The sequence below is a fragment of the Camellia sinensis genome, chromosome 11 (assembly GCF_055761805.1).
Source record: "Camellia sinensis isolate YWXY chromosome 11, ASM5576180v1, whole genome shotgun sequence".
Classification (NCBI taxonomy): domain Eukaryota; kingdom Viridiplantae; phylum Streptophyta; class Magnoliopsida; order Ericales; family Theaceae; genus Camellia; species Camellia sinensis.
The window spans coordinates 108615463-108687551 of NC_138971.1; the positions used below are offsets into that span (position 1 = coordinate 108615463).

Here is a 72089-nt window from a genome sequence, read left to right on the forward strand (position 1 = left end):
GAAAGAAATGAGGGCAATTTTGTATTTGTGCCTAAAACAGTTCATGCTTTGGTGATTTTTTTTTACTCTTTCACTGCTAGTAATTTACAAAAACTCCTCACTGATTGTTGGTAAAATACCCCATTTTTCACTGTAATGTAGCTTCCTCTGCCATTATTGCCACAACTAAAATGGTTGCTATTGTTATCAAAGAGTTAAATTTGACTTATAGGTCGGCTTGTTTTTTTCCAATCTTTATAGAATTGATATATTTATTACTTTTTATATGATATTTGGTGGCACATTGACAACCATTAGGTATTAATGGAGTTTATGTAAAATTTACATTAATGAGTGTAAGGAACACATGAGATGGTATAATAAATTTGATATTAAAAAAAATTTAAAAAAAAATGAAGAAGATGAGAGCCAATAAAAAAAGGGCATGGCTTCTGTCCAGTCCTTAATCGGACTGGACCGTGCTATTGGGCCCGTGGGGGCCCACCACGGGTCCCGTTTTGATAATCTGAATCATTCAGTATGTAGAACTCGTCAAGTACTATATGTTTATACAAAATCACGTTAATCGGATATCGATAGCTATGTGATCAAATCAGTTTTGTATAAAAAAAAAATGGACGGTAAATAAATTAACGGTTGACAAAAATCTACTTTAATCACATAGCTATCGATATCCGATCAACGTGATTTTTTATAAACATATAATACTTGACGAATTCTACACATTGAACGGTTCAGATTATCAAAACGGGACTCGTGGTGGGCCTCCAGGGGCCCAACAGCACGGTCCAGTAGCCATTCCCATAAAAAAATATCAAGAAATATCTTGAAATGTGATTCTTTTAGTTTAAATTTAATTTTTGTATAATGAAACCAATACTTGAAATAAATCTTCACCGTACATTGTTCTTTTTTAATATTTTTTAAAATAAATATCGTGAGCACCTACCATTATTGAAAAAAGGGATAATTACAAAATAAAATAAAATAAAATAAATTTAAGACTTTAGCCATGTAATAAAATAAATTTTGAATTTTAATAATTTAACAATAATCTTTTTATTTATTTTTAATCTAAATTATTCACGTATTTTTATTAAGTAAAATCGATGAAAAAAAGTATATTAGTTACTAACCTCAATATAGGTATACATAAAATGATTTAATTTTTTTTTATTAAGTTTAATGACTGAAATACTTAATTTTTCATTTATTTTACTAAACAAAATAAAGAAATTATTTTGATAAAAAAGAAGTCAAAATTTTAAAGTTTAAATTAACAAAATAAAAAAATTATTTTGTTATAAGGTTGAAATTTTAAAATATTTTGTTTGTAATTTTTCAAAAATAAATAAATAAGTACAACATTATAATAAATCTTAATCTCTACAAATGGACTACACTACCTAGTTTGGGAAGACTAAATAAGTGCACTTTTTGACTTTTTATGAAATATGGGTTGGGTTTGGGTTGGGTTGGGTTTGAAGTGATGTGTTAGAGAGGTGATGTGACTTAAATAAAATGATGTGACTTAAATATGATAGTGACTTTTTGACTTTTTGTCTTTTTTCAATCTTCCCAAACTAGCGAAGCTTTTGAGGAAATTATGGGCAATTTGGTAACTCAATTAAAAGTTTTAATTCATTTTAAGTGATATTACTCCTCACATTTTTTATACATAAAAAGATAAAAAAGTTAAAAAAAGTCAAAAAAATAAAGTCTTAACTAACTTCTCAAATCACACTTATATGTTAATCAGCCAACTCGAGTAGCATACAAATCGTCACCGCTTCTTTCCAGCCTCAAATTAAATTGGGCGATATTGTTGTTGGGCTCAATTTCGGACTAATTTTAATGATTCAAACCGTTCAATATGTAAAATTCATCGAGTCTATTGCTTTTGCAAAAAGTTACATTGATCAAATATTAATAGTTATTTGATTGGTTTATATTTGTTTTAACTACAATTACAACTTTTCAAATAAATCGCAAACACAAATACAAGTTAATCAAGTGATTATAGATATCAAATTAATGTAATTTTTTGCAAGAATAATACACTTGACAAAATTTACCAATTCAACAATTTAAATTATCAAAATAAACCTAAAATTGGGCCTACCATAGCGTAATAACACCCTCCACTCCGTTTTTGGATTGGAGAAGAGTTGGCCTTATGCAAATACATTAAGGTAGCGTTTGATTTAATTTTCAAAATTTAATTTTGTTTTCAAATGATGATTTGAATCAAAATTTATAACCAAATAAATTTTTAAAATACAATTTAAAATTACTTTCAAAACTATTTTTTTTTTTATATTATAAATCAATCAATCAATTTTTTTTTTCTCTTATCTCTTCTTTCACATTTTATACATCAATCAATAAAAAAAAATACAAATTATTCTAAAATTATTTTTAAAATTCATAATTAAATAATTTTTTTTTTAAATCATAATTTATAAACAGCTCCGATTTGTAGCTCGAATAGAGCCCCCCTAAATCCCCCGAATTTGGAAAAGGTGAGTTTTGAATGTTTGGCTCAGTTGCAACAACATTGGAGTGGAGAGGAGAGGAACCACACGCGAGAAATAGAAGAAGAAAAGAGAGGAGAGGAAAGGAACCAGTTGAAGAAGAATAGGCTAGAGCGACCACCGCCGAGGTCGACCGGTGCTGACATTACAGACCTGGGTGACCATCGACGACCAGCGAAAAACTCTGCCCACCGTCAGTGCTGTTCGTCGACCAGCGAAAAACTCTGCCCACCTGGTGCGTTTTTTGTGTTTTTTTTCTTCTGATAAATTTATATTTTTTTGTTGGAAGAATGGTTACTCACTTGAATCTGAATTTGAATATGGTCCGTCAATGTGGTGCGAAATACCACTCCGTCAATATTTCACTCACCTGAATCTGAATCTGGTCTGTCAAGTTATAAATTTTTTTGTTTTTTACTCACCTGAATCTGAATGTGGGGGATTAGAAGAATGGTTATCCATGTTTGGGTCTATGTGGGTAGATGATTTCAATTAAAAAATATGTTTGGGGGTCTATGTTTGCTCTTGTTGAAGTGAAATCTAAATTTGCTGAATCTGTGTGTATATTGTAGTTTGTTAATCTCTTAATCTCTTAAATTTGTAGTCTCTAACCTGTGGTTGGTTAATCTCTGTGATGTCTCTAATCTCTGTGTATACAATCATGTTTAGATTTCACAAATCATGTTTTATGGTGTTTTGGTTAATCTCTTAATCTGTGTGTATACAATCATGTTTTGGTTGGTTAATTGTTGAATCTGTCTGAATCTCTGAGTCTTGTTTAACATCCACTTGAACCTTATTTATGTGAATATGTGAATCTCTGACTCTGTGATGTCTGAATTTGAATGTAAGTGGTGTTTAACATCACTGAATCTTAATCTGTGAATCTGTGATGTCTCTAACCTTATTTATGATTTGTTGTGCATTTAATTCTGTTGATTTTATACAAATTACAGTAGAGTGTTTCACACAATGGACATTGATTCAAACAATCCTACATTGAGTGGGGGTGAGGAAGTTAAGAACAATCCTTCATTAAATGAGAGTGGTGAAATTGAAGAACCTAAGAAGGGGATGTGTTTTACTTCAAAGCAAGAAGTGCACGAGTTTTATGCAAAATATGCTAAAAATGTTGGATTTGCAATAGCTTACAGAACATAGAATGTTGGAGCGGATGGAAAGGTGAAATACTTTGGAATTGAATGTACTCGAGCGCAGAAGAGGACAAAAAGATCAGAAGTAAAACCCCTGAAACCATCGTTGTCATCAAAAATTGATTGTAAAGCTAAAGTAAGAGCGACTTTACAACCGGATGGAAGATAAAAGTTAACTACAGTTGTGCTTGAGCATGCGCATGATTTAATTCCTAGCGACTCACGTCATTTTCCAATGAATAAGAGGATTCGTACTCCTGTGAAGAGAAGATTAGAAATAAACGATGAAGCCGGAATAGGGGTATCTAGGAAATTTCATTCTATAGTTGTTGAAGCGGGGGGATATGAGGCATTAACATTTGATGAACGAGATGCAAGGAACCACATTCAAAATGCTAGAAGATTGAGGCTTGGGGTAGGAGACGCCGAATCAGTTGCATTCTATTTTCATAGGATACAACAAGAAAATTCAAACTTCTATTCTACAATTCACTTTGATGTAGATGGTCGCATACGAAACTTGTTTTGGGCGGACACAAGGAGTAGGGCGGCTTATAAAGCATTTGGGGATGTTGTCTCATTTAACACCACCTATCTCACAAACAAGTATGATATGCCGTTTGCTCCGTTTGTAGGAGTTAATCACCATGGACAGTTAATCTTGTTTGGTTGTGGGCTATTATCTAATGAGAACACGAACACATTTGTTTGGCTATTCAAAGAATGGTTAAATTGCATGTCAGCCACTCCTTCAAAAGCTATTATAACTGACCAGTGCAGAGCCATGCAAAATGCCATACAAATTGTCTTCCCACAGGCTCGACATCGTTGGTGTTTATGGTATGTAATGAAGAAAATACCTGAGAAATTGAGAGGATATTCCCAATATGAAGCCATCAAATTTGCTTTACAAAATGCAGTTTATGATTCTTTCAGAAAAGATGAATTTGATGAGGAATGACAAATGATGATTGAAAAGTTTAGCCTTCATGACAACGAGTGGTTGGGGGTATTATATGGTGAGCGACATAGGTGGATTCCTGCCTATGTGAAAGATATATTTTGGGTTGGCATGTCAACTACACAGCGAAGTGAGAGCATGAATGCATTTTTTGATGGCTGTGTAAACTCAAAGACTACTTTAAAGCAATTTGTTGAACAGTACGACAATGCATTGATAAGTAAGGTGGAGAAGGAGACCAAAGCAGACTTTAAATCTCGAAACAAATTGTATGATTGCTTAACTGTGTATGAGTTTGAGGAGCAATTTCATGCTACCTACGCAAATGCGAAATTTAAAGAAGTTCAAGTAGAATTGAAGCGACTACTGTATTGTCGACTCTTGTGAACGAGGAGGGATCCGTTTGTACCTATCATGTGAAGGAAGCTATGCTTGTGGGTGACAAAATGAAGAAAGTTGAATTTGTTGTATACTTTAATTCAACTGAATCTGAAATGCAATGTGTGTGTCGGTGGTTTGAGTTTAGGGGGATCATGTGTAATAACCCGATCCTCGTATACAAATCTGATATATTTTCAGTCCCTATTTTGAGATTTCAAATGCTTACTGTAGACGTCTCCGAACGCCCCCGGGAGGAACGAGTCCCCCCCCGTTCCGTTCGATATTGGGGTTACTACAGCTCAGGACTCTCAAATTGTCACGGTTCGTAATCTGAACCAAAGAGTCCAAATCCGGCAAATTGTCTTGAGAAAACAGATTTTGAAAGAAGTGCCAAACATGGACTGCTTTGCCAGATACAGAGTCGCCACCTAAATATTTTATTTTGAAAAATTTAGGAAACCCTGACTCATTGCCTAAGGCCACGTGTCCGTCATCACCAAAGTTGCCTCGGCTCGGGAACTTGGGTACGATTGGGGAAGGTCACTTCGTGAGCACCCCTGCTCGCCCGATCAAAGTTCGGCCCCTACTAACCATGATATCTATTTTTGAAAACATTATGTGTTCTTATTCCGGTTATTAGCCTAGATTTACTATGTGTTGCGCACAGCATACAAGTATAGACTGGATCGCCTGAATTGGAACAAAACATTTCATGTTTGTTTGTTTGAAAATGGTTTGATGGTGCTACTCGCAAGTAGGCTAAGACGTGAATTTGCCACCCTCGGGTGGGCTTAGAAAACATGATTTTGCCACTATCTAGTGGGCTTAAAACACACATTTGATGAATTATTCCAATCCAAATAACCCAACCTTCACCCACAGGCATTCAGGCAGTTATATCACATAAACATATAGCCTCGTGGTAAGCAAGCTATCATGGCAGTTACTCACACGCATGCAAGGATGCTAAAGCATAAAAACTTACCGAGTACTCCAAGCCAAAACAGAAGCTCATTAGAAATCCATGCATGATCCTAATTATACAGAAATGCCTAATGCAACACATGCAAAAATGCAACTATAGCAGGCTCGGCTATTCTAAACATGGCATATGAAATGCTATAGCTAACATGTATTCAATTTGGAATTGAAAATACAATGCAGTTAGTATGATGCGCCGAGCCCGATGCATGCAATACAGATGAATGAATGCAAACATGCTATCATATTGTATGCTAATTAAAACATGCCCTAATCTAACCATCATAAGCGGGTAAATAAAAGGGAGAAAGACGTGGGGTTGGAAGACATACAACACACACACGCACACTTATTACAGTTGTGCCCTCGCGCAGAGGGTCTGAATAAATAGTACAGTCCAAATAATACAGTCCAAATAATACAGTCCAAATATATACAAATTCCTAATTAATTTACAAATTAACTAAGAAAAATAATAAACTGGCATGCAAGCCAGGGACTGCCTTGACTCTTCTTCAGATGATGGATGATGCATGTCTGGGCTGCCTCGCGCGAAAATCCACTAGGATGCCCCAATTAGCCTCTGTTTTGCAATTTATTCTTGGAAAGCGCACCGAGCCCCGGAAGACTGTTGATTCTTGATTTGCTGCAACAGAGAGCAGAAAAGGGGCATAGCAATGTATTTTCACAAATGTATGCATGCCTCGATCCTCGTGCCACCAATCACGCATATCAATGCATGATGGCCGAGGAGTCGATTTGCAAGACTCAATATGAAATGAATGCACACATAAACACAACAAGACCTAACTCTATCATGGATAATCCGGAGTGTCGGCGACCAGGAATTGAGATACGTTCCGTCACTCGGAGTACGAAACGTACCTCGTTTTCCGTGCTCGGGCTAACTCCTATCCCAAGCACAATGCAATATGCATGACGTGCATGAATGCAACTAATATACAACCTAGCATGCACAATTCTATGAAATCGCATACACGATGCACGAGGTAACATGGCATACACAATGCGCTAACATACAACCTAGCATACGCAATGCTATGAAATGAAATGGCATACACAATGCACGATGGACTTACACCAACATGAGTGGACCTCAGCCACACTCACATAGGAGGCCATGAGATGAAAATGAGACACTCGAGATGCGTGCCCGCATGCACGCAAACCGAGGACCGATCCTAAGGCACAAAATGCCACTCTAACAAGACATGGCAAGGCATGGAATATGGCATACAAGCATGCAAATTTCAACGCTAAAATATGACCCAAAACAGTCCCGAATCATAGAAACATGGCACCCGATGCATGAAATGGGACCCGAAATGCAAAACTAGGCATGCGCAGTGGCCTATAGCTATACAAAACATGCACTATTTGATCATGAAATGTGAAGACAGATTCAAGGCAGCCCCAAAAAAAGCATGTTTACAGTTTTAAGGAAGGCCAAACAATGAACACAAATAGGGCTAAACCAATATGCAAAAATGGCCCTAAATGTGAGATAAAGAAGCAAGTCACAGCTTCTGACCCCAAACAAGAGAGGACCCTTCAACAAAGGTGAAGAGGGGCCAAAAACATGATATTTTCCAGTTGGTGTCCAAACCCAAAACAGTGTACAAGAATGCTCAAAATGCTATGCAAAATAAGGCCAAAAAGAGAGTTATAACACAAAGTATAGAAAGAATGCCTCAAAAAGTGAAAGACCCTGAATGAAACATGAATATGGGGTCAAAATAAGGTCATTTTTAGTTCGGACCAGAGCCCAAAAACAGAAGCATAAGAGGCTAACAAATCATGCAAAAATGGAGCCAAAAGAGAGATATAAAGGCAAGTGGAAAATGGAAGCCACAAACAGTGAAAGACCCTTAATGAAAAATTAAGAGGGGGTCAAAATAAGGTCATTTTTAGTTCAGACTAGAGCCCAAAAATAGAAGCATAAGAGGCTAACAAATCATGCAAAAATGGAGCCAAAAGAGAGATATAAAGGTAAGTGGCAAATGGAAGCCACAAACAGTGATGAGCCCTTCAACAATATTGAATAAGGGCTCAAAATAAGGTTCTTTACAGTTTATGACATACCTCAAAACAATTTATACATAGGCCAAAAATACTACACAAGAAAATTGTATACAAGGGAGCTAATGAAGCAAGTGCAACAAGGAGGCCTCAAACAGTGAGAGGCCCTTAAACAAACATGAAAAATAGCTCAAAATAAGCCTAGTTTCAGTTGGGGTCGGAGCCCAAAACAGCAAGAAAGTATGGCTAATGTATTGAACAAAATAAAGCACAAAAAAGGATAATAGGGACTCACCCTTGAAGACTAGTCTTTGGCACCCTTTTGGACCAAGATGCAGCACTCCTAGGCTCTGAAGAACAACCTCCAGCTGTTGGAATGGAGGATGGAAGGGTGGGGCTATGGGTTGGTGAAGAAATGGGTGTAGGACTTGAGAGTTTGTAGCTTGGAAATATAGAGAAAGAGAGATACAAGGCAAGAGGCTTGGGGGGAATTTTTGTAACCCTAATAACAGAACTGGAGCTGCTGTTATATAGACAAAAGAGGGGGGAAAAGGGGGGAAAAATGGAGGGAAAACAATCCAAGTTTCCCTCCAAAAAAGCACCCCCCCGGATACACAATCTGGGGGGAAAAGAGATGCATATTTGGAATGTGCCTGCAGCAAGGAGCATGGCCGGCCGGTTATTGAGGTTGCAGGTGGCCGGCCGGCTACCTCCCATGGCCGGCCGGCCAAGGGTCAAAAGGTTCAATGAGAATTAGTGGCCGGCCATACCAAAAGGTAGCCTCTCAGGTGTGCACAACACAATTATGTGGTCAAAAGCTGGAGATAGTGGACCAGGAGGGAGAACAACCCACTTTTCAAAGGGGTTCAAAAGGTTCAAAAGCAATTACTGGCCAGCCACCAACCCAGATGTGTACATCACAAATATGGGGTTTAGGGTGCAAGAAAATGGCCCAAGGGTGGTCAACATTGGCTTTGAAGTGAGGAAAAACGGGCGACGGAGGGCGATGAAGGGATAAAGTTAGCTGACAGAACAATTACTGGCCTCCCACCCTTCTACGGCCCTCTTACCAATGAAACAGAGGTCCCTGCAAAAAAATGAACCAAAACCGATGCAAAATGAAGGTTCGGGGGCCGAAACGCGCAGCCCGAGGCCCCGAAAACTGACTGTTAGGTACCGGAAGTGGTGTCCGACCACGAAGTTGGTCTCTCGGACCACAGTGTCCCTCAAAAGGGAGTAAATAAGATACATGCCAAAAACTGGAGCAAACGGAGGTGGTTAAGCGGTCTCGAACCAAGGCACACGGCCAACGGCTCCGAAAAATCGGAAACCGAACTCCAAACGGGCAAAACGGCCTACGACCACGAAACGTAGCCTACAGCCACTGAGAGATGATCTACGAGACCTCTCCCTCCCTTCGGGAAGAGAAAACAGAGAAAACGGAGCCTGGTTCGCAAACCGAGGCAAAGCACAAAAGAGTCCGGAAGTCTGGAGGCAAGGCTCGCAACCGAGACTCTGAAACTTCTGAACGAGCACAATATGCAATATCACCGAGCGCTCAACTGGTGACGTCTGAGTCTCAAGGTCGGTCAAAAATGGGGTGTCTATAGTTGCCCCTCTTTGACAGAACTCGAAAGTCATAAGTGATGGGAGTGAATGTCAAAGCCTAGAGACGACCCATTTTTGACAAGGCCGAAGACTTAAACAAACAGGCGTGATAAACAGAGATGTGCCCGCAGGCAGGGGCAAAATGCAACTGATAATGCAAGAAGCCGAAGGTAATTCAATGATCGTGTAAATGCAGCAAGCTGTAATGAAGCAAGTATTCGCAAATAGATGCAACAGTTTTAAGCGAGAATGTAAAGCAACAACTATATTTCATGCAGTTAAGAATGCAGAGAATTATTCAATTCTCGTCGCGTCTCACACGGAGAAGATACGATACCTGTGCGATTCGTCTGGTCGCACCAGCCTCAAATGAACCGTACATATAATATCGTGCCTGCAAAAGAAACTCAACAAGCACAACATATCTAACAGCATACGTTCAATGTGATATCGAATGCAGACAATCATGGTGTTGATAAAAAAGTGCATCGCAATGCGGGAAGAAACGCGCGTTTCGGCGAGGGTGACTCGATCGCGGCCTCCGGTCCACCTCCCGAAGAGGTTACAACATGTTCAAAAGGATATACCTCACTTTCGATGAGTAAACGGTGAGAGATGCATCGGAAGTTGAAGCTGAAGTTCCGGCGGAGCGATTTTGCGACAGAAAGTGCACTTCTCTTGTACTTTTTCAGGTCTCGGGGACTCCAATCCTCCTCAAAATTTGCAGGGACCTTGGAGGGCATGTGGGGAACACCACCGGCCAGTTTTATTGGGAGAGGGAGACCACTGGCCATTTTTTGAAAAGGAAATGGCCGGCCTGCCAGAAAAAGTGGCCGGCCGGCCACTTTGCCAAATCCGGGGGTAGTTTTGTCTTTTTGGCCTCTTTTCTTTAAATACATCCATCCAAACATTTCGGGCTCATAAGTGCAGCTCCGAAATCTTCTTCTCTAGCTTCCCAAACCATTTTCTTCCACAGATTTGTGCCTTATACGCGTTTTCCAACGTCCCATGCAAGTTGTTTTCGCGAAATCTTTCAGTTTTAAGCACTTTGAACCGATTAAATTTTGGTTTCGGGGTTTCTTTTCTCATTTTCGCCACTTGAGGTGAGTTTGTCTCAATATTTGGAAGATTTTCTCGGGAGTTGACTTTTGTTGACTTTTTCATTTCTCGAGAGTTGACTTTTGTTGACTTTTTCCAATTTTGCCTCATTTTTGCCCCTTTTGCAGATTTCTTGAAATGGCGGGTCAATTTCCTCACGGCGGAGGTTCTCCAGGTGCCGGAGGCGAGCCTGACATCATGTCCTTGCCTCCGAGGGTTCGCCCCTTCATCCCCGAGAGGTATGACCCACCAGTACACGTTCTCCCGCGGGCTGTTTTCCATCATTTCACCGATTTTGACGAGCGAGCACCCGGGGATCTCCTTCTGCGGGAGCCAGAGTATCATCTCTCCTATGAGGCACGAGAGGTATTTACTTCATTCCTACCTTTGCTGTAACGTATTATGAATTTTTCTTGCATTCTGTTTGCGCTCTGAACACACGGTCCAATCACTTGAATTCCTAAACACTCAGCCCATAAATTGATTGTGAACACACGGCACACATCGGTTGAGGGTTGAACACGCAGCCCAACACACTGATTTTCTGAACACACAGCCCAAATTGAAGGTGAACACACAGCACACACTAATTGAGAGTTGAACACGCAGCCCAAACACTGATTTTCTGAACACACAGCCCAAATTGATGGTGAACACGCAGCACACACTAATTGAGAGCTGAACACGCAACCCAAACACTGATTTTCTGAACACACAGCCCAAATTGATTTTCTGAACACACAGCCCAGACTGATTGAGATTTGAACACGCTGCCCAAATTGATTTTCTGAACACACAGCCCAAATTGATTTTCTGAACACACAGCCCAGACTGATTGAGATTTGAACACGCAACCCAAATTGATTTTCCGAACACACAGCCCAAATTGATGGTGAACACGCAGCACACACTAATTGAGATTTGAACACGCAGCCCAAACACTGATTTTCTGAACACACAGCCCAAATTGATTTTCTGAACACACAGCCCAAATTGATGGTGAACACGCAGCACACACTAATTGAAAGTTAAACACGCAGCCCAAACACTGATTTTCTGAACACACAGCCCAAATTGATTTTCTGAACACACAGCCCAGATTGATTGAGATTTGAACACACAGCCCAAATTGATTTTCTGAACACACAGCTCAAATTGATTTTCTGAACACACAGCCCAGACTGATTGAGATTTGAACACACAGCCCAAATTGATTTTCTGAACACACAGCCCAAATTGATAGTGAACACGCAGTACACACTAATTGGGAGTTGAACACGTAGCCCAAACACTGATTTTCTAAACACACAACCCAAATTGATTTTCTGAACACACAGCCCAGACTGATTGAGATTTGAACACGCAGCCCAAATTGATTTTCTGAACACACAGCCCAAATTGATTTTCTGAACACACAGCCTAGACTGATTGAGATTTGAACATGCAGCCCAAATTGATTTTCTGAACACACAGCCCAAATTGATTTTCTGAACACACAGCCCAGACTGATTGAGATTTGAACACGTAGCCTAAATTGATTTTCTAAACACATATCCCAAATTGATGGTGAACACGTAGCACACACTAATTGGGAGTTGAACACGTAGCCCAAACACTGATTTTCTGAACACACAGCCCAAATTGATTTTCTGAACACACAGCCCAGACTGATTGAGATTTGAACACGCAGCCCAAATTGATTTTCTGAACACACAACCTTAATTGATTTTCTGAACACACAGCCCAGACTGATTGAGATTTGAATACGCAGCCCAAACACTGATTTTCTGAACACACAGCCCAAATTGATTTTCTGAACACACAGCCCAAATTGATTTTCTGAACACACAGCCCAGACTGATTGAGATTTGAACACGCAGCCCAAATTGATTTTCTGAACACACAGCCCAAATTGATGGTGAACACGCAGCACACACTAATTGAGAGTTGAACACGCAGCCCAAACACTGATTTTCTGAACACACTGTCCAAATTGATTTTCTGAACACACAGCCCAGACTGATTGAGATTTGAACACGCAGCCCAAATTGATTTTCTGAACACACAGCCCAAATTGATTTTCTAAACACACAGCCCAGACTGATTGAGATTTGAACACGCAGCCCAAATTGATTTTCTGAACACATAACCCAATTTGAAGGTGAACACGCAGCCCACTTACTTTACTTTGCACGCAACCTATTCACTTTATTTGCACGCAGCTTATTCATTTCATGCTGAAACATGTGTTCATTCTGAATGCAGGTGACTTCTCGCATTGTGCGGGGGTATGGCTCTACCGCGGCGAGAGACTGGTATGTTGAGCTCCCGGAGGCTGTTCGGGATTTGGTTGACTTAGTGGGGTTCGGGCCCTTCTGCTCTGGGCTATCTCGTTGTCCTGCTAGGAGGACGCTGATGGCCGCCCTGGTGGAGAGATGGTGGGACACCACCAACTCTTTCCATTTCTTTGCCACTGGGGACATGACTATGACCCTTTTTGACTTCGCTGTATTGATCGGCCTTGATGTGGGAGGCTGGGCGATCCCATATGATGAGGACATGGGCCAGTGGGAGGCCGCTTGGATATATCTGCTAGGGGCTCGCCCGCCTGTTGACAAAGCTTCAGGGAGAGTCCGATACACCTGGTTCTCTTCCCATTTCTGGCGGGTGGAGATGGAGCCCGGGACTCCTGAGGAGGCGGCACAGTATGCTCGCGGCTTTTTGATGTTCCTATTCGGGACCACTTTGTTTGCCGACAGAGGGAACACTGTTGGGCTTTATCTGTTGAGTGCCTTGGTGGACCTGTCACAGGTCAGGCGGTATGACTGGGGTGGTGCCGGCTTGGCCACCCTTTATTACTACATGAGCGCGACCTCATGCGGACGGGGGGACTTACTTGGCGGCTATTGGAGAGCCTGAGAGGTACTTTCTGCCCTTTTGATTTACATTTCTGCTCCTCATTATGTGCACATCGCACACACGGCGCACTTTATACTCTGTATCATGCATTTTGCCCTCAACATTTCATATTATGCTTTGTTTTCTACAGTTGTGGGTCTATGTATATTTCCCGACATTGGCCCCGGAGTTGATGGTAGCGGGACCTCTCGTGACCCCGTACTCACTTGTGTTTGAAGGCCAGCACCGGTCAAGACCTCGGGAGTCTCTCCTTTACCTGCGATAGTATTTCGACACGGTGCGCTCATCGGAGGTACTTCAGAACTCTTAGTTCTTTTTGTTTTCATCTTTGATTTGTCCTGTACATCTTCGATTTCTGTTTGGTTTATGCACCTATTATTTGTAGATTACATGGCAGCCCTGGGCACCCTTAGGTGAGGATCTCCGATTCCAGTTTGCCGGAGGGTGGGGTGCCTTCCGGTACAGGCTCCTGTTCGAAGGGCCGGTTGGTAGGGCCTTTTTTCTGGGGGAGCGTTTCTTGCGTCAGGTCTGAGGGTACACTTCTCAGGACCCTTCCTCAGCACCCCCAGTCGATATGCGGATTGCTGATGTGCTCATTTCCCGGGATGTTATTAATGCTATGCTGGGTACTGATGCTTTACTATATCTTGAGGAGGGGGATTACGCCACTTACCGTCACACATACCTGATGCCTCCATTGACGGGAGTTCGCACTCCGATGATGAGGCCTGCTGGTATGCCATCTTCGAGCCAGGCCCGGGCTCGGGCTGCAGACGCCCCTTCCACCAGCAGGGCTGGTACATCTAGAGGTGGGGGTGGATCGGTTCCCCCGATTCCTATGACTTTTCCTCATCCCGGGTGGCCGGACATGCCGACTGAGCTGATGGGGTGGCAGTATGGGACTACCTCTCCGATTCTGATCCCGATAGAGCCTCCGATGCCCGGTCATCGATATGTCAGAGACCCCGACTCGCCACCGGTATGTTTTACAACTTTGATTCATCACTCAGATATTTGGACGTTCATTCCTTTACTGACACCCTTGCCTTTGCATCTGCAGCCCCCTGTTGAGTATCTGGATCAGGTGCTCGAGATGGTAGCCTCACTTGAGGGGATGGTCCTGCGGAGGGAGGCACAGTTGTCTATCATGGGCTTCCAGGTACCCTTTAGTTTTCTGGCATTTATCATACTTCTGATGACATGTTGATTTCTACTACATTGATAGGCTACTTGTGTAGAGCACATCTGACACACACCCCACCTGTACACTGTAGTTTTTGCTTGTATCTGCATCTGATGTACATATTTGGACTGATGTATTTAAATTGAACTCTTTGTTCTCAGATGCCTCCGGTATATGCTCAGCCACAGGTCGGGCCACCTGGGCCTTCTCGGGGAGCTGGGCCATCCAGGCCTTTTCACAGAGCTGGGCCATCCAGGCCTTTCCGAGGAGCTGGGCCATCCAAGCCTTTTCGAGGGGAGGGGTCGTCTCGTAGACGCAGAGTACATATTGTGGAGGAGGAGCCTGGTGAGGATGAGGAGGAGGAGGTTGCAGACCGTCAGTTGGAGACATCTGCTGATAGAGAGGACGGCTCCGGTCTTGGTTCCGGGAGTGGAGGCGAGGCTGAGGGTGATCCCGAGGATGGCGACTCCGATTCAGATGATGGCGATGGCGATGGTGGCGGAGAGTCTATTCCGCAGAAGAGGACGAAGATGGCCTCTTATTACTACTCTTGAGAGCACAGATGCGGCTGTTTCCTGTTTTATTTATCTTTTTGTTAGTAGTTGTAGCACATTGTATATTATCGGGCAGTTTTATTCTTTATAAAACTTGTGCCTTAGTCTGTAAAATGTTGTAACAAGCGAGGCATGTTGGAATGAAATAGCTTTTGAAAAAAGTGTTGTATTTTAAACTCTTAGCATCATATCGCATCATTTTGCACCATAATGAGATTGAATGGAAATGTGCATTGTGCATTTTGCCCAGTCAGGTAGTGAACCAACACAACAACTTAACTTTCTAAAATATAACAAAACCTTAGCAAGTTTACAACTCGATAAGCAAAACACAATAGCGTTGACAACTCAATAAACAAGACTCAAACAAAAATTGCTTAAAATAAAGAGTAACAACTCAAAAACACGAAACACGACAGCTCGACAAACAACTCGATAAGCAAAACGACAACTCGATAAACAAAGCAACAACTCGATAAATAAAACTTAACACAACAAAGTGCACTTCGGACGATCTGGGCAACGGAACGCATCCGAAACAGAGGGAAATAGAGGCCATCAACACATCCGTTGCATGGAAATGCTTGAAACTTTCCTTCGGAGGGTAAAACAGGGCTAAAGACACACATTGGAGCATGGCCGGCCACTTTTGGGAGTCGGCCGGCCAGATTTATTGCAGAGAGAGGGCCACCGGCTAGTTTTGAAACAAGAAACGGCCGGCCTGCCAGAAAAGATGGCCGGCCGGCCACTTAGCTCAGCAACCGTCAAATTTTTGACACTTGTCCCCCTGAATAGTGTCTTTTCCTCTTTAAAAGCCTTAGCTCCGTGTTTTGATTCAATTCATCTTAGTTTTGCACGAAAAATGAAGGCGTTTCTCATTAAAAATCTCACAGCTTGGATCGCTTCTCTAGATGGCTCGGAAAAGTTGAACTTCCGGGGTTTTGGCTTGAATGCACTATTCACGCTGAGCCGCACCCCGCTACATCTCCCTTTCCTCCATGCCGTGACGAGGTTTTGGAACCCAGTGACGTATGTCTTTAGCTTTGGCGGGCAAGAGGTATGTTCAACTTTTGAAGATTTTCAAGTTTTGATGGAGTCTGAGTGTCATGAAAAGATCTTGCCCCAGTTCCGCTTTGGCCACGCCCAAGCTTTAGGGCGGATGTGTGGATTCACCGTGCATGATGCTCGGTCTTTGATCTGTAATGGGGAACTGGATATCCTTGGTTTGATTCATCGCTTTTCTGACGCCGGTGACCGCAGCAACCATTATTGGCAAGGTTTCCGGCAACACGCCCTTTGCTTGTGCCTGCTGTCTCACTTTTTGCTTTCCCCGGGTTTTGGCGGATTTAGCATTCGTCTGATTGAAGTTGCTCAAGGCTTGAAAGAAGGAAAGAGCTGCATCGCCATGACCTTGGCCGAGACGCTGATGGGCTTGGATTCTATCTATCGCCAGGAGACGACTAGATTTGCTGGAAGTCCACTGCTGCTGCAGGTAATGTTTCCCACCCAATCTTACATATGTATTTGCTCACATCACTCGGCCCCCAGGCTCGATTTTTCTTACAAAAACCCTTTTCTCACTTTTCTCTCACCGTACATCTCTCTATTCTTTATTCTCTTATTTTTCATCCCTCCCCAGGTATGATTAATGGACAAATTGTAGGTTGTAGACTCTTGCCCGGCTTACTCAGCTCGAGGCTATTTCTTTCGACGACGCCTAGTCGATGCCCCTGATGAAAGATGGTGGTTTGACTGGATGTGCAATCTGTCCGCAGATCGCATCGCTTGGCATTGTCCCTGGCTCAATCTCCCGGCAATGAGCTATAGCATGTCCCGGCTGATCGGGTTCCAGTTGATTGGTCTGACCCACTGTGTGTTCTACTTTCCGTTCCGGTTCCTGCGCCAGTTCGGTCATGATCAGATTTGCCCACCAGAGGGGATTGAGTACCCGGCTGCTTTCCCGATCCGAGGTGCACAGTTTGCCCGATATGCCACAGCATGGAGGACTAGAGAGCTCCTGGCTCCTGCTCCCACTTTCAGTTGCACTTTGTCTGACGAGTACTTGGATTGGCTCAACAAGGAGGCACATGTTGGGCCTAGCTTGGCGTCAGAGGCTTCGACCAGCTTTGGGAGGGGGCGCAGGGATACTTGACTTGACTATGCCCCGGATTTATTGCTTTATTAGTACTTTCAAGTTTTCTTTATGAATGTAATAAAAAGCAACTTCGATTGTATGCAAGAGCAGGAGAACTCTGTTTTGAAATCAATGAAATTGAAGGTTGTGGTACTGAAAATTTTCCGCTTTGGTCAAAAAATAGTCTTAGTTGTAAAGAGATTAATTTGAACAAAGTCAACTTTTATTAAAATTTTTCAAAACCATTTTCGATATGGATCAGAACTGGACACGCCTAAGATCTGTCACTGAGATGCACAACCCCAGATCCCTGCAACTGGAAAGTTGCCCCTAGTTTGAAGAGTACCGCGACAATGCATGGCAACGGAAAGTTGCCCCTAGTCTGAATAGCGTTGCACCGTCGTGGCAACGAAAAGTTGCCCCTAGTCTAAATAGCACTGCACCGGAGATCGCGATAAATGCTGATGGATAAAGATGATTGAGATGGTCAAAATGGACAAAGTTGATCGGGGAAAAGTTTATGGCTGAACTTCAGGGTGAAGTTGCCTACGTATCCCAAAGATGGGAATCAAGCCTTACGTAGTTCAGGCTTAGGTTCACTCGGGTATTTTCACTCTCCTTTTACGCTCTAACTTTTGCCAAGGTCGCCCTTTGCGGGTTTTCAACCTTGCGAGCTCAGTTTTTATATTTTCCAATTTTTTGTGCTCTAACTTTTGCCTGGGTCGCCCTTTCGGGTTTTCGGCCTAGCGAGCCTCTCAGGGGTAATATTTTTTCAACTTGTCCATGTTGATCGGTTGGGAGAACTCTAGGCCATCTAGATCCATCAGAACCACAGCTCCACCTGACCAGATAGCTTTGATGATGTAGGGACCAGTCCAATTGGGTTTGAACTTGCCCCTTGGGTCGTGGATGGGAGCTCGGTTGTCCTTGAGCACCAAATCTCTTTCTTTTAGATTCCTGGACTTAACTTTCTTGTTGAAAGCCTGGGCAATTCTACGCTGATAGTCTTGAACGTGGTACAACGCTTTCAGTCTTCTCTCGTTAAAAAGCATGAGTTCCTCAAATCTGCTCTGATGCCAATCTGCTTCGGCTATTTGACACTCAGCCAATACTCGTAATGATGGAACCTCAATCTCGATAGGTAGAACGGCCTCCATCCCATAAACCAATGAATACGGAGTCGCTCCGGTAGAAGTTCTGATTGAAGTCCTGTAGCCCCATAGAGCAAATGACAGCTTATCTGGCCAATCCCGGTAGGTTTCCACCATCTTCTGCAGTATGTGTTTGATATTCTTGTTGGCGGCCTCGACCGCCCCGTTGGTTTGCGGTCGATATGTAGATGACTTATGGAAAGCCACGTTGTATTTCTCCAATAAGTCAATCACTTCCTTCTTGAAGTGGGAACCATTATCTGAAACGATCTCGTTCGGGACCCCATAGCGACAAATGATGTTGTTTTTGATAAACTTCGCAACGTGTGACGCCTTCAACACCGTATACGATTGGGCCTTGACCCACTTCGTGAAATAATCTATCGCAACCAGGATGAACTCATGCCCATTCGACCCCTTTGGAGTGACAGCCCCGATCACATCGATTCCCCAAACTGAAAATGGCCATGGCGAAGTCATGTTGTACAGCCTCGACGGCGGGATGTTCATGTGGTTTGCATGAATCTGACACTTGTGGCATCGCCGAACAAAACTAATACAATCCTCCTCCATGGTGGACCAGTAATAACCCTGTCTGAGGATCTTCCGTGCTAGCATTACTCCGTTCATATGCGCTCCGCATTCTCCTCTATGGATGGCCTCCATCAGGCGCTTTGATTCCTCGGCTTCAACACACAACTTGTGCATTCCCAGATGACCTCTCTTATACAGCTTACCCCCACAGATGATGAACTGGATGGCCATTCTTCTGATTACCCTTTTATTCTTGGCATTTACCCCTGGCGGGTATGCTTCTTTTTCCAAGAAATTCTAAATGTCATAATACCAGGGGTTTTCGTCCTGAACCTCATCTATAGCAGCGATCGACTCATAGGCTGGCGCAAATTTCTGGTCAATGACGACTGGACGCATCCAGATTCTAAATGGGATGTCTATCATGGAAGATAGAGTTGCTAAAGAATCTGCGAACCTGTTGTTCTCTCTTGGAAGATGAGCAAAGTTTAGCTTTTCAAACCGAGGGATTAACAAGTCCAAGGTCTGGTGGTACATCATCATCTTTTCTTCTTTGACTTTCCAGTCTCCGTTTGCCTGAGACACAACAAGGTTCGAATCCCCGATGACGTCCAAACGTCTTGCCCCTAGTTCCAGGGCCGCTTCTAGGCCGGCAATGCACGCCTCATACTCTGCTTCATTGTTCGAGACTTTGAACCGGAGTTTGAAGGCTAGAGGGATACGGGAGTTGTCGGGTGCTATCAGTAACACCCCTATCCCATACCCGTACTGATTTGATGCTCCGTCAAAGTACATCGTCCAATATTCGTCGTCGATGTGCAAAATGGCTTCATCTGGGAATAAGTACTCAACTGCTTCACCTTCTTCGACTGGATGATCGGCCAAGAACTCTGCCACTGCTCTTCCTTTGACTGACTTGCGTGTCACATATTTCAGATCGAATTCGGAGAGCAACAGCAGCCAACGAGCTAGCCTACCCGTAAGTGCCGGTTTCTCGAAAAGGTATTTGATGGGATCCAGTCGTGAAACCAACATTACGAAGTGAGCTAACAAGTAGTGCCGCAGCTTCCTGGTAGCCCATACCAAAGCTAAGCAAGCCTTCTCGAGCGGAGTGTAGCGGGTCTCGTAGTCCAATATCTTCTTGCTCAGATAGTAGATGGCCCTCTCCACCTTATCCTCTGATTCTTGTGCGAGCATGCAGCCCATCGTAGTCTCAGTCACCGAAAGGTACAATATCAACGGTTTCCCCGGCTCTGGTGGCGACAACACGGGCGGGTTCTGTAAATATTTCTTGATCTGTTCAAAAGCAACTTGGCATCGGCCGTCCCATTGTAATTTCTTGCCTTTCTTCAGGAGACCAAAAAGTGGTTCACAAGTCAAGGTTAATTTTGAAATAAACCGTCTTATGAATTGCACTTTACCCAGAAAGTCTCGCACCTCCTTTTCAGTCCTTGGTGGTGGCATTTCTATGATGGCCTTGATTTTTGAAGGGTCGACCTCGATGCCCCTTTGTGTAATCAGAAATCCCAGCATTTTTCTCGCTGTAACACCGAACGTACACTTCTGAGGATTTAGCCGCAATCGAAATTCTCTGATCCTTTGAAAGAACTTTTGCAAGGCGGTGTAGTGGCCCTCTCTTTCTTTGGACTTGACAATCATGTCGTCCACGTACACCTCAACCTCTTTGTGGATCATTTCGTGCAATATTGTGGTCGCGGCCTGTTGATAAGTAGCGCCGGCATTCTTCAATCCAAACGGCATTACTCTGTAGCAGTATGTTCCCCACGGGGTGGTGAATGCAGTCTTTTCTCTGTCTTCTGGTGCCATTACTATCTAATTGTATCCTGAGAAGCCATCCATGAATGAGAGCAAAGCATGCCCTGCTGTGAAATCCACTAACTCATCAATATGCAGTAAGGAAAAGTCGTCCTTCGGACTAGCTCTGTTCAAATCCCTGAAATCCACGCATACCCGGATCCTACCATCTTTCTTCGGCACTGGAACGATATTGGCCAACCAAGTCGGGTATTCGGATACCAGCAGGAAGCCTGCATCGATCTGCTTGGTGATCTCTTCCTTAATCTTGAAAGCCCAGTCCGGGCGGATCCTTCTGAGTTTCTGCTTAACAGGTCGGGCTTCGGGGTCAAGGGGGATCCGGTGCTGTACAATCTCAGGATCGATCCCAGGCATGTCTTCGTAGGACCACGTGAAAACATCTTTGAAATCTTTTAGTAAAGCGACTAAGCGCTCGCGTTCCTCCGAAGACAACGTGGACCCGATCTGGACCAGCCGCGGGTCCTCCTCAGTACCAATATTCATGGTAATGATTTCATCCGTTAAGGGTTTGACAAATCTCTCCTGCTCCTGCTCAATTAAACGTTGTAAAACCGGAGGAATTTCGTCCTCGTCGTTTTCATCAAAATTTTGAAAGTCTGAGTTTATGCAATAAATTAAGGGCACAGAAAAGTACTCAGAAACCACAGTTACTTGATTCTCATTAAGCACATCCAAATCGTCCGAGTTCTCGGTTACAACAGACTCAAATGAGAAAGAAAAAGACGACCTGGACATAACTGTGGCATCTGGGTTATCATCCCCAGGATTATCAGACTCAGACTCAGTCGAGCTGGAACCTGATTCCGACTCACAAGACTCGGTGGAATCAGATTCCGGCTCACTACCTGACTTGGTGCCGCTGGACAAAAATCCCTCCTCGTACTGCCAAGTGAGAGATGGTGCGATAGATGCATCCAAAATAGTCGCTGGAAGGCCCGCAGCCGTTTCATCCCTAATCATGGAAACCGAGGAGTTATCCCCCAAGCACTTTTGGTCGATCGAAGGATCTGAAAGTAGACATGCCAGTGCTACCCCCATCTCAAGTTTGGTGCTCTCGGAATCCACTGCCTTACACTGCCCAACCTTAGCTGATGGGTCTGTCTGCTCTTCGGCAACGTCACCCCCAGGTAGTTGCAGGTCGAAGAAGATCTCGAAACCAGGCACGCGCTTCCTCTCTGCATTCAGCCATGGTTTTGGGAAGCCGCAAAACGAAAAGTCCTCCCCCTCTCGGACGAAGCGTCCGTTTAGGGTACCTTGAATGGGCCGATGCATTAACTCAAAAGGCTTCCCTGCCTTCTTTGCTCTGGCTCTTCCGGCCATCTCTTTACCCTTCCTCACCCAGTCCTCTTTGGTGGGCAGATAACCCAATCCAAAGGTGTGAGGGTTGTGTGGCACTTCGGCCAATGCTGCGACGCCCTTCCGGCCGCTCTTTCCCAATCCCATTCCGGGGATGTGTTGTAACTTGTTCATGAGGTAGACGGATTGAGCACTGACGTACACCCCCTCATTCACAGCCATAATATTCTGCACCACTCGAGCCTCAGCCAAAGTGAACCCTGATAAGAACACATCCTCAGTGCCATGCTCGATTTCCAAGACTGGTGTGGACACTTCCGACGACGGATGGATTAATGAATTCCCAAAGACAATAGCCACCCCTTCCCGTGAGGGTACTTCAACATCTGATGTAGAGTGGAAGAAACTGCCCTGACCTGGTGCAACCACGGTCGCCCCAAAAGTAAGTTGAAGGTTGCGAGAACGTCCAAGACATGGAATTCAATGTTGTGTTGTCTGGGACCAACCTGGGTCTGAATTTTGACAGTCCCCATCACTTCCCTGCTAGTATTATCGTATGCTCTGATCACTTGAGTAGTCGGCACGAAGTCCGCGGGCGTCAACTCGATTGCATAAGCTGTTCTGGTTGGGCAGACATTGATGGCGGACCCGGTATCAACAAGTACCACCGGTATCCACTTTTCTCTACATTCCACGGAAATGTAGAGGGGTTTGTTGTGATTTGTGCCCTCAGGCGGTAGTTCTTTGTCTGAAAAGGTTAATGCCGGGGAACCTCCTCCCGGAAAAACCAGCCCAACCAGCTGTTCTGGTGTAGTATCTATAGAGAGTTTGGACCTGTCCATAGCAGATAAGACAGCTTGCCTATGTACTCGCGACGCCATAAGCAGTCCCCAGATGGAGATGTCTGCTTGTATCTTCTTTAGCTGTTTCAGCACAGCTTCCTCTTCGATCTGCTTCTCCTTCTGTTTCTCATCTTCTTTATCCTTCCCAGATGCCTCGGGTTGGTCTAGGTGCGAGGGCTTGAAGTACCGCCCGCTTCTTGTCATGTGATCAACCTCATCGAGGTACCAGGTGTCATCCGGTTGATTGTTTCCCCAGTCTTCGTCTGTGTGGGCAAGACATAAGTCATCGTCTTCCCACAACATTCCGCTGGCATTCAAAAGGCACCTGTCTGGTTCGGGCATGTTTGTACTCACAGCACTTTCAGTCTGCATGCCCACAGCATCCTCTGTTCTTGTGCGTGCAGCACTTTCGATCCCCTCATGGATTTTGGCTTTCCCGGTTCTCTCAGAACCCTGTTGTTCTACCTGCATCAGTGTAGTTTGTTGTTCAACTTTCCCTGCATTCACAATGCTTCCGTCCTGAGCGAAATTCTTCGTACCGGTGCTCTCCGGCAATGTAACCTGACTTTCGGCCCTTCCGGCCATAGCTGATACTCTCGCCCCTGCCGGGCCCTGTTCTGGTTGGGATTCTCCCACCACATCTGGTTGATCATCGAGCCATCCAGTGGCCTCTGCCGATTCCTCATAGTCAAACCAGTTGACTGCCACGTCCCCTGATTCTTGATCATCGAAAAACTGCAGGTTGGCAAAGTCCTCCTCTACAGCTGTCAGATCATCTCCCCCTTGCCCAAATCCATCCCCCCGGAGCACACACAGTTCTTCCTCTTTTAGCAATTCTATACCCAGCCCAATCTGGCCTGATGACAGGATGTACTCACTTGGATCATAGACTTTCCCAGCAAAACTCTGTTCAATCCAGACTCAACAATCCCATTCTTTCCTGAAGTCTGCCCTGCCCCATCTTCGATGGTCACCACCGTCGGCTCTGGTTGGGTTGTGGAGATATCCAACATGCACAAGAAGTCAGTGCAGTCGGGAAGGAGCACCTCCGGCTTAGGTAGGTGGGTAGGAGTAATATAGATGCTAGGATCGTAAGACACGACCCCAGTCTGGATAAGATTGACTCTTTTGGGAGGTGGAGTTTGGTTGTGTGTAGGGAGGGGGTTGGTTGCGACGTTGGGTTTTTCTGGCGGCAAAATCACATTTTTGTCAACGAGGTCTTGAATCTCGTGACGCAGCCTGAAACATTGGTCAGTATCATGACCGTGCTGCTGGTGATATGCACAGTACTTGGCTGGGTTGTGAGAGGGAGGGAGTGGATTCAGCAATGGCCTCGGCTCTAGGGGTTTTAGATGCCCTTTTCTGATCAAGACCCCCAGAGCCTTAGACAAAGGCATGTATAGTGGGGTGAAGGTTCTTTGGCCTCTGGGCTGGTATTTAGAGGTTTGAGTATTGCTTCCGGATGCACTGGAGAAGGGTGTGGCTGCCATGGGCCTTGGAAGGGGAGGGGGAATGGTGGTGACCATGCTGACCTCCGAAGCTCTTGCGGTTGCAGCGCCACTTGGGCCTGCATTGTTGTTACGGTTGAATGTTCTCCGGGGTTGCTCCCTGTCCTGGTCAATCAGACCTTGTTTCATCGCGTCTTCGATTTGTACCCCCATCTCATGTAGATCCGAAAAAGTAGGAAAGGGGAGTACAATCATTTTCTGCATCAATTTTGGTTGGAGATTGCGCACAATCATCCTAATTTGGTCCTTATCAGTAGGCCTCAAAGTCATCATCGACGCCTTTGCCCTCCATCGAGTTGCAAAATCTGAGAAAATTTCCTTGGGCTCCTGCCTTGTCGTTTCGAGATCACGAGTTGTAATCTCGATCTGGGTGTTGTACGAGTACTGTGCGACAAAGGCCTTGGCCATTTCATCTTAACTCCTCTTTACCTCGTCTTCTAACTTCGCGTACCAGATAGCGGCCACACCCAACAGGGTTCGGCTAAACAGCGAAAGCTTTTGTGGTTGGGTTAGGCCTATTGGCCGCAAGATGTCTGAGAATAGCCGAAGATGGACCATGGGGTCCCCGGACCCGTCGAAGCGGTCAATTTGCGGCATCTTGAACCTATCGGGCAATGTTACGGCTACATCGGTATATCCGTCCTCGATATCCGGAATAGCCTTTACTCCTTGTGATTTCTTGAAGAGCTTCTCAAGCTTGCTCAGTTTCAGAGCTGTATGGTCTATTTCGAACTCGAAGGGGGAGTCCGGGTGGTTGGGTGTATGGGTCTTGGACAGTTGAGGCGGAAGCGGGGGCGGAGCTGACCCCGTTGGAAGGTTCGTGTCCTCTTGCATGTTCTGGATATTTGGCACAGTGTTCTGGGTGTTTGGCAGAGCGTTCTGGACAGTAGGTGCTTGCTCGGGTAATGGAGCCCCTGGCGGAGGAGGAACTTGATGTGAAGCAGATGCCGCATTCTGCTATTGCAGTCTAGTGATTAGCTCGGCCTGCTAGGCCATGATCGCGGCCTGCTGTTTGGAGAATTCCGCTTGACGGGCGGCATCCTCCTGCATTTGTCTCATGCTCTCCTGCATTTGGCGCATCAGGGCTTCCATCCCTGATGTATCTTGCTGATCCATCCGACTAACTGGTATGTCTATTTCTATAGCAACAATCGAGACCTCAGTCCTATTGTCCTCTGATGGAGTAACCCACTGTTCTGGCAACCTCTGTTCTGATACACTGCGTTTTCTCGGCCTTCTTCTGACAACTGGGGGTAGAGAATGAAACACTGGCTGTCCGTTAATTAGATCCTCGGATCAATTAAGTCGATGACCTCATGTCCAAAATGCTTGGGGAATATCTATTGGGTTGGAAGCAATTGCGCTAGAACTGCCCTAGTAAAAAGATAAATAAAGCAAATAAGGAATGAAATAAACAGATAAACGGACAACATAACAGCTTAAAGTAAATGCATGACACACAGCCGGGCATAACAACACACGGTCGACAAGCTGAATACACACTGTCCTCCAACACTGATTATTATCCCTGAATCACTGCCCCCAAAATTGAATCTCTGATACCCGCAGATAACTGATTCTCAAATACTGCCTGATGCCCGCAGGCCTGATGCCCCACACTCATAAACTGATATATGTAACCCCTGTAGAGACACACTCTGACAGCATATAACAGATAATTGAGAGCCAAAACACCCCTATGTTGGGGTAGGGTTTACCCTGTCCTATTTTGTCAGGAGCTAGGGCTTCATTACGCACGCAGCGGTTTCAAACAACCTATAAACGGGTAAGTAACCTGTCCTAGTTTGGAATGGTCACTATGGATCCGAATATGCACTAGGTCGAATGGTCAAAAAGGGTGCCCCGGTAAAACCGGTGTTTGTGTTCCCATACTGGCAGAGCCCATAACCGGTCAGCCTTATGGTCATGTGTAGACACCCCATTTTTGACCGTCCTCAAGACTTGGACGTCCCCGTTTGAACACTCGGTGATCATCCATGTTTGTGTTCGTTTGGAGTTCCCGGAGGTCTCGGCTACGCGCCTTGCCTCAGGATCTCCGAACTTGACTGTTCAGTGTCTGGTTTTGCACCAAACACTTGCATTTTGCCTTGGAGGGGCAGGGAATGCCTTGTGAGGCATCCCCACACACCACCGGCCATGGCTAGAGGCCACCGGCTGGTTTTTGCTGCCATCGGCAATGTATATTGCCGGTCGGCACTGTTGATGGTCGGTCGGCATTGTGTTTGGTCGGCCGGCCACTGTTTCTGATCAACCGGCCACTTTCCCTGGCCGAGACCTTTTCTTGAGGGGGCTTGACCCTTTTGAACCCTTTTTTTAGCTTCTTGAGGAAGCTTGAACCTTTTTAGCTTCTCCAAGAAGCTTGACCCTTTCGACCCTTTGTCTAGCTTCTTCAAGAAGCTTGACCCTTTTTAGCTTCTCCAAGAAGCTTGATCCTTTTTAGCTTCTCCAGGAAGCTTGCCCCTTTTTTAGCTTCTCCAAGAAGCTTGGTCCTTTTTTTTAGCTTCTCCAAGAAGCTTGAACCTTTTGACCCTTTGTCTATCTTCTCCAAGAAGCTTGACCTTTTTTTAGCTTCTTGAAGAAGCTTGAACCTCTTGACCCCTTTGCCTAGCTTCTCCAAGAAGCTTGGCCCTTTTGCTCCAAGCTTCTAAAAGAAGCTTGGCCTTTTTGGTCAAAGCTTCTAAGAGAAGCTTTGCCCCATTGGTTTCTCTATATAAAGAGAGCCTCTCCTCCCCTTTAGAGGGTTAGAAAATCTGATATATAAGATATATATATATCACTCTCTCTATATATCTCCCTCTCTCTCTACATTTGGGTGGGTTAAAGGGTCCAAAAGGGTCTAGTTCTTGGCCATTTGAACTACACCTCCTAGAACAACACTTCCATCATCACTTGGAGGTTCTTGGGTCTTGTTTTCAGAGGTTGAGGGTTGCATTTTTGGATCTAGAGGCTGCTGTCCCCTTTTGGCTACAAAGGTAACTCATTTTCCCTCTTTATTCCCCGTTTTTGCACAAGTTTTTAGCCTGTCTTGCTTGCTGTTTTGAGCTTTGTGTATAACATAAAAAAGTTCTGTTTTTTTTGTGTTTAAGATACTTCATTAAGGACACTTTTGTGTTTGGGGTCGTTTATCCCCTCTTAGGCCTTGTTTGGCCCTATTTTGTGCTATTTTTGGTGAACTTCGGGACCACCTTGTTTGGGCCTTCTCACCACTGAAATCTTGAGGGATTTCAGTGGTGAGGATGGTGGTTTAAGGTCCTAAGAAGGAGAGGGCCATCCCCTCTCCTTGTTGTCTTCAAAAAATGCCATTTTAGCCTCATGTGTGAGCACCATTTTTAAGTTCATGTTGGCCATGTCTTAAGTGGTATTTGTGCTTATTTTGCCATGATATAGCACTTTTTTTAATTGGTTTAGATACACCATGCTTGCTTTGCATACTTGTCTTGTAATGCCATGAAATTGCCTTAACATATATCTAGCATTTAGACCACTATGCTTACTTGTTTTGGCTTAGCTTTGTGAAGCTTTTATGCATGTTTTAGTGTGCTTGAGATCTGTTTTGGGTCATTCGGGTCATCCATGCTTCACTTTGTATAGCTACCATGTAATCCCCCTTGGCTTGCCTTGAGTTTTAGACCATTGTTGCATGCTTGGCTTGTCTTGTTTACTTGGTTTTACACCTTCTATAACATGATTTCAGAGCTTTCTATGCATGCCATGTATCCATGTTTATTCTCTTTTAAGTGTGCTTAAAAGTTGCTCTTTGGTGCCTAAGTGTTGAACCTTGTGTGCATGCATGCTTGTATGTGTTTTGGCCCTCATTTCCATGGCATTTGGCCACTGATTTGGGCCTATTAGAGAGCTGTCCAAATTAGTTTAAGACCATCCCTTTGGCATGTTGTTGCATGCTATACATGTTTGTATGTTTAGGCACTTAGTCTATTAACATGTTGCATGTTTAAGTGTCATCGCATTTGGCATGCTTCTTGTGTTATGTTGCTTTGCATATTTACATGTGTTATGCCTTTCATGTTGTGGCATGTGTGTCATTAACATTGATGTTATATGCCTTGCATGCTTACTTGTTTAGTTCATGGCCCATTGCACATGGTTTTGTTGTTTGCATGATCATGTTGCACACTTAGCTCACATGCCTAGGTTGCATTACATTGGCATGCATGCTTTGCCTCTTGAATTGAGTATGATAGAGGTTGAGTTCATTGTTTGTTTATGTGCATTTCATTCCACATTGAAATTGCACACTTTGGCTTCTTGGGCCATCATGCATTGAAATGCGTGATTGGTGGTCCGAGGGTCGAGCACCATACTCCCTTGAGTCTTAAACATGATATGGAGTGTGGTGGTGCACACATTTGCTTGAAATGCATTGCCATGCCATGTTTTGTCCTCTGCTGCTGTCAAACAGGTTTCTGCAGGAACTTTCTACCGACCGGCAGTGTTTAGTGCCGACCGGCAAAACAGGTTTGGTCGAGAGCACAATGTTTAGCCGATGACCATTCTAAATGGCTGGTGATGATCTCACTCAGCCGTTAGTGTCCCACAACACTCAGAGAAGAAACCTTGGAAGTTGTGCAATTTTCAGAAAAACAGAACAGTCAAAGCAGAGGCAAACTTGTGCATGGCAGTGACTTTCCGAGCGGAGTCGAGCGCGCATTGCATCGGGCCCTCTTCCCGAGGCCGTTTACTGCTTTCATTAGATTAGTTAATTTGTTAATTAATTAATTGGTCTGTAATAATTAATTAGCTTGTAGGTTAATTAATTTGTATTATTCTTTTGGTCCCTCCGAGCGAGGGTGAATTTGTAATAAGCGTGGGTGCGTGTGTGCATGTCTTCCAACCCCCATTTCTTTCTCCCTTTTACTTACCTGCTTTTGATGGTTAGTATTAGGACATGTTTACTTTAGCATACCTTATGCTATGCATGCGTGCATCATTCATCAGTATTGTATGCACCAGGCTCGACGCATCATACTAACTGCATAAGTATTTCTAATCTAACTTGAATACATGCTATTTGTCCATTTTCACATGTCATTTATAGACTAGCCAAGCCTACTCTAGTGACATTCCACATGTGTTACATTAGCCATCTTAACATGAACTAGGATCATGCATGTGATTACTAACTGGTTTCTGTTTTGGCTTGGAGTACTAGGTGAGCTTTTATGCTTTAGCATGCCGCATGCGTGTGAGTGTTGCCATAATTGCATGATTACCATGAGGCTAGCTGCTTATGTGATATATAACTGCTTGAATGCCTGTGGATGGAGGTTGAATTACCTAAATTGGGATAACGCATTAAAACTATGAATTTTAAGCCCACTGGATAGTGGCAAAACCATCTTTTCTAAAGCCCACTCGAGGGTGGCAAAACTTGCATTTTAGCCTACTTGCGAGTAGCAAACCATTTTTCAAAACAAACATGCTATGTTTTATTCCAATTTAGACGATTTGGCCTATACTTGTTTGCTGTGCGCATAACATAGTAATTCTAGGCTAGTAACCGGAATAAGAACACATAATGTTTTCAAAAACGGATATCACGGTTAGTAGAGGCCGATCTTCGGATTGGGCGAGAGGGGGTGCTCATAGCTGACCTTCCCTAGTCGTACCCAAGCTCCCGAGCCAAGGCAACTTTGGTGATGACGGACACGTGGCCTTCGGCACCGAGTCAGGGTTTCCTAAATTTCCCCATTTAAAAATATTTAGGTGGCGACTCTGTATCTGGCAAAGCAGTCCATGTTTGGCACTTCTTTTCAAAAATCTGTTTTTCTCAAAACGATTTGCCGGATTTGGACTCTCTGGTTCAGATTAAGAACCGTGACACGAATCGAGTCCGAACTGTAGTAGCGAGGGCCCCCCACGCAGGCGCGTCTACATCATGCCTTGACAAGACAAGCCTTCGGCAAACCGTTCAGGAATAGCAGATGGCAAACACGGTGTCCTAGGCGTACCAATGCACATGCAATGCAAAGAAACACATAAGCGTAGTCAAAAACAGATATCATGAGTTCGAGTCAAGTTCTCTAAATCCCCAGCAGAGTTGCCAGAAACTGTAGACGTCCCCGAATGCTCCCGGGAGAAACGAGTCCCCCCCTATTCCGTTCGATATTGGGGTCACTACAGCTAAGGACTCTCAAATTGTCACGGTTCGTAATCTGAATCAAAGAGTCCAAATCCGGCAAATCGTCTTGAGAAAACAGATTTTGAAAGAAGTGCCAAACATGGACTGCTTTGCCAGATACAGAGTCGCCACCTAAATATTTTATTTTGGAAAATTTAGGAAACCCTGACTCGTTGCCTAAGGCCACGTGTCCGTCATCACCAAAGTTGCCTCGGCTCGGGAACTTGGGTACGATTGGGGAAGGTCACTTCGTGAGCACCCCCGCTCGCCCGATCAAAGATCGGCCTCTACTAACCATGATATCTATTTTTGAAAACATTATGTGTTCTTATTCCGGTTATTAGCCTAGATTTACTATGTGATGCGCACAGCATACAAGTATAGACTGGATCGCCTGAATTGGAACAAAACATTTCATGTTTGTTTGTTTGAAAATGGTTTGATGGTGCTACTCGCAAGTAGGCTAAGACGTGAATTTGCCACCCTCGAGTGGGCTTAGAAAACATGATTTTGCCACTATCTAGTGGGCTTAAAACACACATTTGATGAATTGTTCCAATCCAAATAACCCAACCCTCACCTACAGGCATTCAGGCAGTTATATCACATAAGCATATAGCCTCATGGTAAGCATGCTATCATGACAGTCACTCACCGCATGCAAGGATGCTAAAGCATAAAAACTTACCGAGTACTCCAAGCCAAAACAGAAGCTCATTAGAAATCCATGCATGATCCTAATCATACAGAAATGCCTAATGCAACACATGCAAAAATGCAACTATAGTAGGCTCGGCTATTCTAAACATGGCATATGAAATGCTACAGCTAACATGTATTCAATTTGGAATTGAAAATACAATGCAGTTAGTATGATGCGCCGAGCCCGGTGCATGTAATACAGATGAATGAATGCAAACATGCTATCATACTGTATGCTAATTAAAACATGCCCTAATCTAACCATCACAAGCGGGTAAATAAAAGGGAGAAAGACGTGGGGTTGGAAGACATACAACACACACACGCACACTTATTACAGTTGTGCCCTCGCGCAGAGGGTCCGAATAAATAGTACAGTCCAAATAATACAGTCCAAATATATAGAAATTCCTAATTAATTTACAAATTAACTAAGAAAAATAATAAACTGGCATGCAAGCCAGGGACTGCCTTGACTCTTCTTCAGATGATGGATGATGCATGTCTGGGCTGCCTCGCGCGGAAATCCACTGGGATGCCCTAATTAGCCTCTGTTTTGCAATTTATTCTTGGAAAGCGCGTCGAGCCCCGGAAGACTGTTGATTCTTGATTTGCTGCAACAGAGAGCAAGAAAGGGGCATAACAATGTATTTTCACAAATGTATGCATGCCTCAATCCTCATGCCACCAATCACGCATATCAATGCATGATGGCCGAGGAGTCGATTTGCAAGACTCAATATGGAATGAATGCACACATAAACACAACAAGACCTAACTCCATCATGGATAATCCGGAGTGTCGGTGACCAGGAATTGAGATACGTTCCGTCACTCGGAGTACGAAACGTACCTCGTTTTCTGTGCTCGGGCTAACTCCTATCCCAAGCACAATGCAATATGCATGACGTTCATGAATGCAACTAATATACAACCTAGCATGCACAATGCTATGAAATGGCATACATGATACACGAGGTAACATGGCATACACAATGCGCTAACATACAACCTAGCATACGCAATGCTATGAAATGAAATGGCATACACAATGCACGATGGACTTACACCAACATGAGTGGACCTCAGCCACACTCACATAGGAGGCCATGAGATGAAAATGAGATACTCGAGATGCGTGCACGCATGCACGCAAACCGAGGACCGATCCTAAGGCACAAAATGCCACTCTAACACGACATGGCAAGGCATGGAATATGGCATACAAGCATGCAAATTTCAGCGCTAAAATATGACCCAAAATAGTCCCGAATCATAGAAACATGGCACCCGATGCATGAAATGGGACCCGAAATGCAAAACTAGGCATGCGCAATGGCCTATATCTATACAAAACATGCACTATTTGATCATGAAATGTGAAGAAAGATTCAAGGCAGCCCCAAAACAAGCATGTTTACAGTTTTAAGGAAGGCCAAACAATGAACACAAATAGGGCTAAACCAATATGCAAAAATGGCCCTAAATGTGAGATAAAGAAGCAAGTCACAGCTGCTGACCCCAAACAAGAGAGGGCCCTTCAAAAAAGGTGAAGAGGGGCCCAAAAAATGATATTTTCCAGTTGGTGGCTAGACCCAAAACAGTGTACAAGAATGCTCAAAATGCTATGCAAAATAATGCCAAAAAGAGAGTTATAACACAAAGTATAGAAATGATGCCTCAAAAAGTGAAAGACCCTGAATGAAACATGAAGAGGGGGTCAAAATAAGGTCATTTTTAGTTTGGACCAGAGCCCAAAAACAGAAGCATAAGAGGCTAACAAATCATGCAAAAATGGAGCCAAAAGAGAGATATAAAGGCAAGTGGCAAATGGAAGCCACAAAAAATGAAAGACCCTTAATTAAACATGAAGAGGGGGTCAAAATAAGGTCATTTGTAGTTCAGACCAGAGCCCAAAAATAGAAGCATAAGAGGCTAACAAATCATGCAAAAATGGAGCCAAAAGAGAGATATAAAGGTAAGTGGAAAATGGAAGCCACAAACAGTGATGAGCCCTTTAGAAATGTTGAAGAAGGGCTCAAAATAAGCTTCTTTACAGTTTATGACATGCCTCAAAACAATTTATACATAGGCCAAAAATACTACACAAGAAAATTGCATACAAGGGAGCTAATGAAGCAAGTGCAACAAGGAGGCCTCAAACAGTGAGAGGCCCTTAAACAAACATGAAAAATAGCTCAAAATAAGCCTAGTTTCAGTTAGGGTCGGAGCCCAAAACAGTAAGAAAGTATGGCTAATGTATTAAACAAAATAAAGAACAAAAAAGGATAATAGGGGCTCACCCTTGAAGACTAGTCTTTGGCACCCTTTTGGACCAAGATACAGCACTCCTAGGCTTTGAAGAACAACCTCCAGCTACTGGAATGGAGGATGGAAGGGTGGGGCTATGGGTTGGTGAAGAAATGGGTGTACGACTTGAGAGTTTGGAGCTTTGAAATATAGAGAAAGAGAAATACAAGGCAAGAGGCTTGGGGGGAATTTTTGTAACCCTAATAACAGAGCTGGAGCTGCTGTTATATAGACAAAAGAGGGGGGAAAAATGGAGGGACAACAATCCAAGTTTCCCTCCAAAAAAACACCCCTCGGATACACAATCTGAGGGGAAAAGAGATGCATATTTGAAATGTGCCTGCAGCAAGGAGCATGGCCGGCCGCCCAAGGGTCAAAAGGTTCAATGAGAATTAGTGGCCGGCCATACCAAAAAGGTAGCCTCTCAGGTGTGCACAACACAATTATGTGGTCAAAAGCTGGAGATAGTGGACCAGGAGGGAGAACAAACCACTTTTCAAAGTGGTTCAAAAGGTTCAACAGCAATTACTGGCCGACCATCAAATATTGGTGGCCTCCCAGATGTGTACATCACAAATATGGGGTTTAGGGTGCAAGAAAATGGCCCAAGGGTGGTCAACATTGGCTTTGAAGTGAGGAAAAATGGGCAACAGAGGGCGATGAAGGGATAAAGTTGGCTGACAGAACAATTACTGGCCTTCCACCCTTCTACGGCCCTCTTACCAATGAAACAGAGGTCCCTGCAAAAAAATGAACCAAAACTGATGCAAAATGAAGGTTCGGGGGCTGAAACGCGCAGCCCGAGGCCTCGAAAACTGACTGTTAGGCACCGGAAGTGGTGTCCAACAACGAAGTTGGTCTCTCGAACCACAGTGTCCCTCAAAAGGGAGTAAATAAGATACATGCCAAAAACTAGAGCAAACGGAGGTGGTTAAGCGGTCCCGAACCGAGGCACACGGCCAACGGCTCCGAAAAATAAAAAACCGGACTCTAAACGGGCAAAACGGCCTACGACCACGAAACGTAGCCTACGGCCACTGAGATATGATCTGCGAGACCTCTCCCTCCCTTCAGGAAGAGAAAACAGAGAAAACGGAACCTGGTTCGCAAACCGAGGCAAAGCACAAAAGAGTCCGGAAGTCCGGAGGCAAGGCTCGCAGCCGAGACTCTGAAACTTCTGAACGAGCACAATATGCAATATCACCGAGCGCTCAACTGGTGACGTCTGAGTCTCAAGGTCGGTCAAAAATGGGGTGTCTACACTTACTGTGAAATTCTATAAGAAATTGAGATTACTTAAGTGAATCCTATGAATTTGGGTACATATCTGTTTAATAAGGAGAGTATCTGTCACAATTGGAATGTTTGACTCGAAAATTGGGGGCCTTAGAGACTTGATAATCCGAAATTGATTTTATATTTGGAATCAGTATAATTTTTATGTAATAATAAGCATTTCTGTGAAATTTCAATTTAGGATGATTAAACGATTGATTTTTGTCCTACTCACTTCTTATATATATGTGTGTTCTCTAACCATTTGACTTAAACAAATTTCCTAGCTTAAAAATATCTCTTGGGAAAGGTTAGGGAGATTAGAAAGAAAGGAACTAGAAGGGAGTTTCTACAAGATCAAAATTGGATAATCTAGAGGGATTTTGGGAGGTTAAGATCACAAGTAAGTTTATTCATCCCCTATGACTCCTTTCTTGAATTTGAGTAAGGCTTTTTCGCAATTGTGTAACCTAGGGCATGAAATTGAAGCTAATGTATGATCATTGATTAACTTGGTTTATATTTTGTCACTTAGATGATATAGAATTAAGTTGGTTATGCAAAGATAAAAGAATTATTTTCTAAGTTTACATATATGATGTAGTATGCAAGAGAATTAAGTTATGTTATGGGTTGTGTTCATGTAAAGAAGTAACTCAATTGGATTGTCCTCACAAGTCTTGGGATGTTCTACACTTACGGATGATGTTATTATAAGATTAAACCATAATATTGCATGAATTTTATACTCAATTTGAGCTTCAAGTTAATTTGGCTAAGTGAAGAGGAGGTTGAATTTTGGACTGCATTTTCAGGGGAATTGCCGCACGTGCGGTTGTCATGGCCGCACATTCGGGAGCCACGGCCGCATGTGCGGGAATGGGCAAAATTTAGGACTTGGCTACTGTCTAAAAGGCACGTGCGGGCATCACTGCTGCAAGTGCGGGGACCCTTTGCCGCACGTGCAAGGCTCACAGCTGCACGTGCGACCCATGCTGAGAAAAAATGTTTGCTCCGTTTTGCGTACTGGACCCTTGGATATTTTTAGAATTTGGATTTTATGCCTAGTAATGTGTGTAAAATTCATTTGAAGTGAAATGAATCCGGAAATGATTCAACAAAGAGAATGAACTAATTTGTAAGTTATGAATGTGTGCAGGACACACTCCGGGAGGAACTAGCATGTCGTCACAACACTGTGAGTAGTAGTACGCTTTACTACAGCTAATGTTTGCCACTAGCATTTTGTTAACTCTGTTAATTATGTAACTATGTGCATGATTCAAAGAATAGGAAAAACTAATGAAAACCACTTTCATATGACTATGGAATTCTGGGCCTATGGCCATTTTGTTTAAGTTGTTATGGTATGAAACAAAGTGTTACACGAAACTAAGTGCTATGATGTGAGTCACCTCTAGAATCCGTGTGAGACACCTCTTGGGTTCATACATGCATGTTCAAGGGCTCAATGCCAATATGTTCAAGGGCTCAATGCCAACATGTTTAAGGGCTTAATGCCAATATGTTCAAGGGCTTAAAGCCATTATGTTTCAAGATTGGGCCCAAGGCCGTTCTAAAATTAATACAGAATCAGATTAAACATGTAATCTCTGCATTTACGTACGCATTGATGTATATTATGACTTAAGTTGAACATCAAATTACACAAGTATTACTATTCGCTGAGCTTGGCTTACCCTGTGTTATGTCTGTTTCTGTAGGTAACCAACCAAGTGGTCAGCCCTAAGCCAGGACGCTCGTCATCTTTTGTCAACCTTTGTGTGTCTAGGCCCTAGATGAAGCCACTCATATTTTTGTGAAGTTTTGGCGAACTTTTGGCATTGTACTCTAATTATTGGCCTAAGGTTGAAATGTGTATAACACTTTCTTCCACAATGTTTTTTTTTGTTATACGCCCAATTACAGGGCTAGGTCTGTATATGTATATGTATGTAACCGATGCCCAGGGACATGTTTCTGTACTTTAAATATTTATCATGTTGTTGTGATCCTGGCACGATAGTGATAGTTCAATGGAGATTGTTTACTTTTATTTCATGATATTTAATGCTTCCGTTTAGGCCCAGTATGTTATGATTGTCAAGTTGAATGTCCGTTTCTAATCAGGTCATGCCTAAACTTTAGGGGCGAGTACGGGGTGTGACATCATGTGTGCCCATTCCCTTAGTGTGCTCATTGAGAGGTGCATATATGAGGTTCCAGATAAGTACATTATGCCAAGATGGAGAAAAGATTTGGAAAGAGGGTACACATGCATTCCAATGACATACACGAAATCCAGGGCTGCCCTTAATGCAAAGGTACATGATAACTACCACAAGACACTGGATGAAATTATAGAAATTACTTCCAACGATGATGGTAAACACAAAGCCATTCAACTTGGGTTGAGAGAAATCAAGGAAAGAATAAGAAAAGATGAATCTGGTTGTGCGAGTAATGTGCCACCTTCTAGTAGTATTGTCCCACCTTGTAGTAGTAATGTGTCACCTTCTAGTACTACTCTCAAGGTGCTTAGTCCTTTGGTTGCTCGCCGAAGAGGCCGTCCATGTACGAAATGGAAGGTGATCAAGGTGGATGAAATAATGAATCGGTTAAAGGGAAAGAATAAAAAGGCACCAAAAGTCCAGGTACATTTTTTATTTTTTGTTTGTATGTAAATTTCAGAATTTATTTTTTTCAAACTTTTTCACCAATGTATGTTACTATAGGGTCGTAAGATGGGTCAATGTGAACCTCGTAAGTTGAATTTCGGTTGTACGGACGCTATGGAAGACAATACATACGATCGGGTATGTGTTTTATGGTCCATGTTGAATATTTTGTATGGTATTTATTACATTATGTTTGAACTTATTAATGATATTTTGTTATTATGTATCATAAGGCGCTGCAAGGTCAATCTTACTATTTTCCTTATATGGATGAGACACAAGAGAGTGCATTGCAAATGATTGACAAAATTAGAAGCTCATCTTTCAGTGAATCAGAAATGACGAATATAGATGGTTCAACTTTTATGGACTTGAATATAGATGTGGATCCGAACGCTCTGTTTTTTTTTTAGTTTTTGAACTGATTTTGTAAACTTATGTACTTCACAGATTGTGCACAGGTTTTATTTGATCATGAACAGATCTGAACAGATGTTGTGAAGCTTTTGAACAGATTTTACAAATTTATGTACTTCACAGATTCTGCACAGGTCTTATTGGATCATGAACAGATCTGAACAGATTCTGTGAAGTTTTTGAACAGATTTTGTAAACCTATGTGCTTCACAGATTCTGCACAGGTTATAATGAATATGTTAACAGGTTATATTTTGAACAGGTTATGATGAATCTGTGAACATGTTACATTTTTAACAGGTTATTTGATGAATCTGTGCATTTATTTTGAACAGGTTATTTTGAATAGATTTTGCAGAGGTTATTTTGATGAATTTGTGAACAGGTTATTTTGAACAGATTCTGCACAGGTCCTATGTTGTTGGATTCCCATTGTGTTTTCTAATGTTGTTTTCATACTGATGAATCTGTGAATAGGTAATTTTGATACAGATTATGTGTGTTTTTTTCATGTGTTTTTCCCTTTGTTTCCCCCCTTCCAATGACAGGTTAATTGTTTGATTCAGTTTTGATTTAGTTTTGAGCAGATTATGTTCAGATTATAATCGATTCAACAGATTCTGCATAGCAGAATGAAGCAGAATGAAGTACAGAAATGATAAGTCCAGAATGAAGCAGAACTGATCAGTTCAGAATGAAGTGCAGAACTGAAGCAGAATGAAGTGTAGAACTGAAGCAGAATGAAGTGCAGAACTGAAGCAGAACTGAGCAGTCTAGAATGAAGCAGCACAGTAGAATGAAGCTGCAGAATGAAACAGGTTGATGCAGAATGATGTAGCAGATGAAGTAGGTTGATGCAGAATGATGCAGCAGAATGATGAAGTAGCACTGTTGATGAAGTAGCACTGTTGATGCAGAATGATGAAGTAGCAGAATGATGAAGTAGCAGATGAAGTAGGTTGATGCAGAATGAGGCTTTGGGTTTTGTTTAGGTCTGTGCTTATGTAATAGAATTAATGACTCTACATTTCAATATAATGCATTTCTGGCTTTGCTACAACATTTCTCTCTATGTTTGTTGTTGTGTTGTAATGCCAGAATTGCAGGTTGAATGTTGTGAATGAAAGTCTCTCTTGTTGGGTTTTGCTGTGATGTTTGTGTTTTCAGTGGCTAGTAAAGTGTAAAGACTAGAAAGAAAACTTGGGTTGAATTGAAGGCATGGTTTTGCAATTGGGTTTGTTTTTTTTGATACTTTTTTGCACTAGGCTTGGGTTTTGGTCTTGTTGTTTTGTTGTGATTTAAGAGGATCTGATTATCAGTTATACGTTACAATAGAAGCATTTAGCTCTTGTTTATTTGAAATGTTTTTCATTGCCCATATAGGTTTACCGGCTGAGTTTTGGCATTGCTTGGTCTGGTTAATTATCAACTGGATTTGGGCAAGTAATATCACTAACATGGTAATTTCCATAACTGCTACAGTGTTACTCCTGTAGAATGTTGGTTTGATGGTTTATGCCTAGCTTTTTAACAAAACAACACACCACATATCTTTCTGGGCCTATGATGCATGATTCTCACATAAAAATTGAAATTTTTAAACATGGTTTTGTTATTCCATGGAACAATATCAAGAATGAGCAACATTCTAACCTTTATGACAGCAAGGAGTTAGGAGAGCTAGAAGCATGTAATTCTATAAAATGAGCAACACACACACTAGACTAGTCTAAAAAACATGTAATTCTATAATCTGGTCTCCACTTAGCTCCTTCACCTTGACATCATAATTCAACAAGTCCATTATAGAAATTCAATAAATTCAACATGTCTGGTATTGAACTATCAACAAGTCCATTCAATCCATAGAAGTCCATTCAAGAAATTCAACAAGAAATTCAACCTATCAACAATAATTAAAAATAGAAGTCCATTCAATCCATAAGTACATCCATAAAATCCATTCCATCCATAAGTACATCCATCAAATTCCCCAACAGCTATAAACTCAGTAATTTACATTATAAAATAGAAAACAATACAAAATACAATGACATAAAGCACGACATTCAATTTCTTCTCCATCCTTCGAAGCCTCCTAGCATGCTCTTGAAATTCATTATCCATCTCATAAACTCTTGTGCTTAGATCGTTAAATTCTTCGCTTCTTATAGATGTACGAGGTGCAGCATTGGAGATCACGTCGTCGTCATTATCATCTGCGAACTTGAAGTAATTGCAGTGTTCCTCACTAATCTACAATGCATGACAATCAGTTAATCAAATCAGGGTAATAAATTTGCAAACAAATTCAATACTGCTTACATATCTCGATAGACACACAAAGTACACACGCCCTTTATTTCCATTCTGATTGGTTCAGACAATGTGAATGACAGCTGTTCTCCCACAATCACACAATCTTGGATTCAATCTTATGTTGCTGTTATTACTAGAGGAAGAAGCCATTTTGTAATCTGCATACAAAATGGAACATAAATGTTATAGGTTCGTCTATTGTGTAGCAGCAACTATAAGCATGAACCCACAAACAGAACATAAATGTTATATGGCATCAGGTAAGTCAAGAATGACAGAACCTTAACTATAGAGCGAATATTTCAGTCTAAAACAAATAAGGACAAATTTGTGTGGAACTTTATTATATCATGCAACAGTGGGTTTTGTGAGAAGACAAGAAGACAAGCTAGTCCTGTGAATCACCTATGTCGCACACAATATCAGAATATTTAAACAATGGGAGAACTTCAAATCCTAGGAGGCCAGAAAACAGAATGAAGAATATCCAAAATTAGACAGTTTCTTCTCCCCAAGTTCTCTAGTGATATAGAACACAATTCCTAATCTTCACTAGAAGTGGAAGCCAAAGAATATTGTGAATAACCAAATGGAATGAATCATACCCGTAAAGTCAACCACAAATCCATTACTCTTTACACAAATAACACCACCAATTATGCAGAAATTGCCAAATCATGCCCGTAAAGTCAACCACAAGTTTCTCATTATACGCCTATACAAGAAAATGCAACTTCTAACCAAATAATTATATGAGTATCTCATAAGACACCTTCAACACAAAAAAGGACACCATCGATAATGGTTTACATATGCCAAACCCTTTTCCAATTAACCAACTCTCTCAGATTCTTGCCAACATTTTGTAAAAAGATTGCTCCTCAAATCTGCCAGCCATAGAGGCAACCATGCTAAAATCCCATCATTCCCAGCCTTACAATCAAGTGTAAGCTAAATTTAGTTTACAATCAATTCTAAAGTAATTTATTAGACTAATCTAATTTTCAAAAGTTATCAGTTGGGATGGCTGATCTAGACGATCAACATAACCCTAACAATCATTAATGTTATTAGACTACACATTCAACATAACAATCAACATAACCCTAACAATCATTAATGTTAACAGATTTTCATACATTTCGGTAGCATTTACCATGTTAACATTCCACCATGTTTTTACACAACTGAATGACACATTCAATATAACAATCAAAAAATGAAAGCAAAACCCATAATGCCCAAACCTTAACAAACAATCATAACCCTAATAATCATTTATTGACAAATCATGTTCTACATATTCAAGCCAAAACCAAAATCCCAAATTAAGCTTACACTTGCGATTATGGGTTTACCTTTGCTTCTGGTACCTTTTTTTGCTGCTATTGGACATTGTCGAATCCACACCCGTAGCACCCAGATCTGTTATGCGAGTCCACCCGTAGTTGATGAGAGGATTTGGAAGAGATTAAGGGCTCTAGGAGAGAGTGAGTAGAGAGAGAAGAGATTAAAGGCTCAAATGGAGTCGACTCTGAGAAAAGAAAAAAAAAAAATGATGTCGTTTCAATAATTCGAGAGATTTAGGAAAAAATTTTTCGAGTTACAAAACATTTTTCATTTATAAATTCAAAATTCAAAACATAAGTATAGACTCAAATCATAATTTTAAATTAAACCAAACGAACCTTTCCATCTGTCCAAAAATCGCTCTCATTTTTGTACATTGAATTTGTACTTGCGAGCTAGCTAGCTCATTACGTGACTCCAACAACCCAGCATTTACGACAAATGATATTCGCATCCATGCATGGCGCACGTTTATCTTACCACCACGACCGTCGATTCCATAAAATTCCTTTTGAATGTTACTTTAAACTGATCGAACGGTGAAAGAATAAGGCAGTTGTACTCGTGAGAGTTCAGAGTAAAACAGTTGGTCATCACACAAACAGTGGACCCGCCGAGAAAACCTCACTCAAAGTCACTTCTTTTAAACTCCCGAGGTCATTCTCCAGTGAATACTGGTGGTGGTAGTGTGTACAGTGCGCGCCAACAATCAGTCCCCAGTGTCGAAGCAGATCACACAGCTGCCCCTCCTCTCTCTCTCTCTCTCCACTTGTTATCGATCTTCAAATGCACACTTTGAAATTGAACTATGGCAATGGTTCTCTTTGATTTGCAGCTAATTCATGAGCTTTGAATAACATTGAAGATAAATTTGGATTCGAATCGGATGTGATTTTGAGAATCTTCAGATGGATCAGCCGGCGATGATCAACGGCGATGCGTTTCAGAGTGCGAGTGCGGCGCCGTACAATTTGGCCGAGATCTGGCCGTTTAGAATCAACGGCGGTGAGTCGGGAGGTGCATTGGACTTGATGAAGGTGCGGTTTGGGCAGAGTTTGGATCAATTTGAGAATGCGAGCGTGAATCGCGAAGTTTCTGGCAATGATCCGATGGTTCTGGATCACAGATTGGCTCGAAGTGGCGGTTCGAGGAAGCGGCGTGATGAATCTCCTCCCGAGAATGAGTCCGCCAAGCTTGTCTCGACGAGCATTGGCAATGACATCATCACGGTACTGCGATATATGTATCTTGATATATGCACGTTATGTATTTGTATAAATGTTTACTTTTCTATTTAGCAAGTTTTGTTTTCATTGATTTTAAAGTAGCTCTTTTTTGGTTTGTAAATGATCTTATGTAATAGTGATCTGCTTGGTGATCTATATGGAATGATAAACAAATATTAGAATGAAATAGAATTTTGATTTGGATCATTCATAGTAGTGAATTTCACCTCATTTACGTACTAAAGGGAGTTTAGAAGTCTAACAGTGATGATTTTGGATCAATTGAACAGAACGAGTGTGATGGTAAACGCATTAAGACGGAGAGATCTAGAGATGAGAATTTTGATTACAAAGCTAAAGCCGAAGCAAATTCGAGCAAGCCAACAGAGCAGAACACAAAAACGCATGAGCCACCGAAGCAAGATTACATCCACGTACGAGCAAGAAGGGGCCAAGCTACTGATAGCCATAGTCTAGCAGAAAGAGTAATCTACTTTGATTTGAACCCTTCAACTCTGAAATAATTTTTGAAGCAACCAACTACAATGACAATAATTTATGTACCCAAGTCAATATAATTTCTTTCTAATCATAATTGTGGCACTGAGTTGCTAATTGATGGTTAATTAATCACCAAATTCTAGAACTTCGTACTAGTTTTTCTAATTGAAGTTGTTTGGTGGACAGGCTAGAAGAGAAAAGATAAGCGAGAGAATGAAAATTCTACAAGATCTGGTCCCTGGTTGTAATAAGGTGTGCATTGGCTTTTCTCAAGCTCTATCTTTTAACATTAATATTTGAAGGTTTGTTTATAGTTAAATTTTATACTAAGCTCTCGTTTGGCATGTTGGTTTTTTGGGATTACAAGGCTAAAATAGTCACAAAAAAACAAAATAGGCTAAAAAGCCAACAAGACAAAATATCACATCTAAACCATAATCATTTCATCTTTTCTCTCATAAAAGTTAAAAAAGTCAAAAAGTCTAACCCAGTCTAAAATAGCCAAAAAGTCAAAAAGCCAAAAACCCAACCCATATCCCAAACGAAGCCTAAGTTGGACTTCTTTCTCTCATGTATTGTTGTATTTTAGTAGTTATTTAATCATTTCTAGTCATAGCAAAAACGCATGTCTAAAACTTGCCAAGGCATAAGTTCTAACAAATGTCTAAACCAACCTAGCCGCTTTGAATGAGATTGATTGCTAAAGTAACGCAACTGGGGAGGAGAAACTGCAACCAGACCAATCTCAATGCCGAGAGGGCTCCACAACAGGTGCAAAGAAGAATTAGATTACATTGTTCTTGCAAAATGCTATGTGATTTATTATCTACTTTACAAAAATTAGAGTATTGGTGCTTATGTTTTTGGAGCTATTCTTCCTTTTTTTGGTTTCTCCTCCTCTTATGTTTTTTATTGGCAGAATGTGACCTAAGTCGTTGGGTGACCCTCAGGCGACAAATTTAGGGTCATTGTTCCCTCTAATTCACCGGAATCAGATTTAACATATATTAAAGAACAATAATGACTAGTAATAGAACACACTAATATTGAGTGAGAATCTGCTACTTGTGACTGACTTGTACGATTCTCTGAATCAATAAGAACAATTACTAAGAGTTCCTTTTTTGTAGAAGAGAAAGGTATATACAACTTCTAACTGGACTAGAATTTGCAATCCTAGTTAAACAAGTACGCATTGTAAATAGTAAATCCAAATTTGACTTTAAAAATTGAGCCCTAAGTACTATAGACAAATTCTTCGTGCAAAATGTATCATAAAAGATGTCTTGACTGAACCCTAACTTACTAAATTAATGGTTAATTAAATGGTAAGTTGACAAGATGTTAATTTTTTGGTTTGGTTGCAAATTGATGGGCCTATTTCTAGTTAAAAAAATGCATCAAAGATTGTCGTTACACCTTTAGATTATTAACTTTGTTTTTTTGATAAATTACACCTTTAGACTATTAACATCCCTTGACATGGTAATGGTAGTAACTCTCTTGAGAGCTGTCTATGAACTCAAGGATCATGCCAATGCAATGTTGTATGAAAAAATCCCCCTAAGTGGCTCCAATTCACACAGTGGTCCTCATGGATCTTGTTGTCATCTTCGTGAATCAGGGGTGGGGGGGTTGGATTTACTAACATTTGCCATCTTTATATTCTGCCCTTTCACAGGGGTGGGCGGTTAGATTTACTAACATTTGTCATCTTTATATTCTGCTCACAAGTGCCCTTTCATGACCTTTAAACATCCTTTTATAGTTATTATTATGTTCTCATCTTTTATATTTGTTAGGCTGTAGGGCGATGACAAAGTCAAGACCATTGCTCGTTTGCTTGAAATTTGAGTTCCTCTCTTCCCCCCATTTGTAGTGATTGATGGATCTTTTGCTCTGTTTAAGGTTCACTAATCTGATTTTAAGAGGGACCTTGATGGAGCAATGGGGGAGGGCGTGGGGGATCAAGAGTGATTTCTACTCTTGGTTTTAGGTGATGAGATTGAGGTTTATCATCTTTAATTATTTTCATCTTTTATAACATAAAGTTTCCCATCTTAATATCTTTCGCTTGTATTTTATTTTTTATTTATTTTTATGTGGCTTTGTCATCATTTTTTATTGGCAAAATCAAATGGAAAAAATATCCAAACAAATCATCCTTTTGTATAACAAAAAATAAATTTATAAGTAAAAAAGCAGCAGTTCAAGTGCCTAAAATGGTTTAAGTGCATGTTTGGTTTAGATTATTTGGAATGGTTTAATTAGTTTATTTATTTATTATTATTTATAATTACATTAGTTCAAGTGAAATCCATTTTTTTATTAAATCAACCCATAATCAAAATCAAATGACCACTAAATTTATTCCATCCTGAAATAGCTTGCTCTCAAATTTGTCAAGTATTCCATGAGAATAAAGAGATATGTCTAGCACAATATACAGAGTAATAGACATTAAAGGATCAAAATTTGGTCAGTTAAAAAGCACGGACACGGATACGGATACGTGATATGAAACAGACACACCGACACAAATTTTCAAAAAGTATAGGACATGGGGGATACGCTCAAAACATATATAATTTTTTATATTTATCATATATCACATGTATAAATATATCATTCAAAGATAATAAAAAATGTAATATAATATTAATTTCTATAAATTTACATTGTATCCTAAGTTATTTTTTTAAAATATATAATTAGTTTCATGTTTGTCTAAACACGTGTATCTCCCTCCCAAATGTCTAAAAATTGTCTGAATATAAATTTTAAAAAAAATATTAATAATAATAACAATAGGACACATCTGAATGAGTTTCCGACACTAGTCGAGAAGTCTTCAATGAGTGTTAGTGTCTCTAACATGGACATGCCACCTTCTTAGAAGTATCCATATTTCTTAGTTGGTCTAAGACCTCAGACATGATCTTTGATTTGAGGAAACATTTGATAATATTGCCCTGTTGCATCAAACTTTCATCTCATTTGTTAACCTTAGTAACAAATGGATCGAGCTTAGTAGGCAAAGGAGAGAAAGAAGGTTGGTTTGCTACATAGAAGATCACAAGGTGATTGAAGTGAAGCATGCTTGTCAGTGAAGCATCCCTGTAAATTTTCACAAAAAAAAAAAAAAAAAAAAGAAAAGGGAAAAAAGAAAAAGAAAAGATCAATTCCAAATGTATAAACACCTTAGTTTGTTGCCAAAAGAAAATAAAATACGTTCTTTCACAAGCACGATTCTGTTCATTATTCTTACTCCAGTCGCTGAACTCCTCTTAAAAACTGTATCTGCCTCCATGTTTTCCTCCACAGTGGATTGGACTGCTTGTATAACCGCTTGTATAATCAATTTCATTTAAGCTAAATAGCTAATCGATTGCTTCTAATAAATTTATATGTGGGCTTGTGGTTGTATAATAGTGCGAAGAGGTCCCCTCACTTATTTTATCTCTCTGTTCGAACTTGTGAATCTATACCTATTAACCTCATATTTTTGTCAAAATACTGTTTGTAATTAAGCTTATTTGGATTCAGGTCATTGGCAAAGCATTGGTCCTTGATGAGATAATTAATTATATCCAGTCACTGCAGCATCAGGTTGAGGTACACATGCTTCTCTTCACCATGTTTTACTGCACTATTAAATTCGAGATTGTTCCCTATTGAACTTGAACTTGAACAACAAATTACTGGTTTGAACAACAAATTACTGGTTGTTGTAGTTCTTATCAATGAAGCTTGAAGCGGTTAATTCCAAAGTGAACCCTGGCATTGAAGGATTTCCATCAAAAGACGTAAGTTTTAATTCTCCATTTCTAGCAAGGTATATTGAGGATTTTTTTTTTTTTTTTTTTTTTTTTTTGTGTGTGTTTTGGTTTTGATCAGCAAAGAAAATTAATTATCATTGAGAACAGTAGAGGAAGAGGCAAAAATATCCTCCTCACAACTGACCCAACTTCTAGAAAAAGATTAAGTGGTTGACAAGAACTGACAAAGAGAACATGAAAAGGGAATGGAAAGAAGCTAACAAAACTAAACTAAATCACTCCCATTACAACTCCTCTGTGAACCTATTCCCCGCAATCTTTAATTTTCTTTTTTGTAGTAACCATTGAGAACCATTTTTCGTTGTCCTCGTTCAGTTCAGTCTGCTGTATGTGTGTGTGATCACCAACGCATGCTTGTATTGTGTTTTTCATTTAGATCTCAGTGTCCTCACAACAAGATATATCGAGGATCAGCAACAATGTCATAAGGACACCTTTCTGATACATAAAACTATGCATTATAATTTATATCATTTTCTTTTGCTGAAGAATTCGTTGCCATCATAAATTGGGTGCTATGAATTTGTAGATGGACCGTTCACTAGACTGATTTGTTTAACTATTACCAATTATATTATTGATAAGATGTATACTATATAAACAAGTGCCTGCAACCAAAGGCAGTGGTAGCTTTTGGATCAAGTTTATTTCAATTTGGTAGAACGCAAGTTGATGGATAAGGTTATGGAATTTTTTTTATATGGAGTTTCCTTTCCTCTCTTCTGATTTCATCACGAGTTAATAAACAATATTGTATTTCAGTTTGTTCAACAAACATTCAACACAAATGGAGTGGCGTTTAGTTCACAAGCTACAAGGGACTATGCTAAGGATTCATCGCCAGAATGGTTACATATGCAGATTGGTAGTGGCTTCGAAAGAACAACATAACTTAGATAATCTTCATCATTTGCTAATAAGAGCATTAGGAGGGCATAATTAGTCCTTCAGTGATTGCCAAAAAAATATGTCAACATTTTAATTTCTTTGGGTGTTGAAAATGTATTTTTTTTTTTTTTTTCCTTTTACCTTAAATATCTCACAGCAAGCTTTGTTTTCTATGTGCCAATATTTGAACATATTTCCCAATGAGTGTTACTCTTGTAGGATTGCCTGTTTAGAATTGTAAAGCTTACACATTTGTGTCCGCCTTGTTTAACATTGGGTGTATTAAGAAGGTGAAGGTTCATGCAATAAGAAAGTTGCTAATTTCTATGAGAGTAGATGATATACCTTTATCAAATTGCATATGTCGTAGATGATCTAATATTAACAATGGGTTTCAATTGAACTATTTAACTGCTGTTCCTTTGTGATAAGATTACAATATTTGGTTTTTGGCAGATAGCAATGTTGTGTGAGGGTGAATTTCACACTAGTTGAATCATATTCCTCTGACTGATCAGGGCAAGCTAGGAACCAGGCTTGTGAGACAAAGGGGGTGTTTGGAAAGAAGGTTGGGCTAAAATAACCAACTAAAAAATAAAATAGATTAAAATAGTCAATAAGACAAAATATTACATTCAATCTATAATTATTTCACTCTTTTTCTCACAACCATCAAATTAATTACAAAAATATGCTAATCAACTTCCTAAACATAACGTTGGGTATTTTGGTTTGGTTTTGGGTGAGTAGTTTTTAAAAATTGTTTTGGGAAGAGAGTTTAGAATTTTTTTTGATTTTTTTGGTTGTGATTTTGAAAGTAGTTTTAGAGTTTAGAAGTTTGGAATGATTTGATATTTTGTTATAATTGAGTAGATGTGTATGAGAGAAAAAGTGATTGATTGATTGATAAGTAAGAGAGAGAAAGTGATTTTGGAAATTGTTTTGAAAAATTTACAAACCAAACCAATTTTTTAGAATTTTTTTTTCAAAGTCACTCTACAAATCCAAACCAAACATACCCAACGTTTTTAGTCAGGACACAGGAAAACCACCTATTCTATTAGGCTTTTAATCTCCATGAGGGTAATCTGCTTTCCTATGGAATAGATGATCTTTCCTCATTTGATCTCATCCACTATTTTAGGGCTTTTAGTCATGTGTACTTCGTGGGTGGTTTCCATTAAGCTTAGGCACTAAACCTCTATTAACCACTAATCTAACTTTTAATCCAAAGGTTCAGAATTCATCTAGAATAAGAAAAAGAAATCACAACCCTCCTTTTCAATTATATGCTGGCTGAGCCCGAGCTGCCCCTTATTGTAACAACCGCCCCGGCCTAGCTGACGCGCGCCCTTACATTTTCTTCACTTGTTCTCCTAGCTTACTTGAAGAAGTACAAGTCTTGGGGATAGAGACGAAAACTTCAGAGACATACTTATTATAGTCTAATTCAGGAAATACAAGCTTAAACTTCTTATCTAACTCGTTGAATAAGAAATTCATTAGTACATTGCTTATACAAAAGTAACCTAAGTTAGCACAAGGATTAGTGCAACATTACCTCTTTGATGGATGTGTAAATAGCCAAAAGAGGAAAAGGAAGCTTTGTGAGAGATATAGAGAGACCAACGACCAAAATAGTGGGAAACCCCCCAAAAATATTCAAAACTTCTCTACACTTTGTCTCTTCCACAAGTTCTTCAGGAACAAACTCAATTTATGGTTTCTCCTATGGGTTAGATTCAATTTCAATGATTTTCACTGGTTCCTCATTAGGGTCAAACTCGACCTCACTGTCCTCCATTAGTTCTCCTTCATACGTGTGAGTGTTGCCTTTGAATGACCTTGATATCCTACAAAAGAAATAGGTAACCAACTTAGTCATGGTGAGGAGAGATACAAGGCAAAGGTAAAGTTGTCTAAACATAGAAGGGTACTTGTACTAAATTGTAACACTCCAAAAATTTGAAACATCAGGAGTAAAAAGATAAAAAAAAATAAAAAATAAAAAAATTAAGAGTAATTATTACAAAATTAGAACCATTACCATAAGTTAAAAAACAATGTTGACTCAAAACTTAAATTTATTTAGATACAATCCAAAAGGTAGAACAAATAAACAAACACTAAGTAACTAAGGCACAATAGGGGAAGCTACGCCCACTAGCATCTCTAACTACAAAAATCATTTTGGGAAATAATTTTGAAGGTCTTAAAAACATTTTGGCCAAAATAGGTTTAAGGTAAGGTGTCTACTCTTCATCCAAGGCTCATATTGAAGACATTGAAACAATTTCATCATCGGAAAACTTGGGAAGATGCCCAAGTCGTAGGGTCAGTGAAAATGAGATGTCTACATACAGTTAGAGCAATTTTTAATGGTTCACATTCAAGTCCTAACGATTTGATCCTTGAATATAGGTACGACTGTTGATGGAGGCGTACGGACGTGGTGACTGATGGGGCTTGCATGAAGAGGCGAATATGGTGAAGGGCTGTTCAAAGGAACATATTGGCTACACTGTGGCATAAATGGCGTCTGTCCATATGGAGGGATAACAATGGAAGATGGCTACCCTTCAGCCATCAGAATGGCATCAATGCCACGAAGATACTCCATCTGCTCCCGACAAAGAAGTGGAATGGTTTCATTAACAAACACTTTGTACACACCTTGAGTGGCCTGCAATTGAATGATTAAGAAACGATGTCAATAGGAAGTAAAGAACTGTATGCATTTTGAGGAACAACTTTGAAAGAGGTAGAATTTGGATTGTTCAAAAGTAAGGGATTGAACATGAACCGTATACTGCAACTATAAGTCTGACGGAATGTGGGCAACCTCATTAGCCTCGAGGCCCAATTGCTCCTTCACATGCTCCATGGTCCAGAAGGCCAACAACAGAATCCCATTGACACTAGTGGCAACAAGGTTCATGCCCATTGGAGCATGCTCAAAATATATTATCTAGTAAAATAAAGAAGAAAATACAGATTAATGGTGATACTTCGGGTTGTTCAAGCATAGACAAAATATAGATTAAAATATATACACCTAAAACATAGACACCTCAATTTGGGTTGTTGAATCATTTCATTGGCATCCATATTGGTGGTGATACTTTACCCAGTCATGCATCACATTATAATAACAAAATACTAAGCATGAGAAACCTCTTTAATTCCATAAAACTAAATATGGACTTCAATTACTTTTTACAGATATCCTGTAAGATTCTTAGGAAGTCAATTTTTTGCAGGGTGAGAAGTAATATCATTTCTCAGTGTTAATATTATACTGTTAATATAATACTATATAATACTATATATATATATCATTGTTAATACTATATATGATAGTGTAAATATATTAAATTGACAGAGGCTTTCGGCTGCTTTCGGCGCCTCCTCCTTTCGGCGTCCTTTTTATTATTTTATTCCATTCCATCATCATGATGTCTTGTATCAGAACTCCTATATAATGGAGTCTCTAATTTTGTTTCAAGCAGAGTGTTAATATACAGAAACTTCTTTCAATATTACTCTCTCAATTCTCTCAATTTCTCTTTCATGGTATCAGAGCACAGGTGTGTGTCCTAAGTCTCTGCATCACTACTGCGTACCTCGTCCTTATCTAATACACAGATTGGACAGTACCATCACCTTCGTCTCTTCACGACGAAGCCAACGCCACCAGATTCATCATCATCTGACGCCGCACGCGCCTCCACGCGCCGCCGGAACATTCGGCCACGCGCTCACTCGATTCAGACGCGCTCTACGCGCTCCTACACTGTCCGGTGCTATTGTGCGCCCCGGCTTCATCTGCTAACGTGAGCCGCGTGTTTCTGACGTCAGCCGACGTCAGCCCTAGCTGCTTCCGTGCGCCTGTGCCTCTCGCCTGCTAACGTGCGCCGCGCCACTCTCTGCTAACGTGCGCCGCGCATCAACCTGTTTGACCAGATTCGTTGACTTTTCCTTTTTCGGCCTTTCTGGTCATATTTTTGGTCAGTTCACTCCTTTTCTGACTAATTTCGACCTTCTGAATTCACTGGTAACCTCAGTTTTTTCAGATTCTACCTCATTTGTGCTATTTTTCTCTCATGGATCGCCTAGACTCCACTACTCACCCTATTTCCGCTATTCTTGACGGGACTAATTATGTCCTATGGGCACAAGCTATGTCTGGCTTCCTCAAAGGAAAGAAACTTTGGCGCATCATTACTGGGGATGTGTGCAAACCCGTTCCCGAGAACACAGATTCCGCTGCCACAGACTCCACTGCCAAATATATCGACCGACTGGAAGATTGGGATAGTAAAAACTATCAGATCATCACTTGGTTTCGCAATACTTCTATTACATCTATCAGCCTTCAGTTTGGTCGGTTCCAACTTGATTCTGCTTCCTCTCCTGCCAAAGCCATCTGGGATTTTTTACACGAACGCTATCAGACTACTGGCCTTGCTCACCAATATCAGCTTTTGAGTCATCTTCACGGTATGCGCCAAGAAACCACTCAAACCATTAATGATTTTCTCTCCCAAATGTATTATGCTTGGGATCAGCTCGCTCTTTCTGAACCTCCATGGGACTGTACTAAGGATGCTACCTTGTTTACTACTTACCGTGACCAACAGCGCTTGGTTCAGTTTCTCATGGCTCTCACTCCTCGCTTTGAGCCAGTACGTGCATCTCTCCTTCATCGAACTCCTTTACCCACTCTTGAGCAAGCAATTTCAGAACTGTTGTCCGAGGAAACTCGATTTGGTACTCTCCATCCACATCCTGTGGACTCTGTTCTTGCCACTCCCCAGATTCGAAGTTCTCCTTCCTCACCTTCACCACAAAGGTCCAATGCCTGCAATTACTGTCACAACCGCAATCTTCCATCGGCTCACCTTTTGGTTAATTGTCCAGTTCGTCTTTGTCGGTTTTGTAACAAGACTGGCCCTGGTCATCTCCAACAAGATTGCTTCCGCAATCCCGCCCGTGCCTCTCGCAATGGTCCTTCCACCGGGAATTTTTCTCGCAGCCACTCTCACCGTTCTGGGACTCCGTTTAAACCAATACCTGCTCAACGCACTGCTGCTGCTGCCTCCGAGGATTTACCTTCCTCTGCCTCTATAGACCCTTCCACTCCAGTCTACTCTCAAACCGATGTCGCAGCCATGTTTCAACATTTTTGGCAGAATTCCGGTACTCCTCCATCTACGGCTTTATCTGTCACCGCAGGTAACACTTCTTGGTACTTTGATTCTGCTTGTTGTAATCACATGACCTTTGACCCTACTATTTTTACTCCTCTATCTTCTCCTCCTCATGTTCCTTCTATCCATACTGCTGATGGGTCTCTTCTGTCTGTAAGTCATGTTGGTTCTGTTTCAACCTCTCACTTATCTTTATCCCATGTCTATCTTATGCCTGCTCTTACTTTAAATCTTATCTCCATTAGTCAATTATGTGAACATGGTCTAACTGTTACCTTTTCCCGTACTGGTTGTTTGGTGCAGGACCCTCGGACGGGGCAAACTCTTGGGATAGGCCGTAAGCATGGACGTCTCTACGAACTCATCCATCTTCATGTTCCAGACTCCTCTCAGATCACAGCTCCTACCACTACTACCACTGCTACCACTACTCCTCCTTTATCTCCTTTTCATCTTTGGCATTGTCGTTTAGGCCATCTTTCTGTTGGTCGTTTAAAATCTCTAATTTCCAGTGGTTGTTTAGGTCATGTAAGTTCTGATGTTTTAGATTGTGTGTCCTGTCAACTTGCCAAACAACCTGCTTTGTCGTTTAATAAAAGTGACTCTGTTTCTCTTGCACCATTTGATCTCATTCATTCTGATATTTGGGGACCTTCTCCTACTCCTACTATGGGAGGCGCACGCTATTTTGTTGTTTTTATAGATGATTTTTCCCGTTTTACCTGGTTGTTTCTTATGAAAACTCGCTCTGAGCTCAAACAACTTTATTACAATTTTGCTACAATGGTTAAAACTCAATTTTCTAAAAATATTAAGATTTTTCGCTCCGACAATGCCATGGAATATAAAGATCTTGACTTTCTTTCCTTTCTTCAGAGTCATGGTACTCAACCTCATCGTTCCTGTCCCAGTACGTCTCAACAAAATGGACGTGCTGAACGGAAACATCGACATATCCTTGACACTACTCGAGCTCTCCTACTGTCTTCCTCTTGTCCGGAACATTTTTGGGGCGAGGCAGCTCTCACTGCTGCTTACACTATCAATTGTATCCCAACACCTGTCATTCACAATCACACTCCTTATGAGCGTCTACATGGCACTCGTCCTCCTTACACCAACCTTAGGGTCTTTGGATCTGCCTGTTTTGTTCTTCTCCAACCTCATGAACGTACCAAACTTGAACCACGTTCTCGCCTTTGTTGCTTCTTAGGGTATGGTATTGAACACAAGGGGTATCGTTGTTGGGACCCTCTCTCCCAGCGCCTCCGTATCTCTCGTCATGTAGTCTTTTGGGAACACAAAATGTTCTCCTCTCTCTCTCTCTTCCGTTTGTCCGTTCCCTCACCCTCTCTGTTTTTTACTGACCCTTCCACGGATCTGTTCTCTGATGACCTTCCTCCCTCACCCTTGCCGGCCTCTCCACCGCCCCTGCCGGACTCTCTCGAGACTGCCTTGCCTTCTGGTCTGTCCCAGGCCCCTGCTCGCTCTGATGGTCCTGCTCTTGCTTCCTCGGGATCCTCCTCTCCTGGTGAGTCTCTCCCTCTGGCTCCTCCTGCCTCTACTCGACCACACCGGGTAACTCAACCTTCTACTCGTCTTCGTGACTTTATTGTTGGTTCTACTGCTTTTTCCACTTATGAACCGACCTCCTATCGTGAGGCTCGCTCTAATCCTCTTTGGCAGCAAGCTATGACTGATGAATTGCAGGCTTTAGACAAAACTCACACTTGGGACATTGTTGATCTTCCTCCTGGCAAGACTGCCATTGGTTGCAAATGGGTCTACAAAATCAAAACTTGTTCTGATGGATCTATTGAGCGCTACAAAGCCCGCCTTGTTGCAAAAGGCTTCAACCAAGAATATGGTATTGACTATGAAGAGACGTTTGCTCCTGTTGCTCGTCTCACCTCTGTTCGCAGCCTGATTGCGGTTGCTACCTCCCGACACTGGGATCTTTATCAAATGGACGTGAAAAATGCTTTCCTTAACGGTGTTCTTCTTGAGGAGGTCTACATGCAACCTCCCCCTGGATCTACTTTTCCCCCTCATAAAGTCTGCAAACTTCAGCGTGCTCTATATGGTCTCAAACAAGCTCCGCGCGCTTGGTTTGCCAAGTTCAGCTCCACTATTCATGACTGTGGTTTCACCTCCAGTTCTTATGATACTGCTCTTTTTATCCGCAACACTGCTCAAGGGACCACCTTGCTTCTCCTTTATGTGGATGATATGATTATCACCGGTGACGATCTTGATGGTATTAAATGCCTTAAACAGTTTCTTAGCCGTCATTTCGAGATGAAAGATCTTGGTCCTCTCAGCTATTTCTTGGGTCTTGAAATCTTCCATGATTCCACGGGGTCTTTTCTCTCTCAGGCTAAATATACCTCTGATCTTCTCACCCGTGCTGGTCTTACGGATTGCAAGACTGCCTCCACTCCCCTGGAGTCTCAGAGTCGTCTTACACCTCTTGATGGCACTCTTCTCTCTGATGCTACCCTATATCGTCAGCTGGTTGGCAGCCTTGTCTATCTCACTGTTACTCGTCCTGATATTGCCTATGCCGTTCATATTGTCAGCCAGTTTATGTCAGCTCCTCGTACCCCTCATTATGCCGCCTTAGTTCGTATCCTTCGTTATCTCAAAGGTACCTTGTTTCATGGACTTCATTATTCCGCCCGCTCCTCTCTCCAGCTTCGTGCCTTTTCCGATGCTGATTGGGCTGGGGATCCTACTGACCGGCGCTCTACTACCGGGTTCTGCTTTTTCTTGGGTGATTCTCTTATTTCTTGGCGCAGCAAAAAACAATCTCTTACTGCTCGCTCCAGTACCGAGGCTGAATATCGTGCTCTTGCTGATACTACTCAGGAACTTCTCTGGCTTCGTTGGCTTCTTAATGACATGGGTGTTTCCCCCTCTGGTGCTACTGCCCTCTTTTGTGACAATCAAAGTGCTCTTCAAATTGCTCACAATGATGTTTTTCATGATCGCACCAAACACATTGAGATTGACTGTCATTTTATTCGTCAACACGTCACTCATGGTACTGTCCATCTCCATCCCATCTCCTCTGCTGATCAACCTGCTGATATCTTTACCAAAGCCCATTCTCCTGGTCGCTTCGTTGAACTTGTCTCCAAACTCAAGTTGGTTGATGTTTGTCCTCCTTGAGTTTGAGGGGGGCTGTTAATATTATACTGTTAATATAATACTATATAATACTATATATATATATCATTGTTAATACTATATATGATAGTGTAAATATATTAAATTGACAGAGGCTTTCGGCTGCTTTCGGCGCCTCCTCCTTTCGGCGTCCTTTTTATTATTTTATTCCATTCCATCATCATGATGTCTTGTATCAGAACTCCTATATAATGGAGTCTCTAATTTTGTTTCAAGCAGAGTGTTAATATACAGAAACTTCTTTCAATATTACTCTCTCAATTCTCTCAATTTCTCTTTCACTCAGGAAGAAAATTGCCTTATAATAGCACCCAAAAAAAAAAAAAAAAAAAAAAAAAAACAAGAATGTACGCTTACCTGAGGGAGAAAACACAAAAACAAACCTCAGTATTAGCATAAAACCACAAACAACCAAAGAAAATTTATGTTTTGAAAATCCTAGTGGAAAGAGTGCAGACTATTAAAATATTTTGGTCTATAACAACCTCATTCTTTGCAGCAACTGCTTTGGTCTATAACAACCTCATTGTTTGCGGCAACAACAGTTGCATCAGCAGCCTTCCCTTTAAAGATTGTACATGGTAAATTGTATCACAAGGAGAGATGAACTTATTATAAATTTTAGCATTACTCTTCATACAGAACTGGATTTAGATGTCTATCATTTTCACTTGTATTGTGTTCCTTATGTGTATGGATATTATCTACTAAATGTACAAATGGTTGTTAGCATATGACCCAAACAAATAGAAAAACCATAGCAAAATGCATGACAATTTAGAGTGCACAAACCATCAACAAAAACAGGTAGCCACCAACACTTGAAGTTAAAGACGTTTGTGAGGCGGAGGAACGATTCTTGTACTTTTTAACCTCATTCACCAACCAGTAGAGGATGAATTGGGGCCAATCATACTCGTGAAGCCTGAAAACGTCATCCAAAGCCACATACAATTTGGGTCCAGCAACATCCTTGCTTGAAGGGCACAAAAAACAAACAAGGTTGTACAAGATGCAAGCATGATGAACTACTCGTTGTGCTGGCCAATCTGTATCACCCCAAGTGTGGTCAATGATATGCCCCCTCTGCCTATATAGAACTACCGTTTCAGAGTAGCAAGCACAGCGGGTGAGGGATCAGTTGACATCAGAATTTCTGTATGGCGGAAGCAGAGTATCATACTAACGTCAGAGGGGGTGATAGTCTGGACTCCGCCGGAATGCAACCAGAGAGCGCATGACTCCGGATTGAAACGCTCCAAGATTTGCACCATGAATGCCCGTGGCAACAGATCGGAAGACAGGTGCAGTAGACCTCCATAGTGAATGTTCTTAATGGCAAACTCGTGATCATTGTTAAGTGATGCGTTCACTTTCAAAAGCTTACGAGGAGAGCACCTTGTCAAGATTGCTGGCTAAAATGTGTAATTGAAACGAACTTAGATAATCACCAACCCAAATTTTGTAGAAATGTGTAGAATGGAACGAGTGTATGAAAACAACTATTTTATGTTAGAAAATTATCTAACCACGTAAAATAATTGTATGACTATTTTATGTTAGAAAATGGAATGCATGCAATTTCACCGTTTAAAATTTAAGCATATGTTCACAAATGAGGAATCAAAATGAAATTTTAGTGAAACATATAATTTGTCGTACAACCCCAACCCGACGCCCAATTGCTCTTAAACTAAGTTAATACAGTCTTATATTAAGAGATGGGAGGACCACATTGAAACACGAGTTCAAATTTAATTACTTAATTGTTGTAATTAAAAGATGAAAGGCTAAAGTCAAATTGATGAAAACAATAGAGACTCAAAAGTGAAACTCACTGATTACCAATTTTCTGACTTGGGGGTGTAATAATAAATTTTTTTTTTCATGTATATGGAAAAATGGATAATTGAACACACTCTTCATAAAAAATGAGACATATAGGTACATTATGTTATGCCTGAAAATCGTTCAATATATGTGTAGTCCATTACCAATTGGTTGGTGGTCAAGTGGCGATTGGAGCTTGACTTGGTAGGAAGGACTACGGTTCGATTCCCCGCATCACCAATTGGGAGGGGCTTTGAGTCTAACCATCCAAAACTACGCCCCGAATCCGGATTAGTCGGCCCGAAGGGTCGGATACCGGATGGCTAGGACCAAAAAAAAAAAAAATGTGTAGTCCATTTAATCATTCGGTGCAACAGTACTGTGTCATTAAATTGATGATACATATATGACTCGTGAAGGCCAACCATATTAAATGAAAAGGACTACACACATATTGAATGAAAATCATTTCACTCGGTGCAAAATTGCCAAATTAGTGGTCTCAAATGAGCATGCTAGGGTGTAGGTGCATTATGTTGTGGCCAAACATTCAACAGACTAGACACATATTGGACATCCATGATCCACAGCAAACATACATATATAAAAAATACATAATCCAATCGAGGAGTTACTAAAATTATATGAAATATAATTTACGGATACTTGGTGTTTGCATACAAGATAACTCTTTTTTGTTGTACGTGTTGTGGCGTCATATTGTGTTTGTTGACATTTGCCTTCATTTTCGTAGGGAGCTTTGTCAGTACGACTCATATCCTCCCACCATGCACCCGTATGGTGTGCAAATTGTATATGGAAATTGTTGCGGATCTAGGGCACACTAGGGGACACTCACAAGCAAAAACACAAGACTTTTAACGTGGTTCGGCAAACCGGCCTACGTCCACGGGAGCGATGTTGTTATATATCAACAAATGGAGGAGATTACACACTCTCAACTCACTGTCTCTCTATATAACACACTCTCTCACACTCTCTGATTTGCTATGATGCCCTGTATTCAACTCTCTTTAGCTTCTCTATATATAGAGATTACAAAGGCAAGACGCACCCTTTGAAATGAGCTGGCTGCCAGCCCATTTCGATGGCTTTCCAGATTGCTTCATGGCCTCATGGCCTCATGGCCAACTCACATGGCTTCCCCACCATGTAGCTGGCTGCTACTTTCCTTCACATGGCCAGAATCTCTGTAGCCAACTCAACTTGGTTTGATCTCCTACAAATCACCCCCTCAACCCATATGAGGTGATCCATAATAGCACCCCCTGCCTGGAGTGCCGGGCACCCCCTCACTGGGGTGCCATGCAAAGCTTACTTTGCAACTCTTTGAGATGGCATCTCTCCCTTCCATCCAGTCTTGGAGAGATCCCAATATGTCTCTAATTCAGGAGCAAAAGAAACTTTCTTCCCTGGGACATGCTTTGCTGTCTTGGTCTCTTTGCTCTGAGCTGTCTTTAAAATTGGCCGCAATGGCTCCGTCTTGTGCACCTCCGAACTGCCTCCATACGTTCTTGTACACTTTGGTTGCCATGTCTGCTGGGCCCTATGTCTCTTCTGTGCATGTCTTGTACGTCTTGCCCGGTAAGTGACAGTAGCTCCGTCTGTCACAACCTTCTCCACAAGCCTGTACAGATTCCCCTCCAGTCGTCCATGTAGCATCACCGTATCTCCATGGATGACTTTGAGATTTCCTTTGCTAGATGTGAAGCTATAACCCTTCATGTCTAGCATACTTAAGGAAATTAGATTCTTCTTCAGTCTTGGCACGTGTCGGACTCCATCCAACGTGAAAATTTTTCCATCTTCCATTCTCAGCCGTACTGTTCCCATGCCAACAATCTTACTCACAGTGTTGTTAGCCACTCGAACAATACCTCCATCCTTGGCTTGGTAGGTAGAAAAAAGTTTCTTATCCATGCATATATGATATGTGCTTCCGGAATCTAAGATCCAGTCAGGTTTCGTCATACTCGACGAAACTGTAAATGCATACTCATCCTTAGCATTTACTGCAGCAGCGACATTTGATGAGCTCGCCTGTTCCTTGTGTGCCTTGTCCTCCTTGAGCTTTGCACAGTCTTTTATGAGGTGATCCTCCTGATCACAGTAATAACACTTTCTCCTGAAGCCTGACCTTGATTGCGAACGTCCTCTTGATTTGGATCTACCCCGTCTATCATTGGACCTACCTCTGCCTTGCTCATTTTCTGAGGCAACCATGGCATTTCCTTTTGGGTGTTTGCTACTGCTATCTTCCTGTTTCTTCATCGACTCATGAGAAATGAGCGTAGCAATCACCTCATCCAGTCCAAGAGCATCCTTCCCGTACAATAGAGTTGTCCTGAGATGCTCATATGATGCAGGTAGAGAGACCAGCAAGATCATAGCCCTATCTTCCTCCTGGGTCTTGTCTCCAATGGTGTCCAATTCCATTGTGATCCTATTGAACTCGTCCAGATGTTTTGTGAGGTTCGCACCTTCTGGCATTCTAAGTGTATATAGCTGCCTCATCAGAGATAACCGGTTTGTCAAAGACTTTGACTTGTACCTCATCTCTAACTTTGCCCATAGCTCCGCCGGATCTACTTCACTGATGACTTCCCGGAGTGTGTTGTTCCCGAGATACAACTGAATTGTACTGTTTGCCAATTCCCTCAACTCCTCCCACTTGTCATCCTTCATGTCTTCCGGTTTGTTGGACTTTTTGAGAAGAGCTTTCACCAGACCTTCTCGTGTTAAAATGTTTTTCACCCTTTGCTGCCACAGGGTAAAGTCATTACTGCCATTAAAAGGCTCAATTATGAAACTTGCGCCTTTTCCTGCCATTGTAAATTTCTTCCCTTTTTAAAGAAATTCCGATTTAAGAATCTGACCGTACGGATGGGTCCGGAATATTCCAAATAGTTGGAACGCACTATTGGATCGCCAAAAAACGGACTCCGAATGGCCTAGATCTAGCCAAAAGAGTTTGAATGCCTCCGATTCAAAAACTAACCATACGGATGTGTCCGGAATACTCCAAATAGTTGGAACTCACTATTGGATCGCCAAAAACGGACTCCGAATGGCCTAGATCTAGCCAAAACAGTTTCAACGGTTCAGATCTGCTGAATCTGGTGCGCCTGAGAAGCACCAGATAATTCCTCCGGATCGGCTGGTCAACGGCGCAGTTAGCGGTCAACGGCGGCTCAGCGGTGCGGCTTGGCTGGCGGCGCGGCTCCGGCGCGGCTCGGCCTGGTCAGCGGCGCGGTCAACGGCTCGACGGCTCGGCTCGGCTCAGGATGACGTCAGCCTGACGTCAGCTTCACGCGCGCCCCCACTCGTCTTCTTCCTTCATCGGCGCGTGGGGCGCGTGGGTGCGAGTGGCCTTCACTCGCGATTTTCAGGTGGCGCGTGGCGGCGCGTTAGACCTCCGATTGGCCTGTGGTTTGAAGTTTTGGACTCCTCTCCTCCTGACCTTCCTCCTGGTATGCTGCTCAAAAGTGGATTTCGACCACTTCGAAATCTGGACACTTTCGGAAAAAACTCGATTTTTCTCCACCCGGGCTCTGATACCAATTGTTGCGGATCTAGGGCACACCAGGGGACACTCACAAGCAAAAACATAAGACTTTTAACGTGGTTCGGCAAACCGGCCTACGTCCACGGGAGCGATGTTGTTATATATCAACAAATGGAGGAGATTACACACTCTCAACTCACTGTCTCTCTATATAACACACTCTCTCACACTCTCTGATTTGCTATGATGCCCTGTATTCAACTCTCCTTAGCTTCTCTATATATAGAGATTACAAAGGCAAGAGGCACCCTTTGAAATGAGCTGGCTGCCAGCCCATTTCGGTGGCTTTCCAGATTGCTTCATGGCCTCATGGCCAACTCACATGGCTTCCCCACCATGTAGCTGGCTGCTACTTTCCTTCACATGGCCAGAATCTCTGTAGCCAACTCAACTTGGGTTGATCTCCTACAGAAATTGGGGAGAACAAACCTGGAATGAGCAAGTGATTGCATCCACAATTCCTTTACATTGTTGGAGCCATTCATAGCTAATATATTCACGAAAAGAAAAGAAAATAAAGTGAGTTCTCGGCATCATGTTTGGAACAAAAAAGTAAAACACCAAGTAGTTACAAGAAGATACTGAACGTTCCTCTTGGTTTATGAGTTGTTGCCATCGTGTATGGAACAAAAAGTCACCTCACAATTGCTTTCAACATAAGTCTTAAAAAAAACTTGTAAGAATTTTCATTTAAGTAGACACGTTAACAAAACTTGCCATAGACCTAGTTATATGAACATGATGGCCTGTCAACAATGATAAGCTTGATAGCCCAAGCTGCAGTTTCCAAACAGTCCTTTAAACTATGAATTACAACAGTTGCATCATGTTCTCTATTTTTGTTGATCAAATATCATGGTAAGGATTTTTTAAATGTAAAATCTGACCATTTGGTCAGTTTCCCTCACCCTTATTGTGCATCTTACCCTTAAAATGATGGGGGAATTAAATCCCAATGAGACAGAAAAAATAATAATAATAATTTAATTTTACACAAACATGGTGACTTCCACCCATCACAGAATCACTTGCACCTACATGTTTTTTTAAATTTTGTTATTATATTCCAGTGTTGAAATTCCCCCTAAAATGATCTGTAGCACATATGCATAATATGTGAGGGGTTCAATGATTTTCATTTGCCGTTTAGGTATTTAGAGTGGTCTTTAATTTGGGCTTGAAATGTTGGCTTGGAGCACCGAAGGAGAGTAAGGAGAGAGAGGCCGACAGTGTAGGGTCAGGGCACCGAAGGAGAGTTACGAATGGAAGGAGAGAGAGTAGATGGAGGGAGGAAAGACACGGGAAAGCGAGGGAAATGCACGGGAGAGTGTGACACATAGATTACAGTAGAGGAGAGAGAGAGCTCTGGAAATAGTGAAAAGGGTAGAAAGGGGAATAAAAGGAAAAACGATGTCGTTTTGTTTATAATATGAAATTCCCATGTTTTGGTAATAACGTTGCAACTGTCCAAGACTTTTGTAAATCTCAGTCTTCTCCCACTAATTTGAGGTTCTCATCTACTACCCCCACTGGGCAGTAATTCCCCCCTTTTAATTTTAGATGTAATTGGAAATAGGAACTTGGTTAATATGGAAGCTTGATGGTTTGTAATGGTGAATGGTATTAGAAATTATTACATTGTGGTATTTGGTTATGGGTTTTTTATTGGAAAATTTTTTATTAAAAAATTTATCCATAAATCTCATATGAGAGAAAATTTACCCATAAATCGCCTAATTAAAAATTGTTACTAACATATGCCTCAAAAGAAAGAAAATTGGACAGATATGAGAAAAAAAAATGCAAAGATTCTATTATGTCATAAATCTACCCATGACCCACATAATTTGCCCACATAGCATTAGCAATTGCTTCCTTCACATTTGATTGGTACGTCAACCCGTATTCTGACATATCCACAAAATTAGCTTGTCCTCCAACAACTCCCTCGGTGATGATTCAGCCTTATTAGCTTCCATGAATAATGGGTCCATATTTGCATGCAAACGAATCCAATTGTGCACTACACAACATGCAATCACTATGGTTCCTGTCGTGTTGACTTGTAATTGGGCATGGACCACAATATTGGAAAGGGTTTTTTCAGTATCCAAAATGTTCTTTCTATCACATTGCGTAATGAAGAATGTTGGTGGTTAAACAATTCCTTACATCTAGAAACTCGATGGCCATGGAATTCATCTAAGTGATAGTGTTGCGAACGAAATAGGGCAAGAAATCTTGGCATGTTTGTGTAGCTGGCATCAACTAAGGCCTCATTTGGGAACATGTTTTTTTAGTAACTTTTAGACTTTTTAACTAAAATATGATATATAAAAAACTAGTATGTTTGGAAAGAACTTTTTGACTTTTTACAAAAAAAAATATGAAATAAAATAATATAAATAAGTAAAAATGAGTAAATTGGCATTTTTGTCATTCAAAAGTAGCTTGTTGTTCAATCCGTGAGAGAGTGAATTCACTTGACATGCTATCAGGTGAACTGATGCAGCAGAGGGCTAGCAACATGTCAGCTATATGCATGGGAAATAGGGGGTTGTTGCCATATAATGTTGGACTTCCTATAATGAGCTTTACCGATTTTTAAATGTAAAAATATATATTTTTTAAAAAATGTACAAATTGGACTTCACCAATTTTCTAATTCGAAAAAATACTCAGAAAAAAAAATTGTTACAATTTGATTGACAAAAATGTTTTGTTGTAATTTGTGGAATATAATAATTGTATTAAATTTTTTTAAAAAAAGTCTTTTTAAAACTCATTACGAAACTATTTTCACTACTTCCCTGATAACTGTAAATATTTCCAAACTCTTTTCAAATCTTTATTCAAAACTCATGAACACATCAATACCAAATTATTTGCAAAACTCTATTTTTCCCAAAAAATATATTAAAATAAATCAAATATTGGACTTCACCAATTTTGCATTCCGAAAAAGTTCTCATAAATTAAAACTATTAATTTACGAAAATGTTATGTTGTAATTTGTGAAATGTATCAATTTGTTTGATTTGATTTTTCAAGATTCACTTATCAAAAAATTAGAATTTTAAGTTTTTCGTATTTTTTTTTTTTGCTCTGAATTATTTTAATATTCTAAGCAATTTATTTACATATCAGATACACCCAACATAAGTATACTAAAAAAATAGAATATTTGAGAAAAGAATCTTTAGAAAATTAAATAGCAAGAATAAAAAAAAAAAATTGTTAATCAATGCAGTACATTTTCTATGTTGTGTAATTATTATTTTTGTAATATACGGGGGCATTTACATACAAGTCCCATTTTGTGAACTTATAATCCATTAAGTCCTAGATAAAATTATTTGCTCCTTCAAGTCCTATTAATTTTTAATAGACCAATTTACCCTTCCAAACCTGAATTTGGGAATCAGATGGTCGTCTTCCAACCATCGTTACACTAGCACTGGAATACCATCATCTCTATTTCTTGCTGTAACACCAATGATGCTTGTAACTCTCTCTCTCTCTCTGTGAATTTGGATGTAGATCTTGTTTGATCAATAGGAGGAGTCTAAGGTTAAATTACATACATGTTTGTGATTGGGTGTGTGTTTTTAGTTCAGGTTGCGATGAAAGGGCGATGACGGCCAAATCGGGAGGAGCAACGGTCGGAGTAGTAGTCGACTAGGGGTTGGACGATCATATCGGAGAGAGGGCCGCAGAGCCAGATGAAGGCGGTCTAGGTGTGGGGGATGCCCAGAAGCTGGACGTAAGGGGTGAGGAGGGAGAGTTGGAGAGCCCACCCGAATTGGATCCTGGCGCTGATTGAAGCCATTGTTATTGTCTTTCGAAGCTGCGATTGTGGTGGTGGTGGTGGTGGTGGTTGAAGTTGGAGAGCATTTTTAGGTTGTGCTGCCCCATCGCTCTGCATTCTCTCTCTCTCTCTCTCTCTATACACACATACTCTCTCTTTTCTATCTCTCTCTCTTTCTCTGTCTCTGTCTCTCTCTCTCTTTCAATTGTGTGTATGGTGTGTAGTGTGCATGTGATGCATACGTAGTGCAATTTCAGAGTGAGCGAGTTGTTTAGCTGAGTCTCTTTTTTGAAATTGAGAATATTCTCAGTTTATAATATTCTCAATTTTGATCATGAAAAAAAACTCAATTCAGCAATTTAATGTGTCAGGTTCGCAGAATTATCTTTCTTTTCAATCCCACACCAAACTGATTGTGATCAAGCAAGAAGAAAACACATACCTCTTGATGTGGTTTGCTTCTGCGTCATATCGAGCTTCAATTTCTCCAAAGTCACCGCACCAAAAGCATCAAAAAAATTGAGAGATTTTCTCAAAATTGATAATATTCTCAGTTCATACTAGGAAAAAAATTGAGAAATTTCTTAGTTTTGATAATTATACATTGAAATCATTCTCTGTTTTGGGATGAAAGGGCAAAACGTCTTTTTACCTATAAATGGGACTTATTGGTTCAAAAACTTTTTGACAGGACCTAAGCTACTACCAAATATGTAGACATGACTTTTTGGTAATTAATCCTATATGTTATTACAAATATTGTACTTTTTAGATACATGTACAAAAAGGTGCTTCCAGAAAAGTACAAAAAATTTGCTTACAATTTTAAATGTATTCACTCAAAAAAAAAAAAAAAAAAAACTCCAATTTCCAATAAATTTAGAATCTAGAATATTTAAAGCAAACACAATGAACAATTTTGTTAATCTTTTGTTTTAAAAAGTCTTTTTAAAATTCACAACCAAAATGTTTTCAGAACTTCATTCAAAATTACATCTAAACTCTTTTCAAAACTCCATACAAAACTCATGAACAAACATAACCAAACTCTATGCAACATTCTATTTTTTGAAGCAAAGATTTAAAAATAAAATCTAATATGGGACTTCCCTCTGATTATTTTTCCCGAAAGAATACCCATAAATAACAAACTATTACATCCTTGATTGCCGAAAATGTGTAGTTGTAATTTGTGGGATGTAATAATTTTGATGAATGATATTTTTTTCCGAAACTCTTTTCAAAATTCACAACCAGACTATTTTTTGAACTTCATTCAAAATTATTTCCAAACTCTTTTCAAAACTCCATTCAAAAGTAATGAACAAACTTATCTGCAAAACTCGATTTGACAAATAAAATATATAAAAATAAATCTAATATTGGACTTGACCAACTTTTTTTTTCCCCAATAATTATTGACCAATAAAATCCGTTACATCCTTCAATCATGAATATAACGATTCAAGTTTAAACATGGCCCATTTATTATTTTGGATCCGGAATTTCCTTGTCTTATTGGTTGTTCAACTCCTTTTAATCTTATTGTTTGTTGGGTTTGACTATTGGGAGTTTTGGTTAAGTTTGAAACAAGTTTGAAGGTTAGTTTTGTCAAAGTGTTGTTGCCCAGAAATTTGCCTATTCACTCGAGTGACCTTACCTAAGCTCGAGTGGTCTTTTGCAGTCTGCAAAACTACTGGGAGTTTGAGTTCTTCGCTCGAGCGGTCACTCTTGCACTCGAGCAAAATTTACAGGTCTGAACTACAAGGAATGGTGCATTGTGCTCGACTGACCTTTCTTGTGCTCGAGCGGTGTCTTCGTTGTGTCTGGTCGCTTGAGTGATCTATGCATATATCAATACGAGAAATCACTTTTTGGATCACTTTTTCACATCTCCTCTCTAGTTCTTGAACATTTGACCCAAATACTCTCGATCCGTACATTTCCTCACCCTAGTCCCTTTGATAAATAGGTAGAGCACGTCGAGGGCTTCGTTTTAATCGGAGAAGTTCGTGTTTTCGATATCGTCAAGTTCTACCAATCTTTCGTTTGTGTCTTCTTCTTTGAGGTAGGCATTACTTTGACTATTTTTATGATTTTTAACTTAGTTATTTGTCTTTTAAAAAGGATGTTGTGATTTGAGAATTTTTGATAAAAATCTATGGTTTTGGTTTGAAATCAAAAGGAGGTTTTTAAAATGGGTTGTTGAATACGTATATGGGTTTGTAATGTGGTTGAGTTGTGATGAAATGATGTATTTTCATCATTGGAGTTGATTTTTAAAGAAAAGGGATTTTGCCCTAAATTGTGAACATTTGATTTTATAAAGAGGAAATGAAATTGATGTTGGTTTTATGGAATGGGAACGATGATAATGATAGTGGTGGAGTTGGATATGAATTATCACTCCTATTTTGAAATGTTGGAAAGTATATATTTATGGAAAATTATTTATCTGTTTAGAGGCATTTGTTTTGGGCTATCGATGGAGAATAACTATGATTGTTGTAGAAATTGCAGGAGAATTAGGTGAATTGAAACTGATTTCTCTTCCATTGCATTGAGCATTGTAATATGTTTAACACATTGAAAATGTTTATTGTTTTGAAAAAAAATGGTGAATACCTTGGTGAATCTGGGTAGAGAGTGTAGTTGTGGTATTAAGTTGGCCTGTGTGTACTTGGTGAAAGTCTAAAAACCCGCGCGGATAAGTGCTGGGCTTTCCGGTTAGTACCGGTAAAAATGGCAATTAGTAATGCTTGTAGCCCACTTGCAGATACATCCTAGAGACTCCCAGTGTTGTATCCTGTCACGCCTCAACCCTGCTCCTAAAAGTTTGGGCATGACCTACTCAGAAAGGGACATGTAACCTGGTAACATAACATACGGGGCCTTATCGGAAGCACGAAATATAAAAAAAATAATGATACAAATAAACTCCATTGAGCTACTTCTACATGCCAGGATCTCATACATCACATGCATCATAGTGGATAGATAAAGTCCCAAACTATAACCTGGAGCATTGGTTACATACATACACATATACAGTCCCAACCCTGTAATTGGGCAAATACAAAACATAAAAGTTATATACATCAACCTTAGATGGACACTCAAAAAGTAAGCCAACATCTTAACAACTTAACAAAATAAATGGCCTCGTATAGTGCCTGGAGACACGAAGGTTGACAAAAGAAAGCGGACGTCATGGCTAGGACTGACCACCTGATGGGTGACCTACAGAAACAGACATAACAGAGAGTGAGCCGGGCTCAGTGAATAGTAATACATAAATAAAACGATGCTTAACTTGAAACATAATACATATCAATGCATATAGAGATGCAGAGTTCACATAGTTAGTCTGATTCTGTGCTAAGTACATGACGGCCTTAGGCCCAATCCTGCAACATAAACATAATGGCTATAAGCCCTTGAAACGTGGTGGCACGAGGCCCTTGAAACGTGTGGCACAAGGCCCTTGAAACATGTGGCACGAGGCCCTTGAAACATGGTGGCTATAAGCCTTTGAAACTTGTGGCATAAAGCCCTTGTAGCATATGGCACTAAGGCCCTTGAAACATATTTAAACTTGTAACATATACTTGAAACATACCTGAACATACTTGAACATCATTCATTAATTCAAACGGAACATATCTTAATTAGAGCATTTCTTATTGTATCATGTCATTATCGTATGCATAACAATGAGAGACTAATTCACATTCTCATGAGGGTCACACAATGATGCTAAACTTTGCACTTATATCGTAGATTCTGAATAACTTCCAAGTTATAAGCAACATAGCAAAATAACTTCAATTCATATGGATACACATAGCTACTCTTATATTTACTCAGAATCCATTCTTCAAGAATGAACATAAATTCTTTTGGGTAAATGACTTACTTTACGTGCTCTATTAATCAATAGCATACACCTTTGTTTAATCATTCTTATATGTTAACATAGTTGCCTTGCCTTGTAATTAACAGAGTTCTAATGGTAACCGTTACACCATTCCCATGAGTTGACATAATTAACGAAAAGTTAACAGGACGTTCCTGATAAGTAGTAACGAAAAGTAAGCACATTTTCATTAGATTACAGATGACTTTATTGGTTTCACAATTTCACAGTTCGGCCCTTGGCCTGAGGGGTTCACACATTCACAATAGCCTTTGGGTTTCATAGATTCACAACTTATCACAACGGCCTTCGGCCCTTTGGATTCACAAGTTCACAAATTTGGTATTGGCCCCATAGCTTCATAAGTCACAAGTCGGCCCTTGGCCACATAGGTTTGATCTTCTCAAATGGCCCTTGGTCACATAACTTCATATTTCACAAGTTCTTTTGATTTTTTCATAATTTCATAATGTTTCCCAGATAACTTCACAAACTCTTTTGAAGTTTCCATAATGTCACAGTGTTTCTCACATAGCATACGTAACATATATGTCAGCATAATTCTTACGACGAAGATTTAACATCAATAACGATATACCGTTAAAGGTACATCAAAGTACTACTACTCACAGCGTTGAGATGACGTGTTGCTTCCTCTCGGAGTGTGCCCTGCACACAATCATAGCTTGCAAATTAGTTCCCCCTTCCTTCTTAAATCATTAAGAAATCATTTCCTGAGTCATGACACTTCGCATGAATTTATAACCATCTTAGGATCATCAGAAAAATATTCTAAAAATACCAGAGAGTTGAGCATGCAAAACAGAAGAGATCAGTTTTTCGGACCTGGGCCGCACGTGCGGCCGGACCCTCCGCTCGAGCGGTCATGCACCGTACGTGCGGTCCCCCCTCACAGCTCGAGCGGCCCAACTGCAGTAGCCAAAATCCATTTTTTCTCCTCTTGTCCGCATGTGCGGTGGTGACCCCTGTTTTGGGGCAGCTCGGTTCCAACTCAAATTTCAACAACACCAAGTCATTTTATATGCAAACCAAGATGAAATTAAGGCAATATATTGACCCAACTTCACTATAACATGAATCATAAGATGAACACCACAAAGTAAACATGATTAGAAGCTTAAACATGATGAACACCACAAAAGAAACATGATGAAATTATCATTTGACCACCATAAAATAAACATGATGAAATTATCATAAATAAACATGATTAGAAGCTTGATCAAGTCACCATTCTTTCAAATTCCATCCTTTAATTCAAGTTCTTTATGTCCATAAACATAACACAACACATAAGCATGCTTTCATAGGTTTGGCATGGAACTAAAGATTGAAGTAGAAATCCTACACAACACTTGAATTAGATCCCAAAACAACTCATTGGTGAGCACAACCTTTATAATCAAACATGAATCATACACAATTCTCCATTACAACCCTAATAATATACATATGAAACTAACAAACCCTTCTCCACAATTGAAGGGAGAATTCTCATATAAAATAAATTTAACATACCTTGAGCTTTAAAAATTTCAAAGATCCTCCTAATTTAATCCCCAATTCCCTTCCTTGTTGAACTTTCCCCCTTTTTCCTTCTTCTCTTATTTTGTTTTCCTCTCCAGGAGATAGCCACGAAAATCCCCCTCCCAAGTCAAGTGTTTTTAAAGAACATGAAGACATGAGATATAAGATATATCTAATAGGTGAATAGGACAAAATCCAATCGTTTAATCCTTCCGAAATTGAAATTTTGTAAACATGCTTAATATTACTTAAAAATTATGCTGATCGCAGATATATAATCAATTTCAGATAATTAAGCCGTTAAGGCTTCCAATTTCTGATTCAACCATTCTAGATGTAACAGATACTCTGCTTGTTAAACAGATAGATATCCTTAAACATGGATTTCACTTACTTAACCTTAATTTCTCATGGGAGTTTACAGTAAACATTTAAAAGCTCAAAACAAGGACTGAAAATATATCAGAAAACACATGCAGGGGTTCGGCTATTACACTCTTCCCCCCTTAAATAAGTTTGGTTCCTCAAACTTGCTTTATCATGCAGATCTGTTATAGAAGCTCATGTAATTCTTCAGTCCGAACAATTCACAGGTTAACCAGAGATTCCTCACTAGTAATGTT

At 41.0% G+C, this 72089-nt stretch overlaps 1 protein-coding gene, 1 long non-coding RNA gene and 1 pseudogene across 3 annotated transcripts; 2 read left to right on the plus strand and 1 right to left on the minus strand.

Annotated features, from left to right (window-relative positions):
- Positions 1–3923: 3923 nt before the first annotated feature.
- LOC145802547 (protein FAR1-RELATED SEQUENCE 5 pseudogene) lies at positions 3924–4649 on the plus strand (annotated as a pseudogene).
- A 37858-nt stretch (positions 4650–42507) lies between these two features.
- Positions 42508–51386, plus strand: LOC114283721 (transcription factor BHLH094). Of its 2 annotated transcripts, none has more exons than XM_028226598.2 (6): positions 42508–43154; positions 43442–43636; positions 43839–43904; positions 47199–47267; positions 47387–47458; positions 48254–48714. In XM_028226598.2, the coding sequence occupies exons 1-6, from the start codon at positions 42834–42836 to the stop codon at positions 48380–48382; spliced, it is 852 nt and encodes a 283-aa protein (XP_028082399.1). In that variant the 5' UTR covers positions 42508–42833; the 3' UTR covers positions 48383–48714. The 2 variants fall into 2 exon arrangements, with proteins under 2 accessions (XP_028082399.1, XP_028082400.1); XM_028226599.2 differs by lacking the exon at positions 48254–48714 and adding an exon at positions 50801–51386 and having other exon boundaries at positions 42542–43154.
- On the minus strand, positions 49838–58764 carry LOC114283722 (uncharacterized). The gene is made up of 4 exons (XR_003636657.2): positions 57571–58764; positions 51183–51347; positions 50741–51062; positions 49838–50232 (listed from the first exon to the last, which is right to left on the minus strand). It is a non-coding gene; the product is annotated as an uncharacterized LOC114283722 (long non-coding RNA).
- Positions 58765–72089: the final 13325 nt, after the last annotated feature.

Bases quoted from the DNA above. Each gene is read 5' to 3' on its own strand.
- LOC114283721 (XM_028226598.2), top strand. From the start codon at position 42,834: ATGGATCAGCCGGCGATGATCAACGGCGATGCGTTTCAGAGTGCGAGT. The intron at 43,905-47,198 runs GTGTGCATTGGC...ATTTGGATTCAG, and splicing joins TGGTCCCTGGTTGTAATAAG to GTCATTGGCAAAGCATTGGT. The intron at 47,268-47,386 runs GTACACATGCTT...TGGTTGTTGTAG, and splicing joins CACTGCAGCATCAGGTTGAG to TTCTTATCAATGAAGCTTGA.